The 72,089-nt window shown below is 38.6% G+C and overlaps 3 protein-coding genes and 1 non-coding gene across 9 annotated transcripts in view; 3 read left to right on the top strand and 1 right to left on the bottom strand.

Annotated features, from left to right (window-relative positions):
- GLIS1 (GLIS family zinc finger 1) overlaps positions 1-7,487 on the top strand; it is a 260,795-nt gene extending 253,308 nt beyond the window's left edge. For all 3 annotated transcript variants that reach the window (XM_042464927.1, XM_042464928.1, XM_042464926.1), the window contains exons 10-11: positions 317-484; positions 6,869-7,487. In XM_042464927.1, the coding sequence (XP_042320861.1) occupies positions 317-484; positions 6,869-7,008 (308 nt within the window). In that variant the 3' untranslated portion in view covers positions 7,009-7,487. The remainder of the gene's footprint in view (positions 1-316; positions 485-6,868) is intronic.
- Positions 7,488-26,042: 18,555 nt separating this feature from the next.
- On the top strand, positions 26,043-26,149 carry LOC121930202. The gene has a single exon (XR_006103858.1). It is a non-coding gene; the product is annotated as a U6 spliceosomal RNA (small nuclear RNA).
- A 4,279-nt stretch (positions 26,150-30,428) lies between these two features.
- Positions 30,429-41,809, bottom strand: DMRTB1 (DMRT like family B with proline rich C-terminal 1). Of its 3 annotated transcripts, none has more exons than XM_042461341.1 (5): positions 41,314-41,809; positions 38,833-39,068; positions 37,311-37,458; positions 31,938-33,261; positions 30,429-31,898 (listed from the first exon to the last, which is right to left on the bottom strand). In XM_042461341.1, exons 1-4 carry the CDS (start codon positions 41,741-41,743, stop codon positions 33,158-33,160), a joined length of 918 nt encoding a protein of 305 aa, XP_042317275.1. In that variant the 5' UTR covers positions 41,744-41,809; the 3' UTR covers positions 30,429-31,898; positions 31,938-33,157. The 3 variants fall into 3 exon arrangements, with proteins under 3 accessions (XP_042317275.1, XP_042317277.1, XP_042317276.1); XM_042461343.1 differs by having other exon boundaries at positions 37,311-37,455; XM_042461342.1 differs by having other exon boundaries at positions 30,429-33,261.
- A 6,164-nt stretch (positions 41,810-47,973) lies between these two features.
- Positions 47,974-53,321, top strand: LOC121927597 (phosphate carrier protein, mitochondrial-like). Of its 2 annotated transcripts, none has more exons than XM_042461339.1 (2): positions 47,974-48,119; positions 50,971-53,321. In XM_042461339.1, the coding sequence occupies exon 2, from the start codon at positions 51,009-51,011 to the stop codon at positions 52,278-52,280; it is 1,272 nt and encodes a 423-aa protein (XP_042317273.1). In that variant the 5' UTR covers positions 47,974-48,119; positions 50,971-51,008; the 3' UTR covers positions 52,281-53,321. The 2 variants fall into 2 exon arrangements, with proteins under 2 accessions (XP_042317273.1, XP_042317272.1); XM_042461338.1 differs by lacking the exon at positions 47,974-48,119 and adding an exon at positions 50,463-50,597.
- Positions 53,322-72,089: the final 18,768 nt, after the last annotated feature.

Here is a 72,089-nt window from a genome sequence, read left to right as displayed (position 1 = left end):
AAACATGCCCCAAATAAGCCTGGAATTTGACACCATATCAGTCCTAGTGATGACTCCACCATTTACCTAAAAGTATTGGGTGATGATACCAGATCTACTTTTACAAAGATGAGAGGCCCTTTGAATCCAAGCCATTGTGTTTAATGCTAGCTTAAAAAATAATTCCCATAGTATCACTAAACTTAAACCCTGGAGATAGATGTCAAGTCTGGATTACAAATGTTTAAGAGCTAGCTATTGTGACACATTATTTTCAGTAAACAAACTAACTGCATTCTTCCATCACTATAACTTTCTAAATTACATCTGCTTGCAGGTTATCAAGGCACCTTTCACTCTATACAGAACTGTTTCCACTATGGAGACTGCTACCGAGCAATGGACTCATCTGTCAACAGTGATGTGGTATCAGGGGAATCAAATTGCTTTAACCCTTTGCGACAAAATGGATATCACATTCTCAGTGCACCTGTTGCTTCAACAGGTAAATTAATTTAACCATCTTCATTTAATCTTCTTTCAGCTTTCCCTGTAAATGTCACACAGCTATTAACCCCAAATTTCTATGCACAGTTAAAGCAAGTAGGGCACTGCTTTAAAAGAAAAAAATGGGGCTTGAAATGATCATTCTCTTTGCTTCCAGAAAGTAAACTTGAATCTCAGCATAGCAGTATCACTTTAGGGAGAAAATCCACAGATTGTGTGTGGATTAAAGCTGAAAAGAATGCAATTATTCATTTCCATATCGAAAAGCAGGTTTCCTGATAATTAATAAGCCCCTTTGGAAAGAATAATAAACCACACGTTTTGCACATATTCTTACTGATATTCAGCATTTTAACGTGCTTCAGAGGAATTCTTCTGAGAAAAACACATATTTTTTTTGGTACAAAATCTGTTTTCTATGTAGAAAATGAGTTTTCTTTGTACAAAACAAAACAAAACACTGGCCAGATTCCTGTATGGGACTTACATGTCCGTAGGTGGACATTTATGCAGGCATTAGAATTGGTCCATTTCATAACATCTCTATCCAGAAGAAGATTGATTTTACATTACTACATAATAGGGCCCAATGCTTGCCAATGTACATTGTGCACCAATGTGCATCAGTCCCAGTGCACATCTGACACTTGCTGGTGCTCCAATACACATCCTTAGAATTCACTAAGGTTTTCTTACTGCCTCTACTAATTAGCTAAGTATACATAATGTAAGTAAAAAGTGATATAAGATTCTGGAAACAGTTTGCTGCACAGGATATAGATTTTGTATGAAAAACTGGAGGTTTTCTCTCAGAATGATTCTTCTGCAACAGCTCTGGGCACTTAGATATAGGGAGAAAACTATGAATGAATATTCATTTTCTCCCACAGTGGGTGGGGGGGGACTACCATAAGTATTTGTTCTCACATGCAAGGAAGAAGTAGTCAGGGATTTACATCATTAATGGGGATACAGTATTTAGAATACATATGTACCATGTGTGAGAACACACACACACACACAAATTCAGGGTGGGATGTTTAACTCTCACTTTGCCTTTGAGGTTTATATTTTCTCTGTCTTTTTAAAGTTGCCCCTTTGATAGCACTGTAACGTCTGTTGTTCAGTTTAACATCAGATTTCAAATTTGGATTGACAGTCTGCTGTAATCTTTAAAGAACAGGCAAAATAAACTTTCAGAAGAAACTATTGGAGTATCATGGCAAGACACCAAATTAAACATATATATATATATATATATATATATATATATATATATATATATGGTCTGAGAAATAAACTTTTATGAAATATTTCAGTTCAGTAATAAGGTTTACAAAGGTAAATACCTTTAGCCTGCGAAAAAAGAACAAATATCTCTGCAGTTCCATTGTACATTCTGCAGTCAAATTTGAGCCATTTGAATATTTGGACGTTAGCCTTAATTTTAGTGAGATTAATTTTATGGTGCCATCAGATATGAGTTTGTGCCTGGCAGCCTGTTAAAGTCAGATGTGGGCAGAAGTCCACATTAGACCTGCAAATTTTTGCTGAGGGCACTCATGTCGGGGGTTGGTATTACCTCCCTCACTTCATGACGACCAAGGCCTTCCCCAGCTTACCACTGAGCTGATGCAGTGCCCCACTCAAGCCATTCTGTGGCTGGTGGAGAGGGGAGAATCAGAGAAGTATCCGGCTATGTTCTTGTACCCAGTTGCAGAATGATTACATCATCTCCAGAGACCTCTGGAGAACCATAGTAGATCTCAGTAGATGATGGCTATGGGGAACAACCAGATGTTTCTCTGATACCTCCTCCTCTCCACCAGCTATTGAATGAAGTACATCAACAGAAAGTCCAGGGGCTACTAAAGGGCCAGCTGTAGTGTACTTCTGCATGGTGCTGTGCCATACAGGATTATGGCCTTTGTCAGTTAGGAGTGCCAAGTATGAGAAATGTCAAAATGCTGCTCTGTTACTGCTTACTCTAATAACAGCCCATGAATTGTTATTTTTATTTCAGTAAATTGGATGGTTTATAATGCTACCAATGTACGTTTGTCATGCTGTTTGCCATTGTCTATTTGCTACACAGACACATAGGCATATTTATTTTTTGTGTGCCTCTCTATTTCACCTTTTCACTCTTGAAAATTTCCATTTGTAAACTCCTTGGAATAAGGTTTTTGTGTGGTGTTTGCAGGGCTTATGATAGTCCTGTGCTATGTACACTGAGGTTATGGTATATAAACAAAGCAATTAACTAATGTAATATGTTTTTCTTCACGTCACCTGTCAATTTATGGCAATCTCATGAATTAATTACTAAGAGCCAAATCCATCTGTTAATCTCAATTAGTACAGACCCATTGAACCATGACAAAAGCTGCAGAAATAATGCAGTTTGACACCACTTTAACTGCCATGGTTCAGTGCTATGGAATCCTAGGATTTGTAGTTTGTTGTGGCACTGGAGCTGACAGAGAAGGCTAAATATATACACATCTAGAATTGCATATCATTGAGCCATGGCAGTTAAAGCAGTGTCAAACTGCATTAATTCTGAAGTGCAGATGAGGCCTCATCCTACATTAGGTGAATCTAACAATTCAATTTGAGACTATGACTGAAAATTATATATATTCAAGATTGCAACACAAAACAAATATAAGCTTTATATATATATTCAAACATTGAACATTTGAATGCAATAGCTGCTACACAGAGCCAAAAATATTTGGAATTTGGTCCCAAATTTATTTGAACTAGAGTACTTCAGAATGTTTTGTAATATGCAAACTAAGCAAGTTTCTTGCACAGTGGGCATTGCTTTACTGGATGTCTGTCCAAAATGAGATGATGGAATGGAGTGGATACCTCGGAGAAGGATAGCAAGTTCCAGAGCTCCATATTTTCTTCATCCACATCTTAACCTCTTAGCTTCAAGGGAAACAGTCCTCCCTTCCCACTTTTCCCTTGAGCCTAGCATCAACAATTTGCAGATTTAGCCTTTAAAAGGAAATAAAAAACATAACCCTACAATTTGGTGGACTAGATTTTAAAAATCTAACCTTTTTACACTTCAAAATAGCAAACATTGGGCCTGAACAGACAGGCCAAAATAAAACCACTTTGGGTCACTTTGGAGGTATGCTGTTTAAATGATGCATGCATCCTAAGAGGCCGGAAGCCGCGCCAAAGCCACGCTCCAGTCCTAAGGACTGGAGCGCAGCTTTGGGGCAGCTTCTGGCCTCTTAAGATGTGTGTGTCATTTAAACAGCATACCTCCAAAGTGACCCGAAGCAGCTTTATTTTGGCCTGTCTGTTTGAGCCCATTAGTTCTGTTTATGTTTTTTGGTTCAGTCATTCAGTCTGACTCACACACTAGGGCTTAGAAAGAAGAATGTACAAATATTATTAAATATTTGTAATTAACTCCTTTCCCTAATAAGTAAGATATGTTACGTGATAGTTGTAACTTCAGTTACCATTTGATTCTTTCTGCAGTATAACTGTAACTTTTATGAAGGTTGCATGTTAACATTTATCTGCCTCTCAAATAGCAGTATAAAACATTAATGCAAGGAGGTGGTGAAAAGTCCTCAGCCTGACCAAGCCATGAAACTTACATGCTATTCACATATTCACCCAAAGTTCCATGCATTTAGCACTTCATTTCTCAAGTATATTTAACCCTTTAAAAAAATTCTGATGTCTGGTCATTGAAATACTGCTCTGCTCCTGCAGTCACCTCTGAATCATTTGAAAAATTCCTTCCTCTCAAAGTCTTTTTAAGGTTTGGAAACAGGAAATAATCAGATGGATCAAGATGTGGTGAGTAGGATAGTTGGTCTATTTACTCAAACTGCAAATTCTTCAAAACATCTGTTGTCTGACCAGCCCTATAAGCAAGGCGCATTGTCCTGTATGAAGAGAAAACCTTTCTGCAGCTTCCCTCAATGCCTTCGGCCCGTTACAGACAGGCCTTAAACTACGGACTCAGTCTGTACTAGGGTTAAAAAGGGGCATCGCTTCCGGAGGCCCCTAACCCTAGTACGGACTGAGTCCGTACAAAATGGCGGTGCCCCTTCCACATGGGGGCTGCCATGACGTCACGAACACGCCGCCTCCAAATGGGGCGGCGCGGACGGCGCTTAGTGCGCCCTTTCGGCAGAGCAGGAAGGAGCTCCGAAACGGAGCTCCTTCCTGGTTTGCGTCACTGGCGCAGCCGTGTGAAGGCTGCACCAGAGACGCAAATCAGAAAGGGGCCGAGTGGCCCCTTTCTGAGAGTCCCCACCACCGTTGGGGTGTCCTTGGGGCTTGAAGCCCGAAGGACACCTCTTTCCAGGCCGCAGGGAAGCAGCCTTTTGCCGCTTCCCTACGGCCTGGAAAGCGGCAGATCGGGGCCTCAGAAGCTGCCGTTCTGGCAGCTGAGGCCCCGATCCGGCGGGGAAAGGGCCAGTTACAGGCCGCCCCAAATGGGCAGTCTGTAACGCGCCTTCATTTCCCTTCAATGCCTTCTTTAATCAACACAGCGTGTTTCAAAAACCGTGATGAGTCATTAAAAAAAATAGCACTAGATCAAAATGCTGAAAAATAAACTTGGAGGTATCCACTCGATTTCATATCAGGTCAGCATTCAAATATTTTGGCACCCATTTAGCTGACAGATTCTGCATAGCCAACTACTCATGAATTATAAACCAAATGTGTTCTTAGCATATATCTAGTGTTTCAGCAATTGGTTTAGCTGGGATTCATTGATTTGTTAAAATCAGGTCATGAACATGCTCAACAATTTCAGGAGCTGGCAGTGTTGAAAGCATCCCAGACCTTGCTGCATCGTCAGTCTCAAAAACTGCACGCTGAAAGTTGGCGCACAGTTTCTTCACAGTTGACTATGACAGTCACTTGTCACTCAGTGTTTGCATCATACACTCATGGATTTCTTTTGGAGTTTTGTTCTGCAGGAAAAGGAACTCTATGATATGCTAAAGCTCAGTAGTTGAAAATTTCACAGTTTTGTTGAGTCATTCAAAAATGTCCTTCCTTTCAAAAGTTTTCAAAGTCTTTTTAAGGTTTGGAAACAGGAAATAGATGGATCATCAGATCTACCAATGATCTGAAAAAATTCAGAAAGTAGAGCTATGATCCTGCAAAGTAGCAGTTTATAATACAAAATAACACTCTTTAAAGCTACAGTGACAAAATTATGCTCAGAATTTGAGAAGCCGGTTAAGCCAATAACTTTTCATCACCTCCTCATAATGAGGTACAGATTTTTTTTCTCCCAAAATATTTAAGATTTGACAATAATTTCTATAAGGCCTTTGAAAGTATGAAATGTAGAAGGGAGAATTGCAAATATTGGATGAAGCTGGTTGACACTGAGCAGAAAGCTCTACCAGTGTAGTTCCATTGGAGAAAGTGCAGGCCGCTCCTTCATTCCTAAGCTATACATGGCAGCTGGATGGTGCCCAGGTATACCCCTGTGGCCAGATGGGGCTGACAAGATGGAGCTGTGTGTGTGCACTGTCTGGTTTCCATGCATAGCTAGGTAAGAAGGAGTGATGTCCAGGAAAAGCAAGACTACTTCTATTTCTGTGGCTGCACAATGACAGGTAAATGGTGGCCAAAGGAAGCTCTTCACCTCTGCCCACCAGTTGGCTGAAACAGTGTGCCAGAGTTCCCACTACACAAGAGAAAAGGCACTAAAAAAGTAGGTACTAGATACCCCCTTTTATACCACCCATGAAAATACTTAGGTCGGCATAATATGTTGTCACACCTGCATAAGTCACCAAAGGATTCTACCCTGAACCAGAAAGTGCTTTTCAGATTTCTGCTGCAACCACACACATGGCTGAACAGACTAGCCAGTTTTAAACCAGAAAGTGACTTGGCTTTGCATCTTTACAGGTGGCTGCAAATGTGAGCTGCTAAGGGGTTGTTGTTGCTTACTGCAGCTTCCAAAATCAGATGAAGTCAAGTATGTTCAAGGTGGTACCAAGACTCCCTAACTGGAAATCATTGACAAAAGCCATGCATATGAAGTTTATTTGTACCTTTATGGCAAATTATGATTCATTACGTAAAATCACACACAGTAGGACATTTCTATATGAAATGATGCAGCTGTCAGTTTCCTAACTCCAGGGCCAGGACAGACTACAAATGAAGATCAGTGTACTGTCTTTTTTTTCCTGCATACATCATACTGACAGAGAATGGGGAGATTATTAAAGGAGAAAGGATTAAGCACCCCTCACAGGTTTTCAAAGCCAGTTTGCCTTTATAAAAGAATGAGCATCATTAGTTAATTTCCAGTTGTCTTATCCACCTTGCAGTATTAATCAGTATCATGTGTTTGCCATATTTTCAGGGTATGAGGTCATTACTGAAGCACAGTGCATATCAGAAGAAGAAGTCATCAATGGAACAGAAGAGAATAATGGATTTTTCCAAAATGGCACTTTTGATCACTGTTTAAATCATATTCCTCCCATCTACGCAGACACTTAAACCCAGCTTGAACATCTATCTTCTCTATCACGCTTATTATGCCTTTTTGTATTTACAGAATTTTTGTTCAACAGTGTTTCCTGTATTTAATCTGCAATTTTTATGTGCTCATTTAACTCACTCTCACATTTACCAATCTTATTTTTTTTATAAAGGAATATACTGTATAATTATTGGTATGTATTCCTTTGATGTGGCACTTTGAAAATTATTCTCTTAAGGGAGAAGGAGGAGCATATAAACCTGCTTGATGTGTAAGTTCCTTTTAGTAAAATATAAATCTAAATTATATAATATGCTTGTAAAGAATTTTTTAAAAGTATGTTTTCAATTTAAGAATGCTGGTCCCTTTAATCACAGTTAATTCATTGGATGTTTTCTTGACTATAAAAGGACTTCTTTAAAAAAATCACAGACCTCATGTATATAAAAGTGTTCTCTTTGCTGAGCTGGTTTTATATTTTCAATTTTACATGAAACCATTAAAAACTGGAAACAAATCTATTGTCATTTTCTAATTTAATTCTGCCAAATCTTAACGTCAGTGACTTGGAGCTCATATAGTTGTACTGTCCAGTTATTTGTAATTCTTTCCCAAAGTGCTGCAGTTTAGAAAGTTGGTCGCTTGATGGCCTTCCCACACAATTTATCTTATTTATGAAGGTGGGATAATTGACTTACAATAAAAATGACTTTTTGGCACCATAAGGACTAACAGATTTATGGGACAACTTTTCCTGGGATAGATTCCATAGAAGCTGATGTCATATTAAGTTTGTTAGTCTTTAAGGTGGTACAAGGTGGTTTGTTGTTTTGACTGCCACGTACTAACACAACTACTCCTCTGAAACTGATTTACATCAAGCTCATAAGTTAACAGATGCATACCTTTTTGACATGGTGATGAAGCTAAATAGTTTTGTGCTGGTCTCCATGCCAGTCACCCTGATATACAGTGTCTATAATTTTGGAGACTTTGATCAGGAAAATGGGATATACCATATATACTCAGCTATAAGGCAACCTCATATATAAATAGAGGTCAGGTTTTGGGGCCAAAATTATGGATTTTGCCATAAGCTGTGGATAGGTTGAGGGTAAAACTTGAATGCTCCTTCAGTGCACATATGGCAAGAGAGACTCGATCCTTTTTTTTCATCGTTTCAGCTTTCATTTCAGCCAGACATGGGCAGGAGGGGGACTCTTAAACAAACAACAATATCAGTCAATCTCCCAGGAGTCTTTCTGCCTGGCTCTTTCTTGTTAAATTCCTCTCCCTAGGACATGGGGAAATCTGAAGGAGCTGCTATCACATTTATATAGAGACCCATAAATAAGTCGACCTGGGATTTTGGGATCAATTTTTGGGCACACATTTTTAGACTTATAGATGAGTATATACGGTACAAGGCACACAGCCTTCTGTTGATACTGAGCACTTAGTATGCAATTCAGGGTAGAATGGATTCACTCTTTTAACTCCATTGAAAGCAAACTCATGCACATTGAGGATGGGAGGCCCATGCACTAAAACCAGTTTCTCCTCCTCCTCCCACCCACCTCCAGTTGTGGTCCATGTTAACATTTTATTGAATTATTTTTTTCTTTGGACAAGGTAAGTAGCAACTAGCAAAAGCTGGTGCAGCATCCATATAAAAATCCACAAAGTGTTTTCTTTGAACCTTGAATCTAGACTATTATATCTCCAGAGTGTGTTTTCAAAAGCAACACTATTTACTTTATTGTTTAAAAATAATAAAAGTGGAAGGCAGTGTAAACAAATTTTCAATAGACCATGCCTATATCTCCCTCTAGTGGATGCTGTACAGTATATGAAGTTAAGGAGACATCTATATTTTTAAGAAAAAAGGATGAGTTTAGTCCCCAAAAGTCAGTCAGAAAGACCATAATATTTTGTAGTTTTTCACAAGTAATTCCTTAAAATTTTAACTGCCATTTCCCAACCATGTTGATTCTTAATGACATTTGTTGGTTTATTATTGACAGTGCTATCAACTGAACAATACAGGCAGCAACAAACTGCTTGAAGGTATAGAACTAAGGCCACAGTCCTGTGAACTTCCAAAAGCAAACTATCTTGCCAGTGTTGCTATTCTGTATTTCCCAGTACATGCTGCCAGCACTTTTTGAACAGCTTGTTTCATCCACATTTGAGATTTTCTTTGGGTAAAGGCATGGTGGGAGGTTTAGGAAATTGCCTGTACCTTTTCTAAGGAAAGAGCCAGGCATTGATGAAACAGATAATTCTAGAAATTCTGTAATAGCAAACCTCTGTTAAAGTATCTTGCCTCTCTCACACCAAACTCCCATGCAAATAGCCCTAGACTAGTGAAAAAGAAACAAGTTGTCTATCTAATCTGCCTGACTGGAGTGGTATTTGCAGGGTTGTCACATTTTGTAATGTTGGGGGAAGGAAAATTAGTCAGGGAAGTGAACGTATACTTGAGTAATCGGTCTTGCTTTTTTTGAGATGCAACTACTAGAAGATAGTCTGCACTTGGGCAACTGAAGTACAGAAATGCCAAAATATATATACTGTATAGTGTAATGATTCACACATATCCCATAAGCTATCACCCCGTTAGTGACATTCACCAGTATATGCCTTTTTTGTTTTGTTTAGGTTGTTGTGTGGGAAAGAATTGAACACCTCCCTTGCGTAACACTGCCTCAAAGCCCACCTTTCTCTTGCAGACTGCTCAACACGGCCATTCAGTGGTTGGTGGAGGAAGGATGGTGGAGGAGTGTCCTGCTATGTCTTTGTAGAAAGATGCACAATAATGGCATCATCTTCTCAGATCTGCAGAAGACCCACCAAGAAGTTTCCAGAGGATGCCTTTGTCATTGTGAATCCAGCTACAGAGAGACAATAGGGCACTCCTCCACCATCCTGCACTGAATGGTGGTATGAGAGAGGATGCCTTGAAAGAAACAGATGAGTCCTGCAGGAGGTGTAGAAATGGGGTGTTGATCCACCTGTATTTTACACGTTGGTTGAAAGCATACAGAGGGGAAAAGCCAGCTCTCCCCCAAGGTTTCCTGATTCATAGGGAGAATGCACTGGCCACACTGCCAACTCCCACAATGGGCCGACAACCAATGTGCAGTCCGCACTTCTGCCACAAGGATGGACCCATCACAATGGAGCAATTTTTGCTACAAACCATGCCCCACCATTTTTTTTCTGTTCCCTGCAAACACATGCACACAGCTGCTCCACCAGGAGCCGCAAATCTCCTCCCTTGTCCCATGCAGCCGTGATCCCATTGGACACCCCACACAAACATCTACTTGATTGTATTAAGGATCAAAGGCCTATACGGTGCATCAGTGTATCCAGTGACACATTGGCACAACACAACCATCGACCCACCTCTGGTACATACCCCTTCTCCCCCGCTCCCCCCATGGCCCCCTGTTGGACTGACCGGTTTGTTAAAGTTCTAATTAAATCCATTTTATTGTTGGTAATCGGATGTGTTTGTTGTCATTTTGCTCCACAGGGTGTGTGATAGGTTGATGGTACCACTGGCCATTTATGTACTGGTGTGAACAATTTGTGGGTAGGCAACAATAACAGTTATGGCCAGCAATAGTGCTTGCCCCTCCTTGTCTCTGCACCAGTTTGTAGTCTGCACATTGATTCAATACTCCACTTTTTCCAGCCTCACCCAGAGCAATCAGGGATTTTTTAAAATTTTAATTTCTTTTGTCCCAGTGTTAGAGCATGCTTTAGGGCCATTTTCCTGCTATTTCAGCTATGTGTGTCATCTGCACAGGTGAGTTACAAAACAGACTGTGCAAACAAGCCATTTGTCTCCACATAGGATCGCAGCTTGTAAGACTGTATGACTTTGAAAATATTTATTGACTAGTGGTTGTTTACAGTAAGATGGATGTTTTTATGTGACAGTATTGCATTATCAGGGAAACATTGACTAGCATCTTTAATTCAAACACACTGGAATCCATTTTAGTTGGTACAAAGATATGAATGTTTTTAAAAGGTCAGAAATTATTGATAGATGGATTTAGGAACTAGCCATAAAGTTCAATCTTGCCACAATACTTGTTGTTGTTGTGTGCCTTCAAGTTGTTTCCAGTTTATAGCAACCTGAAGGCGAACCTATCATAGGGTTTTCTTGGCAAGTTTCTTCAAAGGGGGTTTGCCTTTGCCATCTTCTAAAGCTGAGAGAGTTGGCTTGCCCAGGGTCACATATTGGGTTTTCATGGTCTCCCAGAGTCATAGTCCAATGCTCAAACCACTATACCATGCTGGCTCTCTGGCACAATATTACTATTCTCTTAACAATTAGGAAATAAGAGTAAGTGTAGAAATCAGACCCTTATATGTAGAACTAAACAAAAGTTATTTTAAAATGTTAATTTTCATTTTTCATAAAACAGGAGTTTATATTCATTATTTAGCACAAGGCCTCTCTTTTCTACTTCTCCAAAAAGATGTCACAGCATTTCTGTCATGGAACAAATGTTATAAGTTCACTTTACATTTAAAAAGAGCGCTGGGGTAAATAGAAATTAATCAACAGAAGAAGAAAACACTTTCAAACCAGTTTTCCAAGATACTCCAAGAAAGTAAAATGCTTTCAACTTAATTCAGTATGTTATCTAAGTATGTTTTATCTAAGTGTGAGGCCTCTTAAGGGTCTGAAGCTGATTGAAGTCTTTTATGTGAGTACAGTATATAATGGACTTCATACTTTGCACTAAAATGGTAGTGGTCTAACACTTCTTCAAATTTTGGAATAAAATGCGTGTTTTACATTGGTGCTGAATGAAAGGAATGGGCAAAAAGTGGGTTATTTGAGACCCAATTCAGGGTGGCACTCCAAATTAGTATGACTCAATCTGGAATTTATTGAGAACACCCATTGGTAGATAACCTACAAATTAACCAAACATGAGAACAGAACATTCTGCTAGTACTACACTTGCCTCATTTGCAAGGTTTAAAGGAAAGTATAAAATAGTTGAAAATGACATACAACACTTACCAGTCATCCAATACACACACAGCACATAGCTCCAGGTTGTGGGACCATGTTTCTGAAGGAAGTGATTGACATTTTCCTCCTATCACTAACCAGAATAAAATAGGAACCATTCAGACCTTGAAAATAGGGGTAGGGATGAACTAGGGGGGGAAGTCAACATTCAATAGGAAATAAATGATTAGAAATTTAAGGAGTTGCAAAATAAAAAAAGAAAAGTGTAGAAATAAAGAATATTTTTTACTCTGGTTTCTAATGTTTTTTATTGCAAATATCAAAGCTTCATAATGTGGGTTCAGTTAAGCGATTAAAAAAGAGAATATTCAGTGAAATGTCAGTTTTAATAAAGTTTTAGTATAGTTTTAAAACAAGAACAAAAATGGTCTGTCATTTGTCATTATCTTAAGGGATGATGTGTACAGAGGTTTCTATCTTAGTGTAATTTTAATGCAATTTCAAAGCAGTTTTTCCCCCCAGTAAGCAGTCTTTAAAGAAGCTCATACTGAAGCTCCTGTATAGTTTTAAACCAGTTAATAAAAATATTTCATATAAATTATGACTTTTTAAAAACATGTGCTGTCATCCTGCATCCTCAGATGTTACACACGTTGCCCACCCTTCAGGGCATCAGCTGGGTCCCTCTCAAACACAACAGTATGGATCAGATGTTCTGGAAAAGAAGGGAAGAGTTATTATATCCCTCTCTCCCAAATTCTGTCTTCTTCACTGAACAATTGAATGCAATTAATTCTGACTGGTTGCATTGGATCAGAGTCAACATCTGCAGTGAAGACATAAGAATTTATGTTTCAGGGATATGCTAAGCAGATGCTACATCTTCTGTTTGCATTGGCAAACTGGCAGTTTTATGACGACATAATTCTCCCCTCCACCCACCCATTACTGCCAACAGAATAAAAAAGGAAAAGGGATTGTTTGTATGTAGACCTCATTAGGTAACAGGTGTCTATTATGTATATTTCCATTGTGGTTTCTTGTTTTGACAGAATGCATTTTCCCTACATTCCTTAGAAGACTACATCTAATTTCTCAGATTTGGGAAGGAAAGACAGAATCAGTAGATGGCAGAGTTTGGCAATGTTACTTTTTGGACTACAGAGGATGGAGGATTCTGGAAGCTGTAGTCCAAAATCGGGTACCTTTTCCAAACCCAGCAGGGTTAGCATGACTGGCATCTTCCTGGGTCTGTACCATAGGGATTCTACCAGCATCCACTGATATTGACTCTGGCTGTTTGGTCAAAATGTACACATAGGCACTGCAGTGTTATGCTGTCATTTTACAGCATGGTAAGAGTATAGTGATTTGAGGGATGGACTGCAACTCTGGAGACAGGGCCATGAAACCCACGGGGTGACTTTGGGCAAGTCACATGCTCTCAGCCAACGGGAAAGGCAATGGCAAACCTACTCTGAACAAATCTTGCCAAGAATACCCCATGGTAGAGTTCACCTTGAGGTTGTCTTAAGTCAGAAACAAGTTGAAGGAACACAAAACAACAACAACACAAGGGCAAGATACTTAGTGCCCCTTCCTAGTTAGCAGTTCCACTACTAGTGGTGGAGACTCCTCTGGATGATTTTAAACAGAGGCTGGATGGGCATCTGTTGAGGGTACTTTGTGTCTTCCTGCATGGCAGGGGGCTGGACCGGTGGGCTCTTCCAACTCAAGGACTGTTACACTCCTACACCACCACCAACTTTGTGGAAATGGCAAAATTATGTGGTCTTTTCCAACTCAAAGACTCTTACACTTCCCCCACCAACGTTGTGGAAATGCCATCACATGTTTTTTCACACATAATGCCTCAGGTTTAACCCCTGAGCTTCTGGCTTCTCCAGTTAAAAGTTCAGGTGATCTGTCATGATAGGAAAGCTGCTACCAGAGTAAACAAGACTGGGTTTTGGATAGAGTACATACATATATTTTTTTAAAAAAACAACCATTTTCAGTCTCAACATCTCAAAAAGTTGACGGTGGTGGTGCTTTTTCATGGCATTTAAGGTAGGGGTAGATAATTTGTGGCCCACCAGTTATTACTAAACTATGGACTAGTCTACACATAAGTGTATTAAGTGAATTGCTCAGGACTTTCACACATTCACACTGACATTCAATTGTCTTCACTTTTCTGCACAAATTTGCATCTATTCATATCTGTTTGCCTTCCCTCTGCAAAAAATGTTGAGCCATACTCCAGTAAAAACTGGGAAGCCTTTTTTTGGCAGAGTTTGTGGATTTTTATGGGGGGGTCTGCAAAATAATAATAAGGATTTATTTATAGCCCACCCAATCACAAAGAATCAGTCCAGGTTTTATCATTTTTGCCTCTAATATGTTATATTTTTCTTCTCTTATTAATCTTGTAGTGATCACCAATTTTGCTCCTGTTTAAAAAAGAACATAGAATAGTAATCTGTAACAACATTGAGTTCAGATAGTAGATATAGCTGTTGTTAATTAGAGAAATAGATACAAGTTCTTATGTTATTTCAGTATTGTAAGTTCTGTTCAACATCCTGCTTCAATTATTTGCTTTGTGATACATAATTCAATAAGCCAAAGCAGTTGTCTTAACCTGATCCTTTAATCCAGAGGCAGGCAACCTGCATGCGCTTCAGATGTTTTGACCACTGGCCATGCTAGCTGGGGTTAATGGAAGTCGTCATCCAAAATACCCAGAGGGCATTGGGTTGCTTACGCCTGCTATAATCCAACATTCCAGCGATAAGGTTTCTGTGTACGACACAGGATAATCACAAGTGGAGTTTTTCTTCAGGAGCAAGCTACATAAAACAATCATGACCCACTTGATCAAATACATTACCTTATTTTGGTTTAGTTTTTAAGACTATGTCTAAATGCAATTTTTTAAAAAAGAATATTTGTAAATGCTAGCTTGAGAGCCGGTGTAGTGGAGCGGTTTGAGCAGAGACTATGTGGCGTGTTTACAGACCGCCAAATAGTACGTGATACAATACGTTACTAGGGTTTAGGAAGGGGCGGTGCTTCCGCACCCCCCTAACCCTAGTATGTAGTTCTATGACGTACAAGATGGCGGCGCCCCTTCTACATGCGCCGCCATCTTTACGTACTGGATGCACAGCGTCCATCGTTCGCGTCGCCTATGACTGTCCGAGTCCCGCGCCAGCGCCTCGCATGTCATTGAGGCGCCTCAAAAAGAAGCTCCCGAATGGGAGCTTCTTTTTTGCTCCGCGCGGAGTCGCGCTTTGCTGCTGCGGGCTCCCGCGCGGGCAAATGGCGCGCGGCGGACCCGCCGCAAGCGCGTCTGTATCCCCTCGCCAATAATCTAGAGACCAGGGCTCAATCCTCTCTCAGCCATGTAAACCCACTTGCACACTCTTCTAATTAATAATGACCTCCTAGGCACTTAATACAAGTATGTCTCTTCCATACAGGTCATTTCACACAACACAGCTGTAGCCTATGATTCCACTTTAACTGTCATGGCTGCATCCTGTGTATTGTGGGCTTTGGACAAATTCAGTATAAATTCATGTTAGTTAAATTCAGGAACAGGGGGCATAGAGCTCTCTGGCTGGTCCCTTCCTGAATTCGAAATCCAGGCTTTTACACGAGTGGGTGTCTGAGATACATCTAGTTCTAAACAGAACTCCATTACTAATTTTAACATGTTGCCCAAAGGCCCACCACAGAAATCTGGAGCTGCACTCAGAGGAGGCAATCAAACTCCCTCTGAAGAAACTTGCTAAGAAAACCATATGACAGGTGCAGCTAAGGGTCACATCAGTCAGAATGCTTGAAGGCACACACAAGAATGACAACGACAACAACAACAAACATTTGTTTTTACTTTCTTGCTTGAAGTGTGTGGGGGGAGAGTCTGTCCCGCAGAGAAAGGCCAAGCCATACCTCACTATAACTATGGGCTCGCAAATGGTAATAAAACCGCTCAAAAAATTTTTTTATACCACTCAGTACTATTTTATAACATGAATACTCCACCGTCTGCCAAATTAGAGGAAAATCAGGATGTTTTACATGCAAGTCACAAATTAGATCAGACTTGTGGAATCAGCCAAGTGTTTTTCTGGCAGGGTTTGTGTCCATCAGTTGTATTAGTTATGTGTTTTAAAGCAAAATGATATAAAAGTAAATAAATGACTGCATGGAATGAGAATTGACTGGATTTCTAAAACCCATGATAGTTGATGGTGGCAACTGTACAGAAATAAGAAAAACACAATTTGATTTTTTGTTTATAAGTACAACCACCATGTGGAAGCAATTAGAGTGCATTTGAACATACTTTTTGTATAGATTGGATCATGACGAAACAGTGTAAAATGACTGTACTTAATCAGATCCATAGTGTTAAGTCAATTTAGAGATGATAACACATTGCCATGATAATTAAAAGAATCAGAAGTACAAGGACACCCAAACAGCTGAGTGCAGCTTCTGGTTGCAATGTTTGCAGAAAGCTGTTTGCCAATTTAAACCATGGTATAGGTTGCCCAAACTCTTAAGTTACATCCACACCAGAATGAAATCTGGCACATAGAATACAAACATTAGTTGCTTTAAAAAGAAACATTTTGGAATCAAGCTATTCTGTTGAATTATTCCTCTTGAGGAATAAAACTGCAGATTTTCCAGAATCTGGAAGATCTTCAAAGTCGTTGTATTTGGCGCACACTGTGACTAGCTCTTGACAGCCGTAGAACTAGTCATACTAGGGAAGGCATTTAGAAACATGAAAAAACCTCATAAAACACTGAGTTTTTTAAAAGCCATGCAGCCAGTTCTAATACACATTTTCATTATAGATACTGACAAATGTTAATGAATTCCTTACTGAATGGGAAACTGCAGCGAGTATAGCTACAAACAAATAACTCAATGGCTCTTATATTATTGTTCAGGTTGAGATTCTCAAATCACTTTTTTTGCTCAACAGAGTTATTTTTCCTAGTCATCCTGTGGAGGAATTCACATTGAAAGGTGTTCTGTGAAGGATCTAACTGATAGATGGATGAACCAGTAGCTACAATTCATAGTCCTGGCCATAATATATCTTGATTTTTGGAAAGCTGTGGTATTGCAGTTGTAGAAATTCATATGACTTGCTCACCCATGGAAAAGAGAAGGGTGAAAAATTGCTTTATGATGGAAAATATGTGGCAAATTTTTATGTGTATTGATTTGATTTGTATCCCACCTCTCAAATGGCACTCAAAGGAGTTTAAATTATAAATTTAAAACAAAATAGCTGACACATATGTTATGTCATTACACCCACATTCATAATCCTTGGAGCCTGTTCTGCTGTGGGAAAAATAGATATACAATGAAGTGAATGTCACGTTTTAAAATATCAGTAGTAATGTGTGCAACAGTACTTTATTGGCATTTACTGGGGATTATTTTTACTTTTATTTTGTGTCTGTGTTTTGGGTTAATTTATTTATCGGTTTCCTTGCCGACACTTTTTTTAAAAAAATTATTTTCATTGCATTTATCCAACACGTACACATACATTGATCCAACAGACAAATTGCAATAACATAAAAAACCCAAGAAACAAACAACATATAACAATTTCCTTCAACACTTATATAATTTAAAAATAAACTTTCTAAAAGACGCCTGCCCTTCACCTATATCCTTATCTTTGTCCCTTCTTCCTTACTAAATATATCCTATCTTTGGGCCCGAACAGACAGGCCAAAATAAAGTTGCCTCAGGTCATTTTGGAGGTATGCTGTTTAAATGACACATGCATCTTAAGATGCCAGAAGCTGCGCCAAAGCTATGCTCCAGTCCTTAGGGCTTCTGGCCTCTTAGGACACTGAAGCATTTAAACAGCATACTTCCAAAGTGATCCGAAGCAGCTTTATTTTGGCCTGTCTGTCAGGCCCTTAGTATCTTATCCTCATTTACTGTTCTACCTTAAACGATACTAAATCCACTCTTAACTGTTTAATCTGTTACTCCTTAAATCCATTTTCTCTTGTCATTTTATTTAATATCATTTCCAAAGACCCTTTCACATCTTTCCATTCTCTTTCATACTTCTCATCTGATTTATTTTTTATTAAATTTGTTAATTTATCAATTTCTACATAATCCAACACTTTCCATACCCAATCATACTCTGAGTAGAACAAGGGAGAAAAAGAAAACTGAACAGAAGATGGATGTGGGTGCACCTGATTCATACTCTTCTCAGTCATTATAGCTTGAGTCTCTCTTATCCAGAATTCTGAAATCCAAAATACTCCAAGATTGTCCACATGGGTGGCGCAGATAGTGACACTTCGCTTTCTGAGGGTTCAGTATACACGAACTTTGTTTCATGCTTAAAATTATTTAAAATCTTATGTATAAAATTACCTTCAGACTATGTGTATAAGATGTAAATGAAACATAAATTAATTTCATGTATAGACTTGAATCCTATCTTGAAGATATCTCATTATGTGGATGTAAATATTGCAAAAACCATAATAATAATAATAATAATAATAATAATAATAATAATAATAATAATCTGAAATCCAAAATACTTCTGGTCTCAAGCATTTCAGATAAAGAAGACTCAAACTGTGTGTGTGTGTGTGTGTGTGTGTGTGTGTGTGTGTGTATTGCACTGACATTATTACCTGTGAAGCTGGAGCATGAATTCTCCATCCCATTCACTGATCTTTTTGTCAGGCTTAGCCAGGGAGCTAAGGCAGCAGCTGAAAAAGCAGCCTCAGTTGGCATCATTCAAACTTTGAAGCCTTGTTTATGATCAAATTCCAGCATGATGACATGAAACTCTAAAGCCCTCAATTGCACAATGTTCCTGCTTTCCCATCACATTTTGTTAGAACTTAAGTCAGGAACATATCTTGTTTAAAGCCTTCTGTGGATCAGGGGCTGCTTATAATTAAGCATAGAGCCCGCCTTGGGCACAGAAAACAGGGCTTATAGTCAGTCACACCTGATACATACAACTGACAGCAGTGCAAATGAGTTTTGCATTTGTCAGTTTAAAGGCTAAAATGTTCCTCAGGAGCTTTATTAGCACCTGACAGCACTGTTTAGACATACCCAAAGCCATACTGCCAATTTGATGGTTAATTTGTTCCAAGTTTGATAGCTCCTATGTAAAAATAAAGCTCCTGGACAATACATCTGCAATAAATTGTAGAGCTCTGGAAGTGTCATTGCAATCACACAAACTGAAGTCAGACGTAAATGATTAAAGGCTTGAGAACAAGTCACTACAGATGGCTTTTTCTTGATTGATAGTCTAGATGTCAAAGTAAATTCCCATGATTAATGGTAAGAAATTCATTTATTTCACTGTATTAAAAACATTCATGGCAAATTGTCTTTGATTTTTATGTCACAATTAAACTTTGGTTCCAAGGGGCAATTATTTAATGTTGTCAATTATATCTGTGTAGTTTTAGAAGAACAAATTATCCCCAAACATAAGACCTTGGTATGAAATGTTGGCAAAGCTTTAATATTGTTGGTGTTTAGCAATTAAACTAGTGCATTCTATCGGTCTTGCTGAAACTGGTAATAAACCACAAGTAAGTTTTTAAATTAATTTCTTCCAATCGTTGTGTGAGAGTATAAAGAAAATTAACTGAAAATAGACAATTTCCACACTATAATTAAAACAGCTGCTACATTAGATTTTTATCCTTTACAGAGCATTCTCCAGAACTACTTTTTCATGTAACTGTACATGGAAGTTGGAACACACTAAGTTCCAATGGTAGAATCAATCAGAAAGGAAGATGGGGAAGAAGGAAGACAGAACGAAAGAACAAATGTGTAAAAAAACTAGGGTGCGGACGGATCAGCCATACACCACACAGCTGTTGCTTGTGGTTATACTGTATTAGTGGCAGACTACATTCTAGAGGAAACGGAACAAAAATGGGTTTCCTCAGTGTGGGCAGGCCCACTTGTGAATCTGTACTGAAACTGGACTGACAAATAAATTCAATCCAGTTTGAATTTGGGCATGATGAATACAGCTACTCAAGAAACAAGAAACACTGAACAAAAACTGTAATATGAAATGCTGCCTTGTATCAGTATCTGGCTGATATGGGAGGAACTGCAGGCTTAACATTTATCACAAGAGGGAGCACCAGATCAAGTTCTTCTTAAACTGTGAATGTGAGTCCAGAGACTTACTGCCTAAATAAATGCCAAAGTTTTAAGCATAAGTAAACATGGGTACTACATATTGAGTGTCATTTATCCAAAATGCTTGGGACCAGAAATGTTTGGGATTTTGGATTATTATTATTATTATTGATTTTGGAATACCTGTATTTGTAAATATGTACATCATGAGATATTTTGGAGATGGGACCCAGGTCTCAACACAAAATTTATTTATGTTATTTATGTTTCACAAATATACAATAGCTTGATAGTAATTTTATACAATATTTTTTAACAATTTTGCGCATGAAACATTGAGCCATCAGAAAGCAAAGGTCAGTATCTCAGCCACCCATGAAAAAAGTTTTGGTTTGGGGAATATTTTGGGATTTTGAAATTATGGATAAGAGAGACCCAACCTATAATAAAATCAAATGAAATTACAGATATGCATAAAATAAGCAACGGTCTCTGTAGTACTAGGCCCAAGGATATTGTATATCCTTGCTCTACAATGATGTTCTTTTAAAAGTACAGGTAGTTACAAATGAGCAATAAATAATGAGGTGAGGCTGCTAAGAGGAGAGAGAAGTGCATTTAAAGAGAAAGGAGAGGGGAAAGCATTAGGACCAGTCCTACCATTAGACAGAGTGAGGGACTGCCTGAGACAGCAGGTGTTCAGTGGTGGCAGCAACATCCTTGTGAGCCTCTGACTCACCCTATTGTTTATTTGTAAAACTATTTTTAAAAACACCATTGTAAGGAAAATATATATGTACTATATATATAACATGGGCCTAATCCTACAGAGACCATTGCTTAAGTGTACAGTGGACCCTTGTTATACGCTGGGGTTTGGTTCCAAGATCCCCCATGTATAACAAAATCCGTGTATGCTCAAGTCCCATTAAATATAATGACATAGCAAAAGGTGTCCCTTATAAAAAATGGAAAATCAAGGTTTGATATTTGAAATGTATACTTTTTTTTGAACATTTTCAAACCGTGTATGCTTGAATCCGTGTATAAAAAATCCGTGTATAAGAAGGGCCGACTGTATCTGTAATTTCTTTTGATTTTATTACAGGTTGGATGTCCCTTACAATCTTGTACTTTACCTCTTGCAGTAAAACATATTGGATTGTCCCTGGAGAGAATTAGTATGAGAAGAACCAAGAATTCCTGCTGTGTAAAAACATATTTTGTATACATATCCATTTGATCTCTATTGATAGCCATGTTACTAGAGGCTAGGAGTTTTTGCTTGTTTCTATGTTCATTATATGGTGGTATTCCTGCTGATGCCATCTCATTGAATTCATTCATTGGCTTAGGAGAGTCTCTTCAATAAAATTCTACAACCAGCCTATAAAATTTAAAAACAAATCTAAAACACATACATTACAACTATACTAAAAATTGCAAAACATTAGAGCTTTTCCCCCACAGAGGACTCCTGATCAGCAGTGCCTTGGTTAGGAGGCACTGTGCAGCTATTTTTTCCTCAACAAATATTCCAAGACGGCAGAAGCAGCACTGGGGTAGGAGAACTATAATTTTATAACTGGAGGTCTATAATTGGAGGACAGTGCTATCTGAAGCACCAGACAAGTTCAGTGAATAATGGCATGATTTTATTTTAAACTTATCTCAACGCCTCTTAGACAGTTTAAAAACATATATAGAACTTGAACTGGGTCTGTGTCGTTCCTTATTCTTCAGAAATTTGGCTGTAAGGTTGTCAGTTTTTCAGCACACTGCTACACAGTCTGTCATCTACTAAAAGATGGTAATGAACCTTGGGGGCCTTGCCTTAGTGGAGTTGTTTCCTAAGGATTCTTTCGTGGGCTTACTGATGACCCCTTAAATTAGGGTGTGTTTGGAATTCACTAGTAAATCACTACTACTTGGTTTATAATAAGAACAAGGCAATTCCAAAGTGGATGAGGACCACTGTCACATACCACAAAGAATGAATGACTTAAAGGTCATATTTTCACTGTCCCACCATGACAGTACCACTCCAGCAAGCAAATGTTAACACTCAAAAGCCTTGTGTGTCATGCGCCACCACCACATTAATGCAAGATCTGTATAACACCATTTGAAACACTGATCATATTCACCTGTATGTGAGATTTTAAAAAAGAAAGAAATCTCTTCTACGTTCTCTCTACTCTGTTCAACAAGCAATGGACTATGAATAAAGATATGGAATATATGCAGTGTGATCAGATCTCTGAACCATAAAGGAGGATGAGACACCACAAAATTAGGACATTCAAGAAAAAAGTTTGATTTTACAAAATGAAAAGCTAAAGACAATCATAGAAATATAAATTCATGATTCTTAGTCATGCTCAAAATGGAGGACATTTTCGAATCCCTCCTGGACAGAAGGCTGAAATGTTAGATGTGTTCTGGAAAATGCATCTATACAGTAGAATTAATGCAGTTTGACACTACTTTAACTCAGTGCTCAATGCTATGGAATTCTAGGATTTGTAGTTTGGGGAGATACTAATCCTCCTCTGAGAGCTCAGGAGCCACAACATACTATAAATCCCAAGTTTCCATAAGATGGAGTGATGACAGTTAAAGTGGTATCAAACTGAATTAATCCTGCAGTGTGGTAGCAGCCTTAAGAAGGAAAGTTTTCATCATCGTGATCCTCAAATTTTGTTAGACTCCAACTTTCCATATAGTCCCAGCCTGGTCAAAGAGAATAGGACTTGCAGTCCAGCATCTGAAGGACCATATGTTCCCCTCCTACATTTGGGCCTAAAGTGAGATTTGAACTTTTTGGCTTCTAGCATATTAAATTTGTCACTGTGGCGCTTTACAGACCACAGCAAATGAGGGCGCCAGCCTTCTCTGAAGATGCCAGCCACAGATGCTGGCAAAACATCTGGAATAAACTCTTCTAGAACATGACCATATAGCCTGAAAATCCCACAAAAAACTATGGATGCTGGCCAGGAAAGCCTTTGACTTCACAAACAGAACTGTATTTGCACTGTGAGACAAAGGAAGCCCAAATGATAAGATGATCATCGTAATAATGAGAAAATCACTGGGAATTCTACCTTGATGGTGTACATATTTTGATTTGGCCTTGAAAACACAGGAATACCTGTTTATAAGCTTTCCCATGCCTATCTGATTCAGTATCGGAACCAGTGAACACACAGAGATGTGTTTGGATACGATATGAAAAGTATAGAAATAGGAGATCTATAGTAACTAACATGAATTCACTATGTCTACATTTAAGAAAAGCGCAAGGAATTCATAATTACATGGGATTCAAACCATAATGTGAGAGTAAGAGTCTAGAATTTCAAAGCACACTTGAACAAATATTATTACAATATTTTTTTTGTTACCATAGTAAGTTTTACCTTAATGAAAGGGGGGGAAATTAAATAAATTCAGTTTTACTTACCAAGAAGAACTTTTCACCTCCAGATATTTAGACTTCCATCTACTTTGTTTTTAAAAATGGTATCATATCCTGGGCTTCTGGGTAATTGAACAATTAGGGTGATTAATTGCGTGTTTGTAAGAAAAACATAAAGACCTTGCAAGTAACCAGGTTAAATATTTTGAGAAAATTCTATCTGCTGCTAGACATAAGAAATGCAATCAACCCAGCATGCTACTTAAAGCTGATTGAATGGATGCTCACTGGTTTGCTCTGGAACGTAAGCCTTATGGCGGGGAAAAAAACCAAAGTATTTTAAAAATTAAAGGTATAATGGAGCACATGGGAAAAGAGAAATACTGTCATGTGCTCCTAATGCTGGCCTAAAAAGGGAAATGCTGTTTCCTTCTTTGGCCATTTTATTGTGCACAACAGGTGTGAGAGTGCACCAAAGGTAAAGTATTTGCTTCAAAGTAACTGTATTTGGAAGCAAAGGCACCAGAAAAATACCTTTGAACACAGTGGTCACATATACAAATTTTAATCAGGTGATACCCATACAACTGCACGTGAATAACTATAACTAACTGTAACTACTGTCGTCCCTCCAACTCCACAGACTTGAGATCCACAGACTTGGAAATCCGCAGAGGGGCGACTGTCATTAACACGAATGGGACACGTGCCCATGGTGAACACCCCACATGCACGTGCCCCATTCAAGCCTATTGGAACTCACAAGGAGGTCTGGAACGGATCTCCCACGAGTTCCAAGGGCCAACTGTATAACTATAACTATGATATGGACATACTATGGACAGTATTTCCTGTCTAGAGTAATTAAACTCGGCAGAGCTTTTTTGCAACTGAACAAACCTCCATCAATCGGTGTGGTATGGGTTTGTGCAGTTATTTATTTACTTTTGGTCAGCTGTCTGTAAAACATTAATTGGGCACTTCCCCAAAAAGCAAATGAGAAATGGATTTGGACACATTATTAGGGAGGACAACTGCCAAAAAGTGCAGGATCTGTGCACTTTTAAAAATTCTGTACAAGACAGAATTGAAATTGGAATTTCCTCTCCTACACAACGATTCAAGATGCAGGAGCTTTGTACTCATGTGCATCTTGCCACTTCATGGAAGTCTGAAGGAAGTATGAGGTGGACAAGACTTAGGGCCCGTACAGACAAGCCAAAATAAAGCTGCTTCGGGTCACTTTAGAGGTATGCTGTTTAAACGATACATGCACCCCAAGAGGCCAGGAGCCATACCAAAGCCATGCTCTAGTCCTAAGGACAGGAGTGCAGCTTTGGCGCCACTTCTGGCCTCTTAAAATGTGTGTGTCATTTAAACAGTGACTCCAAAGTGACCCGACGCAGCTTTATTTTGGCCTATCTGTACAGGCCCACGGATTGTTTTTTGGAAAAAATAAATGGGAGGGGGCAATTTGCTTTTATAGTTCTGAGTGCTTCAACCTTTTTCAAAGATGAAACCCAATCTCTTAAAAACAAAATTCATGTTTATATAACTAACCCTACAAAATTAAGTCTGTGATATCACTAAGTACATACGGTTGTAATTTAATTATTTCAACTGCTGCTATACTAACAAAACTTTCCTTCAAGAGGAACTCAATGGAAGATATAAGAAGAAAATTCATACCAAGTTAACCTAAGCCACACAAGTCATTTTTTTGCAAGTAAATTATTAATAAAAGAAAATGTGCCCCCCAAAAGCCAAATAGACACACACACACACACACATAATTGAGGCATCGTGCATATGTATGTATATGTGTATGTGTCCTCAAGTTACCTGCTGATGTATGGCAACCCCATGAATTTCATAGGGTTTTCTTAGGCAAAGAATACTCAGGTGGTTTTACCAGCTGCTTCCTCTGAACTATAGCCCTGGTATTCCTTGGTGGCCCTCCATCCAAGTGCTCACCAGGACTGACCTTCCTTAGCTTCCAAGATCAGACAGGATCTGGTGTCTTTAGGGTATTTTGGCCCTTGTCTTGCACATAGAGGGACTGGGTGGCATTTAAAGCAGAATAATAGCACTAGAATTGTTTAATATGAATGGGTCCCAGATGCTTTAGGCTAAATTCAGATGAAGGAAATGGCAAACTACCTCTGGATAAAACATGCCAATAAAATCTTCCAGTAGGGTCACCAGATGGGGTCAGAGTCAACCTGAAGGAGTGTAACATCAACAAAGTCCCATTCCCAACTAAATTAGACCAATTAAGTCAATGGTACATAAGTAAGTGTTGACTCATCTTTTAACAATGGATTCAGTGGGCCTAATCTAGTTTGGACTACCAAAGTGGAATATGACTGTCTTACATGGCTGTTTTATACAGTACCATACTTTAAAAATCCCTTTTCTTTGTGCTTGCTTTGGCAGCACATATACTAAAATTGGAACGATACAGAGAAAATTAGTATGGCCACTGCACAAGGATGACATACAAATTTGTGAAGCTTTCCATATTTTTTAAAATAAATAAATAAATCCCTTTTCTTTGAATAGCTACTTCACAAGAGAGTAACATTTTAGTCAAAGTGCTTTCCTCACATTACTTATCATCCTCATATCTCACCTCCTCCACATTGTTCTATTTGCTGGGGTGACACTTGGAATTAAGATGTTGTGAATTCAGTTTAAAAAATGCTCCCCGTCTTGTAAATATGAATAGGCCCAGACTCTTGTAGAATGGGCTCCCCTTTCCCACTTCCAGAACAGATACTCATAAAGAGACTCGTATCAACTAAACCCAGAGGACCAGCTTCAACAACTAAAGGTTTTCCCATCATTACAAGCCACACTAAAAATGCTTTAGTAATATCATGCAACTACAGGGTGTATCTCCCTTATCTTAAATGCCTGAGACCTGAAATGTTTTGTATTTTAGATTTTTAAAAAATAATTTTTGGATTTTGGAATATTTGCTTATACACAAAGAGATATCTTGGAGACGGGCCCCAACTCTAAACACAAAATTCATTTCTGTTTTGTATACATCTTATACACATATCCTGAAGGTAATTTTATACATAATATTTTAAATAATGTTGTGCATGAAACAAAGTTTGTGTACACTGAATCATCAGAAAGCAAAGGTGTCACTGTCTCAACCACTCATCACAATTTTGGATTATTTTGGAATTCCAGATATGGGATACTCAACCTGTAGTAAAAGAACTGGGGAAATAATGGGGTGGGGGGAATGTGTCAATTTACACGCTTAGCAAGTTAACATCTGAGACTGACATTGGGACTGACATTACTTTTTAAAATAAAACTGATCACCCCAGAACACCACTGGCCATGTTCAATGGACAATTCTGAGAGCTGAATTTGAACAATTTAACTTTCCAAGTTCATTCACTATACAGATAACAGACACATCCATTTACATTGAAAAGATATCCCGCTCCACATGCCTGATTGCTTCCTAAGTTGACAGAGTGAAAACTAGAGACAGCTCCTGTATTTTTAATTGTTGTGTATAGGAGCAAATTTTCGTAGCTGTTGTTTGCTATCTGGTTGCATCACAATCAAAGCACGTCCAACATTTGGCCATCCTTCTTTGGAGATTTTTAAACAGAGGCTGGATGGACATCTCTTGGTGGTGGATTGACTGTGAATTCCAGCACAACAGAAGGTTGGAGTGGAGTGGCCCTTGAGGCCTCTTCCATCTCTAGGATTCTTTGATTCTCTGGTGGCAGTTACCTACCTCTGTTTTCTTCATAACAGACCCACTGACCCAAATAAGTCCTGTTTTTTTTAAGGTATCCTTCAGGTTTAACCCTTAAAATGTGTAATCTGCAAGACATTTTTTGCTACTTTAATTTGTGCTTTTTAAAAATCTACCTTCTCTTAAGTGCTAAATCAGGTTTTGCCAAGTTTCAAGATGCAGATTCCCAATTCTTCCTTGTCAACAGCATTGTCATGTTCTGTCAAGACTGCCACAAAACAAGTATTTTAGGGATTAGTTCAGAAAAATGTCTCACAGGAGGCAAGAAATTAGGATACAATATAAATATCATTTCTATTCTGTCTTTCTAGTAAGACTCTTAAAGCAGTTTACAGATTTACATATACGTAATAGATGTACCCTAATCACTAAGAAAAATGTACAAAAAAAGACTAGAACATAATGTAAAATTATAAACAGCTGTAAAACTTTCCTCATTAAGAACGCAAGATGTTGGTCTGCAATTCCTAATAGTGTATCATTAGCTATGCTGCTGAGGCAGATGGGAGTTGCAATCTGATAACATCTGGAGGGCTACATGATTTTCATGTGGATAAAGTTCTTTTATGAATTTTAGTGTCAATAAAAAAATTTTTTAAAAGGAAAAGGGGCCCAATTGACAGGAAGATCTTCATGGTAATTAAGTGTGTCATAAGATACTTTGCTGCCTGAGGCAGAGCAGTTGCCCATTCTTTGATTGAAGATATCTGGCATGTTCTCTATCAGATATCTCTACCAGATTTAATTTTGGATCTGAGACTAAAATTTGATTTGATCTTGTTATTTAAATTAATAACGTTAAAGGAAATGGTTAATGGTAAACAGAGATCCAGAATCACTGCTGCCCAGTATTATGTGTCTGAGATACCACGTGTTTCTGAAAGATTGGCTGCAGAGCAGCACAGGGCAACCTCTTCCCCAAAGGCCAAAGTGCATCAACCAAAAGGCAACTTATATACTGAAGGCATAAAAAATTATTTCCTTCTCACTATAAAAAAACATTAACAACTTGCTGCCTGTTTATGAGTTAACCTCAGCAACCTGAAGCAAATAGCTCACTCAGCTGCTGAAGTTTGACACCTCTTAAACTTTCATGGCTCCATCTTATTCAATTCTGGGATTTGCAGTTTGTTCTGGCACCAAAGCTGAGAGCGAAAGGTAAATATCTCACAAATCTACATATGCCAGAATTCCACAGCATTGAGCCATACCAGTTAAGATGGTGTCAAATTGTATTAATTCTGCAGGGTAGATGCAGCATGAATCTAATAGTATGGCTGGCCTTGACAGGAATGCTGACCTCATTCCCACTTACAAATAAATTGCTTTGAGATCCGAATCGATGGATCGATTCGGCAGTGGAGGGTGGTTCACACTACATTTGCCCCAGTTGCATTTTCTTGCTGTAAAACAAAATAAAATAACTCACTTGTGGTTCACACTGACGAATGAATCAATTCAATTTCAACCGTTTCCTGAGGGAGTCTCTCAAAACAAACCACTTTTAGTTCGCATTGGCAAATAAGTCAGTTCAATTTGGAGTGTTTTCAGCGAGATTTTCCCCCCTCTATCCATCACTGCAATCGCATTTACTGTATATACTCATGTATAAGTCTAGAAATTTAGGTAAAAAAATTGACCCAAAAAACATGAGTCGACTTATCCATGAGTCAATGTAAATTCTGGCTGCATCCACACTGCAGAAATATTCCATTCTGACAACACTTTAAGCTGAGCTGGCAGTGCTATGAAATTCTGGGATTCGTAGTTTTGTGAGGCACCAGCACTCTTTGGCAGAGAAGGCTAAGTGTCCCACAAAACCACAGTTCCTAGAATTCCATAGCATTGAGCCATAGCAGTTATCAAAATGTATTGTTTCTCTGGTGTGGATGCAGCCACTGTATCTTAACTCTTATTTTAGAGAAAGAATTATCCCCTGGTGAAAAACAAGAGTACAGTATAATCTATCCTGGAAGCACCAATCCACTCTACTCTCTCATCCATCCAGCCTTAAAAGTGAGCACAGAGTTATGTCTGCTGGAATTTTGTAAGTTCTTTGAACTGTTTTGCTTTGCTTCATCCTTCAGATCCTTTGCGATATGCCCCTAAATTTTACTCTCGACCTATGCAAGGGTCATAGCAAAATCCCTAATGTCAGACCCAAAGCTTGCCTTCGACTTATACATCACATCGAATTATAGTCGAGTATATACGGTACATACTTCTGAACAGGGTCAAAGGGTAGGCAAACGCAGGTTGTTAATTTCCACTTCCCCACCCGGCGACCCCTTATCACATCATAGTAAATCGTCTGATCCGCATCTTCACACTGACACTGAAGCAATTCATGAATCTGATTCTTGAAATTGATTCCAATCTGCATCTGGTTCACACTTGCACAGAATCGATTTATCCAAAAAGACGCTGAAAAAACCAGCATCAAAAAGATGAAGGTTAAATGGGTCTAGCGCATGGCCCCCTTCTCTGAATCACTTAAGTATTTCGGTTCAAGTGTAAACCAGGGTCGATTTGCAAACTGGTTTAAAACATAGTGGGAATGAGGCCATCTTTTCACAGCACCCCTTTGTTTCATTTTGCACTGCAGAACATCTATTACAATGGATTGTGGCTAAACTGTTCTGCACCATAAATCACTGTTTGTGTTGGCTCACTGAAGAATGCTTTTGCCCCACACAGTGATAAAATGAAATAAATCCTGATTAAAACACCTGTTGCTTTTAATGTTCTTTAAAGCTTCTTGAAATAGTGAACTTTTGTTAACTGCACTACTGCTGTTCAGGAAACAAGTCCATTGGAAATCGTTTCTAAAAAAATTCCTTATATTTACAGGATGTTGGGATAATTTACATCCCTTAATACTCTGAATTTTCCATTATTTTCTTCAAAAGGCACAGTAGCAACTACAAGCATCCTTGTTAACTACATCCCCTCTTCCCAAAATGTCTTAAATCTGACAGTAAACAACAAAAGGAGAGAAGTTCCAAAAATGCAAGAGTAGTGTTAACTTTTTAATATATTTCATTCCAGTGTATACAAATAAAACTGTCATTCACAACAGGTCTTTTAACAACAGGTAACAGTAAATTAAAGTGGGCATTTTCATCCTTATCCAAATATTGTTCCCACATTATAACAAAGGTTGTGCTATTAGGTAAGAATTGTGCCTTTTCTAACAGAGATGCATTTCTCTAAAGGAAGGCCTGGGCTGAGGGATTCGGTTTTTAAAAAGAATGCACCTGGGAAACACCTAAACAGGTATTCTTGCTTTTGTTTCTCAACTTGGAAGACTACAACTACTTAAAGCAGGTAGACCCAGAGGCAAGATTGCATTAGGATAGCCCTGAAAAAGATCCATTTAATCTTCATTTAAAACTGTGTCTACTTTCAAGTAAAATTATCAGGGGTGTATCCACATTGCACTATTATGCAGTTTGATGCCAATTTAACCGCCATAGCTCTATCTTATGAAATCCTGGAATTTCTAGTTTGCTGAGATACATAACATTCTGTAGTGCAGTTGTTTTAAAATTTTGTCTTCTAGTTGCTTTGGACTCTCATAAGCCCTAGCTAATGGTCAGGGATTTTTGTACTGAAGTCCAAAACACTGAACTCACAAAATCTGAGATCCACTGCTCATGTGCACGTCCCTAGAATATAGCAAGTCCCAGAAAACTAAAAATCCCAGAATTTCATCAGAGAGAACCATGGTAGTTAAAGTGAGATCATAGTACTGTAAATATGTAATGTGGATACACCCTGGAAGGAACCAAAGCTTGGAATGGTTATTTGTTGGGACTTCCAGAATCCCCTAACCAAAATCATTATGCTAGGCAAGTTCTAGGATTTACTGTCCAAAATGTAACTTTTAAAAGTTCTGGATGGGACAGAGGACAGGGCACCTGTAACTTTAATGACTGTACAGAAGAAGGAATATCAACAAATGAGTGTTTAGAACACCAGACTCAACATTCTTTTTATGCAAATAACAATGGTCTTTTCCCCACTTTTTATATATGTATGGCACAAGCCCGGTGGCAAATTTATTATAAATTTATTGTATTGTTAAAGAGATTTTGTAAGAACCCATTTTGATTGGACAAGTCAAAAGGAAAGCTTCACCCTTTCCCAACTAGCCATTTTTTCATGTTCCATACCCCCCTCTCAAACTTCTTCATGTGACCATCCTACTACTACTCCTACCTCTGTAGGAGTCAAAATGCAGATACACAGATGCTTGGACCTCTGAGAACAATGGCAGGTTTTTACAAAATGCCCCATTCTCAGAATATCCTCATCCTGTGCTAAAGCTCATTTGTCACCCACAAAAAGTAGTGTTTACATATAATTTGCAGCTCACCTTAGAGCTCTTAATTTAACTGTTAAAAGACTGCCTTCTTCATTTAGCTGTGGTTTAGTATTACATCCATCTTTCCTTCACTTTAAGGAAATGTGTCTACAAATAAACCTACATTCTAACATTAATAATATCTGTGTATTAACAAACCTACATTCTAACATTAATCATAGCTGCAGTTTGGTGTTATAGCCATCTTTCCATCACTTTAAGGAAACACGTCTACAAATAAACCTACATTCTAACATTAATCATATCCGTGAATCCTATAAATTAACAACTCTGTTTACCCTCTGTATGATTAGAAGCTTGACAACAGAGGGACATTCAACAGGTGGAGGCTTCCCTGTAACTGTGTCTAAATTTAGGGCAGGCTTTCCCAACTCGGGAGATTTAGGTGTGCTGGATTACAACTTCCAACGTCCCCAAGCAGTATGGTTGTAACTGCTAGGAAAGGCAGGGGATGTACTGCTGGAAAGCATCTAGTTGTGGAAAGATAATTTAGGGATAATATTTCCCTGCTTATACCTCCCTCTTACCACAATACATGTTTGTAGTTTTTTGTGGGTTTTGGGGGCTATGAGGCCGCGTTCTAGAAGCTGTGGCTGGTGAAACGGTAAGAATAAACTCTTCTAAAACACAGCCTCATAGCCCAAAATACCCACAAAAACTATGGATCCTGGCCATGAAAGCCTTCGACTTTACAATAAATGTTTGTATTGCAACTCTATACTTGTGAAAAACTTCTGTTCATAAAATATCACAACCTTCAACTATGGAGGGTTGAACTAAATAAAATAAATTGCTAAAAGTGCAAAGTAGCAAACTGCTAGAAAAAGAACCAATCTCCTGCAATTTTAGCTGCAGGATTGGTAGTTGAAGCTTTCCAAACTGTGGAGATAAGCATTATCATTTGCTATTTAGCAAATATCTGTTCTAAAAGCACAGAACAGGCAAGTAACTCAACCTGGCAAGCATTTATTTGCTTCAAAACTGCAAGTTGCAAGATTTTTTTAAAGGATAAAATGTAGTTTACTGAACACGTTGTATTCCCCAAAGCTGCATGAATCCAAGTGGGCCTGCACTAGCCTGCTGACATGCAACCAGAAGAAAACAATGAGGTTGTCAGTAAAGACTGCTCTTCCTAAATATCATCTGTGATAGCAAAGCATCAAACTAGGAGTGGGAAAATTCCTTTTGTGGATATTACGTGAGATACCAACATTTCTGAATATAACAACCTGTATGCTTCCATGTTCTAAAAGTATATGGCTGTACTAGGACTGGTGATATCCAAAATCCAACCAAAACAATACTTTGAAGAATGCATTATATGAAAGCAACATTTCAACATGGATTTGTCAGTAAATTTAATGCTTATTGTATGAGGAACAATCTTCATGGTCATCTTCCTGAGAAGATGGCTGGCTGCGTTCACACATAACTCCAGAATCTTGGCTATCAGTGGTGACAGCTGAAACACAGAAGCAGAAAATAATCCTTAACTTCAGACTGACTGTTTTAACTTTTTCCATATTGTACAAAGTGTTGCAAAGGTGTTTTTCTAACATTTTTTAAAAAATCTTGTAAAATAGAAATCTTTTTTTTAAAAAATAAATGTTTTTGATGCTTTTATTATAGAATCATAGAACCTTACAGCTGAAAGTCTATTAAATCCAACCACCTCCAAAATGCAGGAACTCCAACTAGAGCATCTCTAGCATGCTGTCTAGACTCTTTTTGAAAATATTCAGAGAAAGAGACCCCACCATCTCTCTAGGCAATTAATTTCACTGCCAAACCACTCTTTCCCAGTAGTCCCATTCAGCCAGTTTGCAATGGTTTTTCTGAACTAGTTGTTAAAATTGTTGAAAGACAAAGAAGCTGGGAAGGTTATACGGAGATCCAGGAACAGCAAAATTCAAAGACATAGCTGTGTTAGTCTTGAAAATCAGTATGCAATGGGATTTTGCAGCACCTCTGAGACTAACTAAATGATAGAAGCTGGCAGCATGAGCTTTCATAGACTTGAGCCTACTTCCTTCCAAATGCATCTGATGAAGTAGGCTCAAGTCTACAAAAGCTTATGCTGACAACGTCAATCTTTCTGTTAGTCTCAAACGTGCCTCAGGAATAGCAAAGGGCAGGGAGAGATAAAGACTGGAGTGGACAAGGAGGATGGAAAGGCAAAAGGGTTAAGAAGGAGGGAATGTCAGGATACTTCAGAGCCACATGAGTTAGGGCAGGAATCGGTTGTTAATTATGTTTCAGCTGCACCACTGCACAACACCGCTGCAATTACAGTCGAAGTTCATCGACTCATAGAATCACAGAGTTGAAAGAGACCACAAGGGCCATCCAGTTTAACCCTGCCATGCAGGAACTCACAATCAAAGCACCCTTCGCAATGGCCATCCAGCCTTTATTTAAAGAGCTCCAAAGAAGAAGACTCCATCACTCTCCAAAGGGAGTGTGTCCCATTGTTGAACAGCTATTACTGTCAGGAAGTTCTTCCTAATATTGAGATGGAATCTCTTTTCCTGTAGCTTGCATCCATTATTCTGGGTCCTAGTCTATGGAGCAGTAGAAAACAAGCTTGAACCATCCTCAATATGACATCCCTTCAAATATTTAAACAGGGCTGTCATATCACCTCTTAACCGCCTCTCCTCCAGATTAAACATGCCCAGCTCTCTGAATTTCTCCTCATAGGGCATGGTTTCCAGACCCTTCACTGTTTTGGTTGCCTTCTTCTGGACACGCTCCAGTTCCTTTTAACGTTCAGTCAAAATCTACCCTCATGCAACTTAGAACCATTACACCTATCCTACCTTCTGAAGTAACAGAGAACAAACCTGCCCTCCTCTCTGTGACAGCCCTTTAGATGTTTAAAGAGTGCAATCATGTCACCCCTCAGTCTTTTCTTCACCAACTTGAATATGTTCAGCTTCTTCAACCTTTCCTCATATGTTTTGTTCTCCATACCTCTTATCATACTTGTTGCTCTTCTCTGAACCTGCTCCAACTCATCTATATATTTCGTAAAACTGGGCCCCCTCATCTGTTTATATTTAAATATATTATTTAAACTACAGACTGCAGTGTAGACTGCAATATTATTTAAACTCAACCATTTATACTTAAGCGGTATACACTGATCCATCCATATTTGCGGATTTGATTATTCACGGATTTGATTAATATGTTCTCTCTAGGAATATCTCTTCCAGTGCAACTCTATGGTCAACTTTAACTGAAAGTTGCACTGAAAGACTTAGAGATTCCTAGAGAGAATACGCTACTGGGCATTTGTAGCTCCTCCAGTGCAGTTCTATGGTCAGTGTCTGTCGGACGTTGACCACAGAGTTGTACTGGAGGACCTAGAGATTCCTAGAAAGGTGTCCTCTCACGTAAAAACAAGGTGTTTTTGTTATTTGCGGTTTTTCCATATTCATAGGGTCTTGTGCCCCTAACCCTAGCGAATATGGGACAAGTGTATTGCTTAAACATATTGTTTAAACATATTGTCACTTACACATGCCAACTCTCAAATTACTATTGGAAAGAGATTATTACTTCGAGTTATGAGTGAATTACTGCTACTTGCTTAATAATCAAACAAACTATTAAACAACATTTTAATATTCCAAATGAAGAAATCAAAATATGTCAAAGTTTGGCATGAATGCACATTACTATGGCAGGTACCGTGGACAGTCATCCAAGATGAACTTCTTGAGCAGTTTACCCACTTGTGGCTAACTGAAACATTAAGACACTAAGTATTCAGATCTCCACTTCCCACATCCCTTCCCATATACATTATGCATGTGGAGGCACAATAGCAATTTAGAGAGTATAGTATAAAAACTATTGGCTATGGTCCTTGAAAAGAGGAAGTGTTTATACTGTAAATTCAGTTGGGGGTTCTTTTCATGTAAAAATAAGTAGCAGCTGCTTGCTCTGGGGTGAATAAGCAATTAGTTGTATGCAAGATAAGCCATATTAGGATTGTACATCTTCAGAATTATGCACATATGGCTGCACCATAGGCATTTTCACAGCTAAAGATTCTTGTGTTTAATGCAGAGGTCAAAAAAGTCTGTCATCAATAGCTGAAGCATGCCTGCATGTGCTATGAACTACTACAGAACGTACTCCGGTAAGTAGTTAGAAAATAGAATCTTATCTGTAAAGGCCAAAGTACTTATTTAGGGTTCCTACCAAGGAAAAAGTTGTTCCCATTTTGAAGTGAGCAGCTTTATTAAAGTATAGCTTCCCAGCTTGAGACAAACTGCTACTATAAAGCGAACAATTTTTCAGTAATCCTAATTACGGATATGAAACAGTATGTGGTATGGTCCTTCCTGGATCATACAGCTTCAGAAAGTATATTTAGGTCATGTATTTCTGGATATTTCTCTACAGGAAAAAAACCAAAATATCCTATATATATCTGGGAAAAGGATGCAAAAACTAACTTTTTAAAATATGGGAACTGTGAACATTCAAACAAGAACAGATGTACAGTGTTCTATTTTTGGTCGCCTCTTTTTTAGTTGGCCTGGGCCAAGGTAGGATAAGAAAGGTTGTCCAAAGCTGTATACTACATGTATACTTTAACCGGGGGGGGGGGGGGGGGGGGGGGGGGGTGATGGTGAAAACCTGCTGGTTGATACATGTTTGAAAAGTTCTAGAAGAAACTTCTTACCAAGAAGGTGACCCAGCCAAAGCTAAGCATAAAAGAGGTGTTATTGTCTCCTACTCTGGGCCAAAAATATGAACTAGAATTTATCACACGAAGGAGATTGGGAGTTTATCCCATGAATATCCTGGAAAAATCGCGTAATTACACAAAACAATTTCACACGACGTCACACAAAACCCACCATTAAAGTGGTCACAAAGAAGTATTAACTCGCATCTTTTTGCTTGTGGGATTTCAGCGACAATGCATTTCCAATTATCACTACGTGTGATAATCATTTGTTGCAATTACTCGCCATTTTTGCTTTATTTGTGGGATGCTTTAAATGCATTTTAATCTCTCTTTAATGCTGAAATTAGCCCCAGTGTGATAAACCCCTAAGAAAGATAAAAAACAAGGATTATTTTGGTGAAGGTTTTCTGTTTACAGAATTTGAAAGCAGTGTTTAAAGCAGTATTCTTTCATGAGTCAAGATAAGTACTGATAAACATTTCCACAAGACGACTTTAACCAAAGAGATACTGTATGTAAGTAGAAATAAAAAGGATGGCTTATAGATTTGAAAAAGCAGTTCAATTTGAACTTTAGTTACTGAAAAATCCATTCAACAAAAAGATGCTTTTAGAACCATCTCCCTTGGGAAGGTGAACTGAAGTGGCAGGCAGAGGCACAGAGACTCTCCTACGCTGTTTCAGCTTTCCTTTTTCATGCGATAAAGCTCATAGTGGATTTATAAAAATCCCAACATCTCACTACATGTACATGTGTCAAAGATCAGTGTAAGTCCTGTGTAATTGAACATTCTGTATACTCACTAGGTGTTTCTTTTGTAGCTTCAGTCACAACATTCAGCTGGAGAGGTGGTGGAATATAACGAAGCCCTGGTAGAAAGCTCGGCGGTATGAAAGGTGACAGTGGAGTATAATAAGCTGGTCGAAAATCCCCACCTGCATCTTGTCTCTGCTTAAAAAACAATGTTTTGAGGATATGAACTGAGCCATCATATAAACTAGTAGACTCAGTAGTCTAAACTGGATTGTATTTTTCATGATTATATCATCCTAAATAATATGCTTGTGGCTATGTACTGTGGATAATATAATCTATTTTATCCTTGCACTATGAAAGAAATATTGGAAGCTCTCAGTTCAAGAGAGTTACATATAATCAACACATTTCTATTAAATGTAAATAATAATTTTTATTTACTAAAAATACTGAAGAAGGACCATTCCCCCCTCCACCTTCCCTGCCCCAAGTAACTAAAATGCCATTAACCATTACAGGCTACTCAAAACTGTTAATATCATTAACATTATAATAACTAAAGATTGTTGAGAAAAATAAATAATTATGAGTAACAAAGTATGTTTTCAAAATTTGTTATGATTTTGAGTAACATTAATTAACCTTTGAAAAAAATCAAGAATTTTTCCTCTTGTTTCTGTCACAAAAATTACTATTCCACAGCATTTTGACTAATAATGTCAGTTTTTGACAAAATGTGGGGAACCAGTTTTATCAAGCTGGTATAATGGACATGCCATAATTGGGGTCATGTAACTTCTAATTTTTTTTAAAAAAAATTGCCACTGTTTCATTCTTCTTCTTTTTCTCTTTAATTTAAATCTGGCAGCATCAGTTCCTGAAATGGATATCTTATGTCCTACATGAACAAATACAGGTTGAGTCTCCCTTATGTGGAATTTCAAAGTCCAAAACACTCCAAAATCCAAAACTTTTTTCATGGATGGCTGAGATAGTGACATCTTTGCTTTCTGATGGTTTAGTGTACCCAAATTTTGTTGCATGCACAGAAGTATTAAAAAATATTGTATAAAATTACTTTCAGGCTAAGTTTTATACAAAAGGTAAATAAATTTTGTGTTTAGACTTGGGTCTTATCTCCAAGATATCTCATTATGTATGTACATGCAAACACAAGTATTCCAAAATCCAATAAATAAATAAATAATCCAAAATCCAAAACACTTCTGCTTCAAAGCATTTTGGACAGGGGATAGTCAGCCTGTATCTTGAAGCCACCTTCTGTCAAACTTCATTTGATTTACTTTTGGTTGTAAAGTAAATCAGATAGAATTCTGTTGGATGGGAGGAAATAAATGGATGACTATTAACTAATTAAATTCAGCAGACCAAAAGGGATAATTTTGCACATTTCTTAAAGTTACTCCTGCTTCTCCATTCTCTCCAATGCTGTCAGTGAAGTAATCAGCTGAAAACATTAACTTTTTGAAGTACATTTCAAGACATGTATCCCTGGAACCAGTGGGAAGCTCCTTTAAGCAGTGCTGCTGTGGAGAAACCATGACTTACTGGCAGAGAAGCAATATTCCCTGGCCCGTGGTTGCTAGGAAAGGGTCGGTAAGCTGTTTGCAGTGGTAGCATGGGGGGAGACATTGGACCTCTGTAGCCTGGTTGGTTGAATGCAAATCCCAGAGAAAATGGATGATAAGGATACATCCCAGAGTATCCAGGGTAGACTTTGGGAGGCTCTCTCTCCATAAAGTCTGGGTACATAGCTGCAGATTCTTGAGGCATAGTAGGATGGTCTAGAGTAGAATAAAAATAAAACAGAATGGCTGGACTGAATATGTAGCATTCATCAACTAGTGTCTGCAAAGATATACACAAGCTTACCACATAATTTAGTACTGTATTTCCAAAGTGGTGTATTTCTCCTTAAATATTCATGGAGGCAATGTTAGGTGTCCTCTCAGCTACATGGAAAGTGCTTGGCACTTGGAAGTTTTATTTATCATTATTATTACAACTCCATGACTATCCTAGGCCTTGTCTGCACTGCAGAAATAATGTTTGACACCACTTTAAAACTGCCATGCCTCAATGCTACAGGATTCTGGAATTTGTAGTTTTGTGAGATATTTAGCTTTCTCCATCAGAGAGCTCTGGCACCACAAAAAACTACAAATCCCAGCATTCCATAGCACTGAGCCACAGCAGTTAAAGCAGTGTCAAACTGCATTGTTTTTGCAGTGCAGTTGCAGCCATGGCCAGTGTGGAGGCTAGCTAGCTGGGAGTTGTAGCCCCCAAAAGTAGTTTTTTTTCTAAGCTATCTCACAGTTGCCAAAAGGCTATCAGAGCAGCTTACAAAATGTTCATTAGACATTTAAATTGGTGAGTTGTTAAATATTCAATTGTATGCAGTTTTTGTTCCAATGCAACTGGGCAAATGTCTAAAACATCCCTCTAAATCACAGATTAGCATTTAAAGTCTAGAAACTGACATCATGGAGTACTGAAACAAATTTATAACTGTACCTTGACCTCTGAATTTGCAGCACTTGCAAATGGGAGATATATTGGCTTTTTTGGGGGAGGGGGGAACCTAGTACAATGGAAAACATGCTCAAAGATATACTGCTTTGGAGAATAAATTCCATTTTTCATTTCACTTGGGCAACAGATAAAGGTGCCAAAGAATAAATCCAGTGTTCAAAAGTGCTCACAAAACCTATATGTGAAACATCAAACTACAAAGATACATTTGAGGGAACATTAATTGTTTTAATTGCAGGAGAAACCAAAGAATAAATGTAGTTACAGAAATTCACAGGTGAGAATTAACAGCCAGATACTGTAGAATATAATTATTTTTAAAGCTGAACAAAAATTATATCCTGATTTTTTAGGACAGAAATATTGGTTATTAACTAGCTAAACGTAAAGTTTTTGTTCCTAAGCTTTTTAAAAAAGATTCTTAAATCCAACAGCTTTTTAAACCCTTAAATTCATTTTATTTTTTGTGAGTAAATTCAAATTATATTTTACTTGCAATTCCTACATAAAATTCAGTCCTGATTTTCCCCAAACCACATCTCCTATGTTCCTCTTCTTTCAATCAATGCAATACACACACACACACACACACACACACAGCATTGAAAGAATTGGGGATATATGTGTGTGTGTGTGTGTGTGTGTGTGTGTGTGTAAAGATATGTGTGTGTGTGTGTGTGTGTGTGTGTGTGTGTGTGTGTGTGTGTGTGTGTGTGTGTGTGTGTGTGTAAAGATTAAACTCAGGTCCTAAGGTACAAGTTGAGTGTTGTTATTGCTTTTCAATTCTTTATAAACATTCTGTAGCTCTTTAATTTATGTGTAGTGAATATAAAAGGCTCCTCCTCTGAAAGTAGCTGCCTGCAAAACACAACACAGCTCAATTTTAATTCCCAGTCCAAATGTTCTGTTAAATCTTGTTGCTCTGCTGGCAATTCACTTCTGCAGGGAGCCTGCTGCAACTCATTTCACTCTTAACACAAAATGCTTGCTGAATAAATGTGATTTTGCAACAATGAAACATGGACAAACAGCCTCCAGAGTTGAAGTACTACAAGCTACAAAGTCCTCAAGCAGGATATGCAAGCTGTCAAAATAAATAAATAAAAACCACTTTTCTTCCCCAGGGAAAAAACAATCCCAAGCAGCACCACCACCCAGGCTGCACACAGAAAATATACTGAAATGCAGGGCAGGTTCCAGTCACACATAGAAAAGGTGGGCATGCTCATCCTAGAGATACAATGATCATGAAGATAACACCGTTGGTCCTTCATAACTACAGACTGAAAATATTCCAAAAAAATATAAATTCCCAAAAGCAAACCTTGATTTTGCCATTTTATATAAGACATACCATTTTATTATGCCACTGTATTTAATGAGACTTCAGCATCCATGGATTTTGGTATCCACAGGGGAGTCCTGGAACCAAACCTCAGTGGATACCAAGGGCTTGCTGCAAATGGTTGCAGAAAAAACTAGAGACGGTGTACCTACCTAAATCTATGAAGGTTGGAGAACTAGGTTTTGGTGGTGTCTGGTTAGCCTTTGTTCTGGATGACTGGCTAACTGCTGAAGTCACCTTGATTCCTTCGTGCCCAGCAACATCCCCACAAGTGTGGGGCTCAGAGGTGTTCAGCCTTGCACCTTTTTTACCTCCAGCTGTGGTTACATCTGGTTCATCACTGGGGCTGCAATGAAAGGATGGCCCTGTTTCTCTTGGTGGAGAATCAGGTCCCTGCCTCTTCAAGGCCTTTTGAGCCGCCATGATCTTCTGTCGTTCAGTGATCAGAGCACACTTCTCGCAAGGGCACTGTTTCCAGCGGCAGTGGCCGGCGTGACCTTTCACTGGTACCACAAAGCCATGGTTCCTGCAGCGCGAACATTTTGGGGCCCGAAGGTACTGAGCTGCATCTTGGAGCTCCATGGAGCTGTCTAGACTTCATGCACCAGTACTGAAGTGGGCTGAAATCTGCTCTCACTCTTTGCACAAAATAGCTACAAAATGGCAGTTCAGCCTGGGACCCAGCATAGAGAAAGGAGGTATTCTGCTTCAAACGAAAAGGAAAGTCTGTCTACCAACCAACCCTGGACATTCAGTAGTCCTCTTCAGCAGGACTCATGTTAAAAAATATAATTACAGAGTCGTTTATTTAACTGACTACATTGTGAACAGGTGTCCTCCCAAACAACATTGTTTAAAAAATTAAACCACACAACAGACTTTGCAAGCCATTCCACAGCTTATAGATTTTGCTTTGTTCCAGACAGACAGGGCTTTGAGTTTTAGGCAAAAAACTATAACCTCCATAATGGATCAAGGAGTGTATTGTGGATATATAAAATATACCCAAGGTATATTTTTTGGTTTCAGAGCCATGGGTGATTATGATCAAAAGAGAAAGAGGTCTGCAAAGTGAATCTGCAAAGAGAAAATTAATTTAAGAAGTAATGTGCATGACTTTGACAGCACGTGCACTGCAGAAATCATGCAGTTGGACCACTGCTTTAACTTTCATAGCACAATATTATGGAATTCTGGGATTTGTATTTTTATGAGGCATTTAGTCTTCTAGCTGTGGTGCCAAAACAAAACTACACATCCCAGGATTCCATAGCACTGAACCATGGCAGTTAAGGCAGTGCCAAACTGCATGATTTCTGCAGTGCAGATGCAGCCTTTGCGCTTTGACATGAATCGGCAAAGGGGAGGCATTGTTTTTTGTGGAGGGAGTTCCTCGTTTCTTTGGAGACTGTAGGCAAGTACTGTAGCACAGGCTGATTACTTGTGCTGGCCCTCTCTGATGCTGTTAAATTCAGATTTTACGTATATGATTAATTTAAACTTTGCCTACTGCACTTGTTTAAATCCTAATGTGTTTTGTTGTTGTTAACTGCCATTGGCTTCTTGCAACCCTGTGAATGAGAGACCTCTAAGGCTGTTGCCACACTGCAGAATTAATAGATTTGACATCATGTTAATTGTCATGGTTTAGTCTGATGCAGTCTTGAGATTTGTAGTTTGTAGTTTGTCGTGGCACCAGAGCACTCCTAAAGAGAAGAGATAAATACATATCTTATAAAGCTAAAAATCCAAACATTCTGTATCATTGAGCCATGGCAGTTAAAGTGGTGTCAAACTGCGTTAATTCAGCAGTGTAGATGCAGCCTCAGGAGCTGTCTACATGGGCCCAAAGGTCCGTGTTCCTCCCAGCCTTGCGTCATCTTGTTTGGATGACACAAACCATTAGCCCTAGGCTGGGATCAGGGAGTGATCCGGTGGATCTGGCTCAATCCTGGGTCAAACTGTCTTAAAGTGGGTCAAAATGACCTGCTGTTTGCTGTGAAATTTCATGGAAATTCCACCATAAATACAAGGGTATCAGATAGCCCCATGCACCCTTTACCATACTCTGCCATTGCTGCTATTGAGAAGACCCCCATTGCTGCACCTGACGTGGAAAAGGGGTGCTTGACCACATGGTTGCAGCTAGGCACCCAGTTCCCATGTCAGGTGAGGCCAAGGCAGTCTTATCACTGGCAAGCAGCAGCAGAATAAGATAAGGGTCTGTGGCGTTGGGATGGGCAGTTGGGTAAACCAGCCTGGGAGCCCAGGTTAGTATAGCATGGGCCAAGCCCATGCTATCATCGCCTGTCTGCTCAGGGTCTCAGTCACCTTATCAGCAAAACTCCTGCTCAGGTCTTGCAGACTCAGGACTTTGGCTTCCTTGATTGAGTCTATCCATCTGTAATGCAGTTTTCCCGTTTTCCTACTGCCTTCTGTGTTACCAAGCATTATTGTCTTTCCTAATGAGCCATTTCTTCTCATTATATGACCATAGTATGACAGTATCAGTTTAGTCATCATGGCTTCTGGGGAAAGTTCTGGCTTCATTTGCTCTAGGACCCATTTATCTGTCTTTTTAGCAGTCCACATAGAACTCTTCTCCAGCACCACATTTCAAATAAGTTGATTTTCATCCTATCAGCTTTTTTCACTGTTGAGTTTTCTCAGCCATACATAGAGATGGGGAATACTATGGCATGGATTGTCCTAACTTTAATATTCATAGATATATTTCTACTCTTTAGAAAGATGTCTAGTTTCTTCATAGCTGCCTTCCAAGTCTTAGTTTTCTTTTGATTTCTTGACAGCAGCCTCTATTCTTAATGATGACTGGGCCAAGGTATGGACAATCTTGAACTATATCAGTGTCTTCATCGTCTACCTTAAATTTTTGTAAATCATCTGTGGTCATTATTTTTGCCTTCTTAATGTTCAGCTGTAAACCTGCCTTTCAACTTTCTTCCTTCACTGTGTTCAGTAATTGTTCCAAGTCTTTGTTATTTTCTAGTAGTATAGATGGTGTCACCTGCATATCTTAAATGTTTGATGTTCTTTCCTTTAATCTTCAACTCTACTTCCTCCAAATTTAATTCTGCTTTACATATGATCAGCATACACACTGAACAGAGAGGGTGATAAAATGCAGCCTTGCCAGTTTGAAATCATTCCATTTCTCCATATTCTGTCCTAATGGTGTCCTTTTGTCTTAAGTACAGATTAGGTATCAGGACAATCAAATGTTGTCGCACACCCATTTCTTTAAGAGCAAACCATAGTTTTTCATGATCTACAGTAAACAATCAAAGGCTTTGTTATATATAATCTATAAAGCATGGGCTAATTTTCTTCTGAAAGTCTTTGGTGCACTCTATATTGAGCATTTCCAATTAGTGGACCATTGTTTTGCTTTCCAAATCTGTTAACCAATTTGAGTTAGAGCTAGATTAAATTCTGTCTCTAGATTGAAGCAGCTCTAATGGTACGCCATCGGTTCCTGTAATAGGTGTAGGCAGTGATAAACTGAAAATGTGTAACAAATGAAGAACTATATCAGGCTTCTCTATTTCCTTCAGGATTTTTGACCACCTGTAATAGAAGTTCAGAGGACATTACTTTTCATAGTTTACTTTTCAATATAAATTAGCTCTTCAACAATACAATTTCCTTTATCACTCTGAGCATCCTTTGGAGACAGAACATGTGAGGTGATTTGCTTTGGGAGATAATAAATCATCCTTCATCTCTCATGCAGGATGAGACCCATTTCCCAATACTTTATTATTCTTAGATAAATTTTCAAATAACGTCTTTTGGAAAAAATAAGAAATGTTTTTATATTATGGTACAAGTTCAGGTCTTGGTTTCATAAAATAAACACTATTAAAACAACTATAACTTTCAAACAATTCTGTATGTTTATAATATCTCAGGCATAATATTTAAGTTTTTATTTTTATTTTTTTGTTTCTGATAGAGTCTGGGTCTTGCTCAGTTCTTTCATTATTCATTTCTTAAAATCATTAAATCAGTCATGTAAACATAAACCAACTAATTTGTTTAATTGTTAATTCTGGTGATTTAATTATTTAATTGTGGTGATTTAATTGCTACATCTCTCCTCACTATCTTTCAATGGAGTTTTCTTTCTGAAAACTCCATTGAATATCCAAGGAAGATATTCATTAGATCACAAGGCAAGCCATGTGTTAATCTCTGAAATGCATCCCTACATCTTTTGATGGTTTGCTACATAAAAAAACTGATTATGTGTTTTTTATTCTTTATTTATATTTTCCTGTTAGTTCAAATCTCACAGGTGATTTTATATAATTACAGAGGATTTGAGAGCCAGCATGATGTAGTGGTTTGAGCATTGAACTATGACTCTGGAGACCAGGGACTGATCCCCACTTCACCATGGAAACCCACTGGGTGACCCTGGGCAAATCACACTCTCTCAGCCTCAGAGGAAGGCAAAGGCAACCCCACTCTTTATTTCTGCAATGTGGTGGCAGCAGCTCCAATCTATAGGAGTGTGTTGTCAAACACATTCATGAACGAAGGTTTCCCTCCCTCTGAACAAATCTTGATAAGTAAATCCTGCGATGGGTCACCTTTGTTGTTTTTGTGTGCCTTCAAGTTGTTTCTGACTTATGGAGACCCTAACGTGAACCTATCATGAGGTTTTCTTGACAAGATTTGTTCAGAAGAGATTTGCCATTGCCTTCCCCTAAGGCTGAGAGAGTGTGACTGACCCAAAGTCACTCAATGGGCTTCATGGTCAAGATAGGAAATAAGTCTGAAATGACTTGAAGGCACATGATGATACAACAAGAGAGGATTCTTGCCAAGAAGGAACAATGCTCTTATTTGAAATGCCTTGTTAAATACCAATGGGGCTACCCTTCTAGAATGTACAAGAATACAGGATTTTCTCTTGTGAAGGAAACTGATGTAGGAAAATATACTTTATTTCATAACGTAAAAGGAAAGAAGCAAATCCTGGTCATGAATTGGACAATACATTTAACTATCTCCAACTTGTCATACCATAAAAGGATATAAAGTTAAGTCAGAAACTCTTCAGGGGATGTTAGATCCAATTCTCACTGAAAGGTCAACTTCTGCTGGAGGGCTCTGCTGTTGAAGAACATGACCTATGCAGCATTGTCTCCTTTGGACAATGCCCTCTCTAGATTTTTGCCACTTCTTGGCAGAATAGTCTGTTTTAAAAGCAAACCTCCTCTTCAGTTCTGCCATGAGATGTTTTGGCAGTTCCTTTCTGAATATCTATAATTGTAGGCTTTTTGTTTTCTGTTGGCTACATAAATACTAGTGGCCGGAATCCAACAGTTGAGTGTTGATGACCATGAGCAATGCAAAAGTTTTCACAATCTGGTTCATCTCTGGACTATCCCAAGCAGGATGATACTATTTTAATATCAGCAACCAGATATTAGCAACCTACTGCTTTCTTGTGGTGTGAATTCTTATATTATCTGGTAGCCTTAAGTAATGAATTTCTGCCTTATTGTATACCTTGCCCCATGACTTTAGTAATTTTGATTTCTGCCTCACATGATATCTTAAGTTATTAAATCTTTCTCTCTATAGTGAGGTGGGGTTGGCACAAGCTTATGTATGTCTTTACATGCCAATCTTGCACATCACAGCTAAGTTTGACTCAAGATTCCCTTCATTCAGATAAGCACAATAAAGTGAGGCATCAGCAGCTCACCCAGATTGGTTATTATTTATACAGTAAACACAATTACCAGCCTAAAACAGCATGAAATAGCATGAATACAAGAACATTTCATTATCAACAGCTTGAACTTCTTGTGGTCTTACTTACCCATGCTTCTTTTAGTCAAGTAAATAAATGTGTGTGTGTGTGTGGGGGGATCTTATTGGACTCTCTCCAAGGGCAAGGCAAGTTCTAACAGATCACTGGAACATCAAAACTTGAGATGCAAATACCTGAGTAGGTTTATATATTATACATTATAATCACAAATAATATATACACTTGTAAAAACAAAAAATGATGGCAATGTTAGCGATGCAGCAAGGTGATTTTAGAACGGATGGATATGGTCTTATTCCACCCATTTGGTCAGCTGTGTGTATTTCTTCACTTATGAAGTGCATTGTTAACTTCATCTTTTTGTGCTTCACAATTCCTTATATATTCCTGATCTGTTAATGCAGCAAATCAAAAGTCCGACAAGCCTTGAAATTTATTTATTTATTTATTTATTTTTGCAGGGACAGAAGTAATATTCTCAGTACATAAATAAATTCTCTGATGTATTACAAGAATCACTTAAATCATAGCATGATCACAACTACAGGAATAAAATTGAATTTGATTCTGCTGGCATCATGCTAAACAGATTTATTTGGGAATGAACACAAGTTATTTTTTTAAAGGATAATATATTGTAAAAGTGAAATAATAGCATGTGCACCATTAACCATGTGCATGCCTGGTTGACTGTGGTTTAGAAAAGGAGAAGAAAGCAAATTGCAGCAACCAGTCTCAGCAGACCTCAGCAGACTCTTGTCAGCCCAATATTGTTTGCAACTGTCCACAGCATCTGTCGCACTTTGGATAATCATATGAGCCTCCCTTGGACTCAAGAGACCAGACATCAGTCCTGAGAGATCCAGACCAAGATCATCTTTGAGATAATTGTTTATTTCTGTCATGTAAATATAATATGCAGATAGGAGTTCCATTCTACTCACCATAATCTCAACACATAATTGACCTATTCAGGTGTTCAACATGAGGGTGAAATAAACATGTGAGGTGGGGAGTACAGCGACGTGGGTCTGAAGAAGCTTCCTTTGTCTGTGGAAATTCTGAGAGTCAGCATTCTGGTTTTCCAAACATTGAAGCAACTCTTTCCTTTAGGCATGTAGCTCTTTCCATGAGCAGAATAAGACTGGAGTGAGTACAGGTGGCACATTCCCCTTCTCATTTATCTACCCTTTATTTTGAATGCCTGAAAGGGGCAACTGTCCTCTTGCATATCGTATGGCTCTTCCTCTGTGCTTCCTTTCTTTTTATTATTGTTGTTCCTTGGGAGTTGTTTTCAGAAACAGCCTGCCTTCTTTTAAAGGGTAGAAATCACAGATTAATATTTAATTGATAGCTATCTTCCAAGAAAATCAGGTTGGGATTTCATTTACTCTGAATGCCATATAGTACTATGATCACAGATCACACTCATTGATAGATCTATTTTGGGGTAGGAGCCAGGTGGTTCTCTAAATGTTAGATTATAATCCCCAACCTTCTTTACCATTGCCTATGGCTGGATGTCACAGTCCAACAGCACATGGAGCACTGTTTGATTCCAGCTCCTAATGTCACTTCATAACAAACTCAGTCAAGCCTGCAATTTACCTTTCCAGACATTCTGTGCATATTTGTATAATTATTACTCCCAGGGGTATTAGGATAGGTCAAGAGAGAAAATGCATAACCAGATTTTTAAATGTGTAAGTTAAATCCATGTTTAAAACGATTATTATAAAATCAGATTTTAAAAATGTTTTGAGTCAGCGGAACTCTTTTGACAAATAAAGCTTATTAATGTCAGTTTTATCCTTGCTGTAAGATCAGCACTGTCCATCCTTAATCTGTCATGTATTTAATAACCTTGTTCTTCTTTCATAACATTAGTGTATTTGATTACCATATAAACCGACCTAAATTGAGCATAGTATTTGGAGCCAAAATTATGGATTTTATATGATAGGTCAAGGGTACAAATTGAGTGCAGGTTTTGAGGCCAAAATTATGGATTTTATATGATGTCAAGGGTAAAATTTAGGGACATGTAACAAAGGATCTCAAGGATGAAGCAAAGGAATATAATGCTAAATAACTTACAAAATCCCAGTAGGCACAACTGATGGGAGAGTAAAGGGGGGTCAGTGCTTTCTGGACAGATTACACTCTTGCCTTTCACCAGGGAATGGTTCCTTTTTTATGAGTTAAACTACAGTACCAAAATTGTATTGTACTTACATTGTACTGTATGAGAGAGCCAGTGTGGTGCACTGGTTTGAGAGTTGGATTAGGACCCTGGGAAACCAGGGTTTGAATGCTGGCTGTGCCATGGAAACCCACTGGGTGACACTCTCTCAGCCTCAGAGGAAAAAACTGCCAAGAAAACCCCATGATCGGTTCACCTTAGAGTAGCCCTAAATTGGAAACGAAGGCACACAACAACAACTTACATTGTCCTGTGGATAAACTGACTCAGGCTTTTGGGGCTCAATTTTATGACTAAAATTTCTAGATTTGTACAGATTATATATAGTAAATAATTTGGTTTTTTTAACCCTGTCTTTTCCACTAAAAATATAGCACTCAAGGTGGCCAAATAACAGAATGTAATATATTTTTTTAAAAAAATTAAAACAATTAGCAATTGTTACAGCAATAAAAATAATCCCAACAACCAACAAACATCTGAAGAGTTACAGTTTGAAAGATGTGCTTACAACTTTCCTGAAAGCGGCAAGAGTGGGAACAGAAAATATTGCTGTAAGGAGTGCATTCCACTATCAGGAAAGGAAAACTGATGGTATATAGATCATATAAATTGAACAAATTTAAGTATAAGTGGAAGGATGCGTAAGAATACATATTAAGAATTAAATTAAAGTGTGTGTTGTATAATGAAGTAGGTTATATTGGGAAAATGTGGTTTAAGAAGGACTGGAAAAATATATGCATGGGTTTGGGAAATATTAAAGGGTTTTATGGAACAATAGGAAAATATATAAACTATGTTCCAAAACACACTGCAGAAATAATCCAGTTTGAGATTACTTTAACGGACCTGGCTCAATGTTAGTGAATTCTGGGAACTGTAGTTTTGTGAGACATTTAGTCTTCTCTGTCAGAGGAGACCTCTGGTGCCACAATAAACTACAATTCCCAGGATTCCCTAGCACTGAGCCAGGGCAGTTGAAGCGGTCTCAAACTGGTGAATGAGCAAAAAGTTTAGGGGAGATGGCCACACATCTAATACGACTATCCCATCGATTACTCCGTGCCCAATCGCTCGTTGCTTATTTTAACTGGATTTTAACTGGATTATTTTAATGTTTAATTGTTTAATTCTTGTTTTAGGGGAGTGAGGGATAATGGGGATGTTGGGATTCTGTATGAAGTTTTAATATGTAAGCTGCCTCGATTATCTTTGATAGAGAGGCGGGATATAAATAAAATATTATTATTTATTTATTTATTTATTTATTTATTTCTGCAGTGAGTTATGGACCTTAGCTCAACGCTCATTATCACTAATCTACTCCAGACGCAGTGTGTTTTGGGCCTATGTTAGGTTAAATGTTACATATTTAGTGAATGTTGGTGTATGAAGAAAATGGATACGGAAATATGAAATGTGTAAGTTGATGGAAAATAAAAATAAAAATACTGTAATGTAAAAAACAAGGAGAAGGAAAGCTGGAGGAAGGCCTCTCCCTATCAAGCAGGCCCTTATGGGAAATGGTACACTCAAAAACCCTGCTCATTTTGGGCCCAAGAGCTGCTTTGGGCAAAGCCTTTCAAAACTAGAGTGAGTGAGTGAGTGAGTGAGTGGGCTAGAGTGGCCTGTTACATCCTATAGGAAGAAGTGGGCCTCTCTAGGCTCTGGGCTCTATGGTCAGAAGAACCCAGGGGTTGGTTCTGGCAGTTGAGAAAACAGCAGCAATTCCAGACTCATACAGGTTTTTCTCTATCATCTCTGCCTCCATCATGCCTTGTCCTTATTCTGCAGACCAAGGAAAGTGCAGGCCTTGGAACGAGGAAGCCAGGATGGTCCGGGTGTCTTCCTCTCAACATATATCATGGCTGTGTAGAATAGTGGCCTCTTCCACCAAGAGCCAAGCCTTCAGCAGCCAGGAGAAAATGGACGTGAAGCCCCCCAGATGGAGCCTATACCCTCACCCCAGGTTCTGGGCACAGCTCTGGATGGTTCTCTGCCCCACGCCTTGGAGCACAGAAGGAGAAAATGATGACAGCCGTTCACCCCATCTTCATCACAGCGATTATAGTGTAATGCATGCAGAAGCTGCCAAAACCGTCGCTGTGCACCGACGCCGGCTCTTCCTATCGGCCGCTTCTGCATCCAAGCAGAAGAGCCACCCTGAACCTCACGAGGAGTATTGCTGTGAATATGGGTCGCTGTCCTATCTGGTGCTGTGCTCCCTGGGGGGTGTCTTGAGCTGTGGTGCGACCCACACAGCAGTTGTGCCGCTGGACGTGGTGAAGTGCCGGATGCAGGTGGAACCAGGCCGCTACCGGGGGCTTGTGCAAGGCCTTAATCTCACCGTGCGAGAGGAAGGGCTGCGTGGTCTGGTCAAGGGGTGGGCCCCAACAGCCATAGGTTACTCAATGCAAGGGCTTGGCAAGTTTGGTCTCTACGAGTACTTCAAGATCTATTACTCTGACTTGTTGGGTCCTGAACAGGCATATCTGTGGCGAACCAGCGTCTACCTTGCTGCTTCAGCCAGTGCTGAGTTTTTCGCTGACATTGCCTTGGCCCCAATGGAAGCGGTCAAGGTACGAATTCAGACCCAGCATGGCTATGCGAACACGCTGCGGGAGGCAGTTCCCAAGATGTACTTTGAAGAAGGACTGTGGGCTTTCTATAAAGGCGTGTCTCCATTGTGGATGCGCCAGATCCCGTATACCATGATGAAGTTTTCCTGCTTTGAACGAACGGTGGAGGCTCTGTATAAATACGTCGTACCCAAGCCGCGTGATAAGTGCAGCAAGATGGAACAACTTGGGGTCACGTTTGTTGGTGGCTATATTGCTGGCATCTTCTGTGCTATAGTCTCACATCCAGCTGATTCTGTGGTGTCTGTGCTCAACAAAGAAAAGGGCAGCACTGCCATAGGTGTCCTCAGGAGGTTGGGCATGTATGGCATCTGGAAAGGCCTTTTCACACGCATCCTGATGATTGGCACCCTCACCGCCCTGCAGTGGTTCATTTATGACTCTGTTAAGGTTTATCTTAGGCTGCCTCGCCCCCCACCACCTGAGATGCCTGCTTCTTTGAAAAAGAAACTCTCTCATAAATAGTGTGTCACCTATCCTGTTGTGCTTCAAGGATGCCCTTGTACTATAAGAATTTCTAGTCCTTCTTCCATGTGGCTCCCAGTGGACCATGGAAATTCATTATAGCCTTATTCTAGTCTAAAATTCAGCTGAAGAATGCTCCAATAAGCTGTTAAATAAGCTGTTTATATCTACTCAGTGCAACTTTAATGCATTTTTTTAGCAGAATATCATTTTTGAAATTTTATTTTGCTATAATTTGTACTGAAAATACATAGTACATAATGTGGTTTAGAGTTTTCTGAGGCTGTTAAATATTTTATGGTTAACTAGTTAATAGTAACTGCTAGACAAGTTGATAGTTGTAATACTGTTGTGATGCTTAAAATATTACTGTGAATTGGTCACGTTGTTAGTTCTCAGTATCAGATGCCAACTTGATTCTGATATAATACGTTGCAGAACCTTTGTATGTTTGCTTGATGTGATTTTGGGGATGAAGCAACAGAGTATGCAAACTACATACTCTTTAAAATTTTACTCTTAAAGGCAGTGATTGTTACATTAAGGTAGATGTTTGAAGATCACAGAGCTTTACGGTGGTCCAAAGAGCCCATCTATGCATGATCAAGAGAATGTGTACTTATAGCAGGACTTTTTATATTCATTTTGCAGGGCCCTGTACATTACTAGAGTAAGCTACCTTACCGTAAGCTTTACTGTAAATATCCCCCCCCCTTTTTTTTTAATTGACTTGTACTAGAGATGGAAGTTATTGTGCTGGAAAACAACAAAGCAGATCCATTCTACTTACTGGTGTGGTACATCTTAGGACTGCGGTTATTTTGTTTATTGGAGAATTTATCCCCTTTGTATAAAGAGCTAGTGGCTCTCAATTTTGGGGCAACTCTATTCTTCCTTTAGCAACCATTCTACACGTTGCCAACCCATTGGTATTCAGCTAAAATTCTGAATGTATATGTTCTTTCCTCTAGCTTTCCCTTTCATTTCACTTGGACTTACTGTTATCATAGGAAATAAAGTTATTTTGGTGAACTGTGCAAATGATGCAGGCTTTCTTTCAGATGGTGTTTGCAATTATGAATTTGACATTTCGAACAGAGAAACCAATTCCAATATGGTAGACAGACATAGATTATATTTAATATGGAATATTACCAGTGCCAGTGTGGTGTAGGGAAATGTGTAATTAACAACGTGAAGAGCGTGGTATAAATAAATAAATAAATAAATAAAATTATATTATATTATTATTAGTGGTTTGAGCACTGGATGACTCTAGAAATCAGGATTTGATTCCAACTTGGCCATGGAAACCTACTGGGTGACCTAGCATGAATCATGCACTCTCAATCATAGAAACCCCCATTATATTGATGTCTTAGAGTCACCATAAGTCAGAAAAAATTTAAAGGCACACAGCAACAACAAATTATTGTCAATATTAGATAATGGTGCCCATTTATACTTTGAATCTGCAGTCATTTTAACTTACTTCTCAAAGATGTAGTTAAGGTGTTTCTGTATTCCTGCTGTGTCAAAAGAGCCCAAGAATCATTTTACGAGTTGCATCCTTCTAACATAATGAACTTCTCACAAACCTTCCCATACATACAGTTATATGAACATTTTGTTGTTGTTGTTGTTGTGTGCCTTCAAGCTGTTTCCGATTTATGGTGACCCAGAGGCAAACCCATCATGGGATTTTTTTGGCAAGATTTGTTCAGAGGAGGTTTGCCATTGCCTTTACCTGAGGCTAAGAGCATGTGACTTGTCCCAGTGGGATTCATGACTCTGGTCTCCAGGGTCATAGTCTCTAGAGTTGTAGTCCAAAACTCAAACCATTATGGCCTGCTGCCTCTACTCTTCTTCTTCTTCTTCTTCTTACATTTTTAAAATTACACCAAGGCCAAATGAGGTGGTAATTCTGTCCCTAGTCTATATCACTGTAGCTGGGAAATCACATGGCAGAATGCATCAGCAAATCAATCAATATGCCTGACCATAGAAAATGAACTTGTCAAGGAAAAGGTTAAGCACCTTTTTCTTGACCTTCTAGTGCTCTATATGGGAAGAGAGGGGGGACAGATATTTTCTATGGGCAGTGGCTTTATAACTTTAAGTGCATCCTCCCCTGCATTCTCAATTGTTACAGCCCAGCAACCTTTCAAAAGCACATTAAGAAGTAGGTCTTAGTGCAGTATTTTAAGATTGCTCTTTAGATGTAGCATTCAAATAGTACTCCTAAGAAACATGCACTAACAGTTTAACAGACTTAGTGCAATCTTAACTCATATTTACCCTGACTAAGACCCATTTAATTCATCAGGGTTTGTGTCTGTATGTGCCTTCAAGTTGCCTGTTGATTTATAGTGACATAGATAGGAGGAACATGTTAGGAGGAACTTCCTGACAGTAAGGGCTGTTTGACAGTGGAACAAACTCCCTTGGAATGTGGTGGAGTCTCCTTCCTTGAAGGTCTTCAAACAGAGGCTGGATGGCCATCTGTCGGGGATGCTTTGATTTAGATTTCCTGCATGGCAGGGGGTTAGACTGGATGGCCCTTGTGGTCTCTTCCAAGTGTATGATTCTGTGATTCTAGACGGCATAATCCAGGTTTGCTTTTTGGGATTCATATATTTTAAAAATATTTTTATAGATATAGCTGATTTATTTAAATGTGATATAGGCTGCATCTGCACTGCAGAAATAATCCAGTTTGACACCACTTTAACTGCCACTTTAACATTCAGTGCTATGGAATTCTGGTAGTTGCAGTTTGTTGTTCTTTCTATCTGAGAAAGAAGGCGAAATATCTCACAAAACTACAAATCCCAGAATTCCATAGCATTGAATGTTAAATTGGCAGTTAAAGTGGTGTCAAACTGGATTATTTCTGCAGTGTGGATGCAACCATAGATGACAGCAGTATGACATTTATAAAAGTGGTATAATATACTAAAATGCAAGTGAAGTTAAAGACATTTAAAACATTGTTATTTTATGAAGCAACAGTTATGTATTTATGTATTTATTTGTTGGTAAAAGAGACCACTTGCGAAACAACAAAAGAGAATCAGAATCTCCCCCCCCCGCCTTTATTTGCCTTTCTTTCCAACAGTGCTAAGTATGACTACATTTTGGCATGCAAATTATTCTGAATACATTTCTTTATTGTGATCATCATTTTGTATTGACTGATGACTAGAATTCTTCAACTGAATGTGTTCCATAATGAGCCTCTGCAGAATATCATTTTTATACAATGTTCTTGATCCAGCTGGAGATTTAAAAACAAACAATCCAGGATCATAAAACATGTTTTTTTAGAATTGGCTTGAATTATAATTAAGCATATTTCAGAAAATTAAGAATGCTTCTCCAGACAGAGGCACACAGACATAGCATTTAGGATTAGTCAGAATCACAACATAATTTTATCAAGTAGCTTTACAGAGTTTATTCTGGTTTACACAAACGATTCTGATATTAAGTAAGGTTGCAGCCCATAGAGACTTGACTTCATACAGCTGATTGTGAATCAAGTGGTAGACTTCATAATAATTTCTCTTCTTTAAAATCTAAAGTTGACTTTTATCATTGCTTTCATGTAGTTAGGTACATCATCACAGCCCTTTGGGCTGTCTCTGAATTTTACAATTTTAGGTCCTCATCCGTGCCACACCTTCAAGTCCTCATCTCAGACTGTATTTGGGGAGTTGACTATGGCCCAAAACATACTGCAGAAATAATCCAGTTTGAGACTGCTTAAACTGTCCTGGCTCAGTGCTAGAGAATTTTGGAAATTATAGTTTATTGAAACATTTAGCCTTCTCTATCAGAGAGCTCTGGTACCACAATAAACTACAATTCCCAGGATTCCCTAGCACTGAGCCAGGGCAGTTAAAGCAGTCTCAAACTGGATTATTTCTGCAGTGTGTTTTGGACCTATATGGCCAGTATGACAAGTAAAAGATCCCACTAGATAACAGTGCCACTAAATAACAGCCTACCCTAGAACAAAACTTTTACATGTTTTTAAATCAGATTTCAAATAGGCTTCTAGAATTCTTGCTTCTGCATAAATTGCCTAGTGTCACACCCTAAAGGTGTTTCAATAACTGACCGAATAGTTATTACAGGTATGTTAGCCATAGGGTGATGGCTTTCACTATATTTTTGAACTTAGCTGTTTGTATATTCTTCACTTGCCAAACTAGATAGACCTTCCAGAGGTCATATTAGAGAGGCTATCTGCTGCTGCATTGACAAATGACTGTTGCTAACAGCATTTTCTCTGTTTTTTTTGTTGAATATGAAAACTGGTGCACTTCACCCAGAAATCCTTGTGTAGTCTTTGGGGTTTATGTTGCCACAAAATGTGCATTTGAACTTGGGGCATTTGACATGAAAAATGGAGGGTCACCTTGAACATGCTGGACCAACCAACCAGTATTACTGTAGGCATTTCTGATAGCTGAGTGAAGTTAAAGTAGCTCTGAAATGCATGTTTGGTTGCCTAATTGATTTGACAGTTTTTACATTTTTCTGACTGTTGAACTGACAAATTCTTGACTAGACCTTGAAGCCATAGTTTTTGCATCATTTTTGAGGCCTGTGGGAAATAATGGATGGACATGAGGACAGCAAAAATCAAATCCCAATTGCTTTCGAGAGGTTCACAGTAAACTTGGAGGGTTTTCCCACTCAAAATATTACTAGACATATCCCTACACTGCTGGGCACACAATGTGTACAATGTTTTTGAAAAATACCCTAACCCAGGCATCAATATAATAACCAACAACTTGTTATAAAAGTGAAGTCGAGATAGATTGTAAATAGTTCCCCCCCGCCCCGTGTTCTATCTATTAATAAAATGCAACCCAAGTTTTGTGTACTAGAAGCAACGTGTGTGTTCTGAAATGTTGATATTCACAGAGGATATTCAGGATTTTTGTGTGAAATATTAGTAACTAAAATAAAACATGTGAAGCTAAGTTGGGCAAACTACACTCAAGCTAGTTGCTCTGTCCTTCTTGCTTCGTTTATTTAAGTTTTTTCACTTCACAACAGTTCTGTTGTTCATGAGCAAAGCAAGCAAGGTCCAAGTCTGCATCCGCACTGCAAAAATAATCCAGGTTGACACCACTTTAACCATGGCTCAATGCTATAGAATTGTGGGGATTTTAGTTTTGTGAGACATTTAGCTTTCTCTGTCAGAGAGCTCCAGTGCCACAACAATCTACAAATTCCAGGATTCCATAAGCAATCAACTATGGCAGTTAAAGTGACGTCAAGGTGGATTATTTCTGCAGTCTAGATCCAGCCTAAGGAATTCTTTCCTGGACATTTGAGGACCAGGGACAAAGGGCAGTAAAACACAAGCAATAAAATTTCAAATCTGCTAGCAACAAAAAAGTAACTTCAATTGAGATCCAGGCAAACTGTTCTGTGTGAGGCTTACTGCAAAACTAAGATTAAAATTTTCAAGAAGCCTCTGTACTGTTCCATCTGGAAAACAATTTAGGTGCTATATAGGTAAAACCTGCCAATTATAGTCCAGTGACTAGGGGAGTGTCCTCTGTCTGTATTGCTCTCCCTCCAGACCATCTTGGGCTACATCTGCACTGCAGACTGCAGAATTAATGCAGTTTGACACCGCTTTAACTGTCATGGCACCCGAGCTGTCTGAGAGAAAAGGCTAAATATCTCACAAAACTACAAATCACAAAATTCCGTATCATGAAGCAATGGCAAATAAAGCATAGTTTTTTGTGGGTTTTTCAGGCTTTGTGGCCATGTTCTAGAAGAGTTTTTTCCTGACGTTTCGCCAGCATCTGTGGCTGGCATCTTCAGAGAATGCTTGCCTGGAAAGGAGTTGGGTATAAACTGGGAAGGCAGGAGTGATTTGCATGTGTATTTTTCTGTTGCTAATGGCAGGCCTCAGGGTAGGAAGGTATGCAAAAGAGGGTTAGTGTCTGCTTGATTAGTGCTCATTGTCTGCTGGGAAACCCCTGACCCTGGGAGATTTCCCTGAAGATACCAGATGCCACAGATGCTGGTGAAATGTCAGGAAGAAACTCTTCTAGAACGTGGCCACATAGCCCGAAAAACCCACAAAAAACATATGGATGCCGTCCCTGAAAGCCTTCAACTTCACAATTAAAGCAGTTTCATTATTTCTGCAGTGAGATGACAACAGAAGTAAACTCTGAGACAAAATGTAGGCCTGTGTGACTCTCAACAGCATCACTTTTCTTCTGCTTTATGATTTTTAACATTTTTGCCTGATGTTGCCAGTGAAATTTCGAAAGCTTGCATGATACTAACAAAGGTATCACTGTTTTATGGTTTGGGTTTTTTGTTTTTTTTTTGTTTTTTTTTTGTATTTTGCAGCATAGCCAACATAGCTACTCCTGAATTTGTTTCCTGCATGAGGAGAGGAGGAAGAGTTTACAATAAAAAGAGTTAGATTTGTCAACTTTGTGATTCTGTTCTTAGTGAACTGTAAAAGCAGTACAGCTCTTAATGCTTTTTAATACATTTTACCCATTAAAGAAGGGTTTTAATAGGAAGATATTTAAATAAGCCATAAACCAGGAGAAGGGTCTTCACAGCAATGAAGAAAGCCAATAAAACTTAGAATATCCATTTCTTTCACTGCAGTAATAATGTTTATCTCAATCTCTTGTTTTATATATCTTGCTCTGACTGTTAACATTTGTAAACATTATCTTTTAGGATCCTGTATGATAGAAAGAAAAATTAACATCTGCTTTATGGCATAATTAATTTCATTTTGTTTTTAGCTGGATTTTGGAATTATATTCTGTGATATCCAGATGGAGAGACTAGGAAATAGTTTGTAAATAACCCAAATTCATCACAGGGTATACATTATGATGCCCCTATGTGAGCTGCACAAAGCAAAAAAACATAAGCAGGTTGGGAAAACCTTTAACAGTGTGGCCATTGCTAGTCATGTGAAGATTCCCCAGGCTTTCCATACACATTATCAAGAAAATTATATAGATTTTCTGCAACAGACTGTACCCAAAGCAGTCAAAATAAACAGCAACTTGTCATCAGTTTATGCCATGGTAGCATGTTGTTGTTGCGTGTCCTCAATTTGTTTCTGACACCTATCATGGTGCTTTCTTGGTTTAGAGGAGGGTTTGCCAGTGCCTTTTGCTGAGGCTGAGAAAGTGTGATTTACTCAAAGTCACCCAGTGGATTTCCATGGTCAAGGAGGGATTCTAACCCTGATCTCCAGAAAATCCAACACTCAGACTAACTCTGCTCTGGTGCCACAACAAACTACAATCTCCAGCATTCCATAGCATTGAGCAACGGCAATTAAAGTGGTGTTGAACCGATTATTTCCACAGTGCAGACACACCCTATGTGTAATACAGCCTTTTGCCTTTGAATCAGTGCTGAATGGTTGTTCTGCAATGGAGTCAAAGTAGTAAGTACAAGCCATGCTACTTTCTGACAGCAGATGGAGCTACAAGATAAACAGTATTAATTGTCTGGCGCCCTTGGCAGAGGCTTGACAGTTTTGAGTCAGGTCTACTACCTGTCCATGATGGGACTTTAAAAAAAAGACTGGCTGCAGTCTGCGAAGCATGCTTACTAGGGAATATATTCTGTTGCATGCAATGAGTTTTGCTGCTATGCAACTATGATTAAGAAGATAGCACAGCATGTTGGATTAAATTATTTCAGTTAAAACTGTGTCAAACAGCTCATATATTTTTCTGTCAGAATTTTTATTTCATAATCGAGCTGGGTCCAGTAATAGAAATCATATGTAATTCTAATACAGTCACTGGAGAAAACTTATTTTATTTTATTTTATACTTTTACCTCTTGCCTCTCAGTCCACCAGGACACCTGAGGTGATGTACAACAGTGATAACATTAAGTAGACACATAAAAAAACCAAAATTAAACCATTCTAAAACAACTTCTTAAAAATACCTTTTAAAACCACAGAGAGTTAAAATAGACAGAGCAACCACGCATGGCTTTAAGAACAAAAGGCTATGTAAAATAATTCAATCTTAGTTGCTTGCTGGAAATGCAGAAAGAAAGGAACCAGGGACTTCCACCGCTCAGAACAAGTCCCACATTCTCTTGACCTTACTGTCATTGCAAGGCTTCTGAGAATTCAAGGCCACCACATTTGAACTCCCAAAGTTTCCCATCCCAGATGCACACTGTTGAATTTAAGCTCATATTGCATGCTACCTGAAGCATGCATAATGCAGTTTAAAATTACTATTTTTAAAGTACAACTTCAGCCAAGATTAAGACCTTTCCTGGCCTGACTTTTACAATCTTTCCCCCACATGTGGGTAATTACAATAGGGGGTATCCGTTGATTAAAAAAAAAAGGTGGAAGATTTAAACAGATCCATGCAGCTCCCTCTCCAGACTAGCATCATGTGTACTTACACTTGGTTAAAGGGTGGGTGGTATATGTAGCTGCACATGATAGTTTAGATACATAGCCATGTTAGGCTGGACTATCAGTACGCAAAGGGATCTTGTAGCACCTTTGAGACTAACTGAGTGAAATACTGTATGCTAACATAAGCTTTCACAGAGGAAGTAGACCAAGTCTATGGAAGCTTGTGCTACATCTTTTGCTCAGTTAGTCTCAAAGAGCCCAAACAGACAGGCCAAAATAAATCTGCTTTGGGCCACATTGGAAGTGTGCTATTTAAATGATGCATGCATCTGAAGAGGCCAGAAGCTGCGCCAAAGCCATGCTCCAGTCCAAAAGACGAGCCCAGCTTTGGCACAGCTTCTGGCCTCTTAAAATGTGTGTGTCATTTAAACAGCATACTTCCAAAGTGACCCAAAACAACTTTATTTTGGCCTGTCTGTATGGGACCATAGGTTTTAATTTTAGTGCAGCAAGTAATTTGAGCCTTAGATTCAAAAAATTTATATCAAATCCCCTACTAAAGCCTACTGTATAATTTTTGGCCAGCTGCTATATCTCACAGGGTTGTTGTAAAGATGAAGAATACAAAATTTAATAAATCCTTAAGAATAGAAATCTTACGCCTTCTCAGCAATGAAGAATATATTTCTGCCTGTAAGGCAAGGTTTCCTTTGAACATGATTCAGTAAGCAGAGACTTGTGCCCCGTTTTCTTTCTTTCTTTCTTTTTCTTTCTTTCAGGCTGATATTGGAGAGAAATTTGACAATGCTGCAGATTGCAAATAGATCAGGAAGAGTTACAGTATGAAGCATTATAAGCACCCTTTTTCTATGATTTCACTCAGTTCCTCTGCCATAAAAAACAACTCAACAAAAGGCAGTTTTGCACATGCTAAACTGTAAAAAAAATGCTCCTTCAGATGCACTCTATTACATGGGGACTGGCTATTATGTTTCTAGCTCAGTATTTGAGCTAGCATGAAAATAGTTTTAAAAGGCAGAGATTTGTATTCCTTGAAAGACCAAAGGATTTTTTCCCCCTTGAGCTGAAGATGGCAATGCGGCTTGTCCATTTTGCTTCAGGATAATAGCCACAATCTATTGGCAATTTCTGTTCTTTTTTGCCATTTGCTAGATCAGTCAGGATACCAGGTTCTCATCCAATGCCATGTTAGATGCTGCTCCGTGTTATTAAACTTATTTGAACAAAAGAATGCCCTTTGCCTTCTATACTTCATAGAGTATAGCTCTATCTTAGCTTTCTCTGTAGAAATGTAGAATTTGTAAATTGTTGGTCACTGCAAGCAAAACAAAAATAGGGATATGGTAACAGAAAATTAGTAGTATAGCAAAACTATCAGCATAGCTGGGATGCTGGGAAGGGGCATGTTTCAGTTAAATGCCTCTCCTGAGTGGATGGAAATCTACAGTGTTGGGCAGGCTTAATCCAGAGACAGAGGTGGCGGTTTGGGGGCTCCATACCCAAAAGCACTCATCGGGGTGAAATTGTGAACTAACTGTTCAGAATCCATGAATTGATAGTGTATGCAGTGGTTAGAGATCCTGACTTAAGCTGCAAGAGGCTGAAGCAGACGGCCTGTTAAAGTCTGCTTCTCAAAATCTTGAGAGCACAGCATTTACACACCGCATGATTTGAAGCCACCCAGAAGCTGCCTGGAAGCCGGCTATCTGCCCAGTCATGGGTGGCTCCAAGATGCTTCGGCAACACGGCACTTACATGGCGCACAGTGCCAAAGCATCTTGAAGCCACCCTGGGACTCTGGCGGGGCTGGAAAAGGTGGCTCTTTCCCAGCCCGAATAGAAGCAAATATTTTCTGCTCCTATTTGGGCTGGGTTCAGGGTGGATTGGGGCCACAGCATGTGTTTACCGTGGCCCCAATGCATCTTTGGCACCTTTCTGGTCATCTGTTCCATCCCAAAGACACCAACGGCTTAGAAAAATAAAAGAAAGTATTTATTGTAGGAACTCCAGTCTAAAGATAGGAAAGTATATAGAGATCTTGTAGCACCTTTGAGACTAACTGAAAGAAAAAAGATGGCAGCATGAGCTTTTGTAGACTTCAGTCTATGAAAGCTCATTCTGCCAACTTCTTCTTTTCAGTTAGTCTCAAAGGTGCTACAAGATCCCTTTACATACTGATTTTACAAACTAACACGGCTATATCTTTGAATTCTACTACTAAAGCTAGGAAAGTTACTCAGGGTGCTTTTCTAATCCATCTGCCTTATAGGGAAGACCTGACAGAGAGTTTTAGAAAGGTGAAGAGGTGGAAGCATCCCTAAAAGTATCACAACAGGCCAGGCTTTGCACCAGAGGATAAATGGACATAGATCAGACATTAGGAATGGGGAAAAATAGTTGTTAAATGCTTAGTCTTTTTGGGTATTTCATCTCAGACCTCAGAACAGTGGTTCTTGAACAAAAAGACTGCAAAGGAAGACTGCGAAGAGAAATAGCAGAATTGGAAAGTATCCACAAATTTTAGTCCATCGACAGTGGGTTGAACAGATTAAAATACAATATATATAGCTAAATTCATGAAACCAATTAAAAACATAGATTAAAACACATGAACATAGATAGGATTAAGGTGACCACTTTAAATTATCCATACATAGAATTAAAAGTATACCAAAATAATAATTATGCTTAAAAATTAATTTAAGATATTACTATTTTGGTATCTTTTTAATTTTATGTCTAGGTTATTTTAATGTGTAATGGTAATCCTATTGTGTTTTAATATATGAGTTTAAATGGTTTCATTTAGCTTTATATATTGTATTTTAATCTATGTTGTACCCCCGCCTCAGGCCTTGGAGAGAGGTGAGTAAGAAACTACTATTACTTCTACTTCTACTACTAATAATAATATCCCAGTGTGAGGGATCCTTAATTCTTCAGTGTTGCATTTTCAATGTGAATCATGTTGGAACTTCAGTAGGAAAAAAGATAGAGGTCTCATACAGAGAGCATTCATCAGCTGGAAAGCAGGTCATCCTCCCCCTGCTTTCCCCCCTAAGCAATTTTTCTCCATTGTTTGTAAAATGAATGAAGCAAGCTTTCTCCATGAAGCAACTATTATGAATTTTTTATAACTTTGCTAAGAAGAAGCAAAACTCAAACAACTTCATGTCCGGCGGGGTGACTTTTTACAACAAACCTCTTATGCAATAGTATGTAAGCAGTGAGTGGGTTCCCCCCCCTCCTCCAGTGTAATGCAAGGCATGTAGTTTGGGCTCTCTTATTTGAAAAGTAGTTAAAAAGGTGAGAGAAAAATTATAACACAATAGCCCAAAGGCTGTACAAGTGGTTCAACTGTGGAACTCACTCCCCAATGAGGTTAGGTTGGCCTCTTTTAAGCTTCTGGCAGACAACAAAAACAGTGCTGTTCAATGTTTGAAAATGCTGTTTTAACTGTTTCAAAACTGGATTCTCGGGTTGTTGTAGGCTGCTTTTAGGAGCTTTTAAAGAGTATTTTCATGTGTTTAAAATGTTTTTATCTTTGTATTATTTTAACTTTTTTAATTGTTCATTGCTTCAGAAGCCCTTGCAGGCTGGGAGGCAATACAGATATACTTTAAATAAAATAGAATAATAAATAACAGATAGCTGGTGATCATGGTGATCAATATCACCTTCAACCATCAATTTATCTTCCTATTGGTCCTTAATCTCCAGGAGGTGATTTCACTATACAGTTGGCCCGCCATATCAACGGATTCTGCATCCACAGATTCAAACATCCACAACTTGAATATATATATATTTTAAAATCCAATAAGCATATCTTGATTTTGCCATTTTATATAAGGGAAACCATTTTACTATGTCATTGTATTTAATGGGATTTGAGCATCCACTGATTTTGGTATCCACTGGGGTCCTGGAACTAAACCCCAGTGGATCTCAAAGGCCCACTCTACAATCGTTTTATATGTTTCCTTAGGGAAACATATTCTTAAGAACATACGTCTCCTCATTTTGAAGGTATATACCAGGCTCCTTATCAAAGTCTTCAAGATGTTGGACCACTGATTGTGCACAACAGTTTCTAATAAAGGTAAAGTCCAAGGTGGGCATTCTTCTTGCAGTATCAAGGAAGATGGTTAGATGCAACCCCTGGATTCATCTACACTGTATAATGCAGTTTAACACTACTTTAACTGCCATGGCTCTATTCTCAAAAGTTCTGGAATTTGTAGTTGTGTGAGGCACCAGCAGGCTTTGGAAGATAAAGTAAAACTACACATCCCAGGATTCCATAGGATGGAACTACAACACATAAATGGTGTGAAACTGCATTACAATTTCAACAATGTAGATGCACGCCCTATCTTGAGTTTGGTCCAGTCCTGGTACTATCACAGAGGCAGGGCTTACATGAATATTATATTATATATATAGTTGATTTAACATGTTTCTTTTTCAAACAGCAGCCCTGCTTCATGGTTGTACAATATGAAGAGATAGATGAAATCCTAGGTTGGGATGATAGAAAATAGCATTGTGGGAAATAATATATTCCACAGTTCTTGTAGGTCATAGTTCAAGTCCTGATCAATCTGTTTTCCCTATAGCTGCTCTCAAGGAAAAAAAATCCAGAAAATCAATAAAAGACATCTTAAATGCAATTACATATTTAACATAATGTGTATCTTGATCCATACTGGACACCTGGGAAATATAAGCCTCCTGTTCCCCAGAAAAACACAGAAGCAAGCAACTAATAAAGAGTTGAAGCATTGTCATAGGTGAGAAAAATGTATCCTGGGAATCAGAAAGCAGCACTGAATTTCTAGGTTTTGTGTAAAAGTTAGTTGTTCAGATGAATGCATCCACACTTAACACTGAAGAATATCCTCTATAGCTTCTATACAGTCCCTCTGAAATGAAAGGAATACAGTATGTGTAAGAGATGCATGTGCCTGCAGAAATAAACTTATTATTATTGATGACTGTAAAAGAGATTATCTTATGGACTGGATATCAAGATTCAAATATTTTTTTAAGCTACACTCATCTTAGCCTGCCATATTATAAAGGGGAAATATCTTCTGTAGTTTGCAACTGCAACCAGTTGTCTTTGACAGTGAAACCTGTAAAAGAGTAAATGTTAGAAAGCAGTTGTGTCAAGAAGTTTTATATTATTTTGTTCTGTTTTTCTTGTGAAAAGTTAAATTTACTTCATTTTTTTTTAGGAAAAAAAATAAAAGAAAAGGTTTTTACTTCTGGCCAAAACAAAACAGCAGCAAGTCCTCATTAGAAGCTGTGCTTCTCCAGTGGAAAAAAGAAGAAGAAAGTTTTCTTCGAAGCATATAGGGCACGCACATCCATCACTACTGCCCCAGTGGCTAGCTAAACTTGTCCTGAATTTTAAACAAGCTAACCCAGCCAGTATCAGAAGAAGCTTTCGTGTCTTACAGATAGAACTAAAATATCTACAGGGACCATATGCTGACATTGTTTGATCTTACATACTATAGACTGGCTGAGGTTATCAGAGCAGGAGTACTATGCTGTACAGATGAAAACACAATGAAGCAACAGACTGAGTGGCTAAGGAATGTATTGCTGGCATGGTCCCAAAAGGAGCTGAACTTAGCTGAATGTTGCCTCTTACTTATTGTGCTCTCTACTTTTTCCAGCAGCCTCTGTATGATGGCACAAATGTTGCCTGCAGTCCTTTGAATAAAATGAATGGAGAACGAGAGACCATGGGTTGCAACGAATATAGAAGGTCTGACCCCATCTGGAGTAATGTTGGTTTGAGATATCATACAAGGACAAAAATACTTAGTTATTTACTAAATTACTGACATTTTCTTTACTGGCTGGGAGTTTGAGTAGCACTTGCAAGATTTTCTGCCTCACATCGCTAAATAATTTGGCTGTCCCTGGGTTTATACTTTGCATACTTTATATTTTGACTTGGCACTGGAGGAGGGGGCATTTGCTGCTGCACTTCATGTGATGGTCTTGGGATCCCCCTGCTGCTCCAGAGGCCATCTATTTAGCTGCCAACCATCGATTTGAATCTCCTTACCCAGCAATGCAATTTATGTAATAAATGCCATTCTGTGTCAACAATGACCATCAGCACTCCAAAGTGGGCAAATTGGCTAGTCTCTGCACCATGGGATAAATGGACAAAAATCAGTTCTCAGGAATGGGAATACGCCTTCCATCTCAGGACAGCAGTACTTGAACAAAAACAAAACAAAACTATAAAGGAAGACTGGAAGAGAAACAGCCAAATTAGAATATATCCACAAACTCAAATTCAATAACAGTGGGATGAACAGAGATAATGGCTTCCTCACACACTACACATAACACTAAACACTCCGGCCTCATGAAGATGCCACCTACCCTGGACTTAGACAACATCTTTCCCTCTGCCTTTTGTCCCTCAATGATCATAGTTAAAACTGAACTTGTCGCCTCATCACCATACCCAAACGTTTTGCATTTCTGTGGTTATTCATACAGTCTACACAAGTCTTTCTTGTGTACCAATTCACATCATGCATTTGAGGAAGTAGACAAAGTCTACAAATGCTTGTGCTACATTCTTGTGCACAGTTAGTTTCAAAGATGCTACAAGATCCATTTGCATGCTGATATTCCAGACTAGCATGACTATGTCTCTGAATTCGAGTAAATTGCTGTTATTTTCTTACTTGCTGGGAGTTTGAGAAGCATTTGTAGGATTTTCGGGTTCACATGCCCAAATAATTAGGCTGACCTTGGATACTGCTTTGTACCTTGACTAGGTACTGGAGAAGAGGGCACTTGCTGCTGCACTTCATGGACCAAATATCTTGGGCAGCCCTTGGTATGTGTATTGGCCAGATAAAAATGCTAGTGTAATTACAGAAGAAGGAGTATTAAAATCTCATAGGAACCAAACTCTCATCAACATTGTGGGATGTATGTGTGTCTGTTCAGATGTTGCAGTTAAAACCATAAAGTGTTCATGTGATGTTACTGGTGAACTTCTGTTGGTTGATAGTGAAGATTCCAGGTTTTGAGAAAGCTATTGTCAGCACATCTCTTTTGCTGAGTAAAGTTACCTCCTGCTTACCATGTGGGCTGATTCCCATTTGCTTATCTTTATTTCTGGACCAGTCTGTACCATCTTGCACAAACCACACATTCTCTTTTTCCTCATTTCTCATATTTCATCTTGTTTATAATGGGAAGACAGACAGCCAACAGCAGCAAAGAAATGAACCAATAGGCAAAGTGACTATTTATGGTGGGTTCCTTTGGGGATCTGGGCCTTGGTAGATGCCAGATAATGCCAACTCCTGGTTCCAATCCTAGTTTCTGACACCAGGTTATACTGTTGAGACTTTAGCCTTAATTGGCCAGATCAGAAAACATACTGAGGATATACAGTTTCCTTGAAGACTCAGATTTACAGGTTCATAGATTTCCCCCCCCTCCACTAATGTACATCTGTCTTTATTGTGCAAGGGTTCTCCCCTCCTTGATCATTCTTGTATCCTACTTTGTATGTTTGTTGTTGTTGTTGTGTTTTTTTTCCATAATAGAAAAGGCTCACAGTTGGATGAAAGGGCTTATGGTTGAGGAGTAAACTTGGATTGTTCCAAGACTGGACTGAATTCTATAATGCTTTAGCAGCAGACAGGACCAATTTTGCACCACTAAGGCTGTGCTAATTTCATTCAGCAACAGGTTTCCAGCCTGTGAAGGGAATACAGTGAGAATGAGTTCTGCTATCATACCATGCTTGATAATTTGCTGTAATGAGGATGTCGGTCACGTGTGTGAAAGGCAAGAAGGCTCAGGAACATTACAAATGTATTGGAGCTCCCAATGGCTTCTCTGAAATTGCTTTCTTGCTGGAGTGCAAGGCAGAATGTCAAGGCAGACGCTGAATAAGTGAACTGATAAGACTCAGAGCCATTGGAGACTGTTTTTGAAACAGCATTCTATGTATATACAGATTTGGAGAATTATCCAGTTCTGAGCTAAATCAAACAGGATTGCCTTGGTCAATATGAACAGTATATTTAAACCAATGTAGCTTAAAGCTTAGGGAGCTGCTTTTTTAAAAAAAAAATGGAGCAAGTAATATCCTTACTGAGTCTAGGTCAGTTTAACTTTAGTGATTTGATTGCATTTCACTGCACTGCATTGCATTCTTCTGTTAGACTTTGGTGTTATTTAATCTGAATGACATGCTCTAAGCAACTGAGGTTGACACTTAATGTCTCATGTTTAATGATGCTCCCAGATCTCCAGGCTATAGCACTGAAATCTCAAGGCATTGGATACTCCTAGATCCTAATAACTTTTCCATGGACTACCATATAATATGGAAAAAATTATGATTGTACCATTTGTGCCCCTTTGTTTCAGAAGTTTATCTTAATTAGAAATCTTCCTGAGAGAACTTTAGCTGGTGAGCCAGTGAATTGGGTCACAATACAGCCAACGTGAACTTTCTGAACAAATCTTGCCAAGAGGACCCCATGAAAGGTTTGCTTTAGAATCACCATAAGTTAAAAATGTTTTGAATTTACACAACAACAAGAACAGTTAACATGAAACACTCTTTTATTTAAGAATCCTGAATGAGTTGTCCTGTAGAAGTTGGTTGGATGGAACATGGACCATTGCTTTGACTGAGAAGTTCACTCGTCAAATAAAATTAACCAAATAAGTCACTAAAGACACAGCTTTTGAAGAAATATGCCATCTACTTATTTTTAATCCAATAAAAGTAACTTGCCATATGGCCCCTCACCACAGATGTCAATATTTTGGAGATCTTCTTTCTAACTTCTCCCATGAATTAGTTGTTGGCTGAGAGGCATTCTGTCAAGGAATTTTTTTTATCTCAATTTTTGCTCCTCTGTTTACAATCTTTTGTTTGCTACAAAGTATGTATAACTGTTGTTGTTGCTGTGTGACTTCAAGTATTTCTGCCATATGGCAATCCTAGGGTGAACCTGGGTTTTCTCAGCAAGATTTGTTCAGAGGGGTGGAGGGGTTGCCATTGCCTTTCTCTGAATCTGAGAGTGTGTGACTTACCCAAGGTCACCCAATGGGTTTCCGTGGCTAAGTGAGTCTCCAGAATCATAGTCCAACAGTCAAACCACTACACCACACTAACTGTCTAATGTGTAGAAAATCTTTAATTTTTTTAAAAAATAATTAATCCTCCTTTATTTGAATTATAGTGAATCATGTTCTTAACTCTTCTAGTTAAAGATGTAATTAGAGACAGAGAAATGTTTAGTTTTGGTTAGTGTTGAGACATGGGCAGAGTGGTTGAAACTCAGTTTCCATAGGCATTCAATCCCAAAGTTGTTTTGGAATGAACATTTAAACAGATATTGTATGTTATGCAGGAATGAGAAAGGCTGCACTTGACCTGCTGAGGCCAAATGACATATCTTTGCTTCATCATTCAGATCTTGCATGCAGATAAGTTATTTTCCAAATTGCCCATGAAACTTTATTGATCCAGATCACGACTTTAGTTTGATGATCCAGGAAAGGTCTACCACATACCTATAGGTTCTTGGTTTCGCATCATATTTAGCATCTCAAACCACTGGTTTTGTTTTGAATTTGTGACTTTTGATGGCTAACACTCAGTGGCATAATGATGCTGAATTTCTTAGCAACATGTTGGATGATAATCTGGTTTAAAGATATAATTTTAATTTTGCTAGTTGTTTACATCACAACCATTACCATTACATTTGGTGATATACGAGAATTATGATTTATTCATGTTTATGAACAAACATTAGTACAAAAAAAATTACCAAGGATTCTGTATGGCGTGGGGCTAGATCACACGGGGGGAAATTGGGGGGGGGGGGAAGGGGGGGTTCAAATGGACATTAGCCTGTGAAAATCATGCAATTGTGGTGAAGACTTTCACATGCATCATGATTAAAGAGGACTTATCCTGGCAATAAACAGGTAATAACCAGCAACAAATCATTCACGGGATTTCCCTATGAATGATTTTTTGCTGGTTATTACCTGTTTATTGCTGGGATACGTCCTCTTTAATCACAATGCACGTGAAAACATTCACCACAAACAAATGATTTTCACAGGCTAATGTCCGTTTAAATCTCCGCTTTTCCCTGTGTGATAAAGCCCATGATATGGAAAGAGCTCATGGAGTTGACACCATGAGTTACCACACTGGGTGACGCCAATCCTGGGTGACGCCAGTCACACCACTATTGGGCACAATTTTTTAAAAAACTGTTTGTTTTTTGCTAGCACCAGTGGGGGGGGGATCTGGCCCTCCAAGGTCCCCAAGGGGAATTAATGGAACCCTCTAGCCTTCCACAGTTGGCCACTCCTAGTCTAGAGAATCATGAACGGCATAGTCCTAAAAGTAATATACCACCTGAACTGCTAACAGCTACATCTTGACAAAATGCAGGCTTACGACTAACTTTGTCTTTTTTTCTTCTGTAAGAATTTTTAACAAGTTTTCCTGATGAAGAAGACAGTTGAGCTCTGAGAGCTTGCATCATGTATTTTGTGCATTTTGGTCATCCCAATAAAGGTAACACTCCTCGGCCCAATAAAGGTATCACATTCTTGGAAGATGTCAGCCACAGATGCTGGCGAAACATCAGGAATAAACTCTTCTAGAACATAGCCCGGAAAACCCACAAAAAACTAAAAGTATCACAATTTTGTGGGATTTGGATGTTATTGTACTTTCTAATTCTATGTTCAGCTACATACACAGCCACACACACCCTTCCTGGAATACCCTAAAATATTTGCCAAGTGCCTCCATGGAGGTTTTCATTGCAAAAAGGAATTTAATTGATGAGACTTCCCCTCTCAACCTTGTACTTTTTGAGAACTGGAAAAAGGGGATAGTTATAAAGATGAGGGTTACACAGGTGAACCCTTACCCAGACTTCATTTCAAGTCTCACCTATACTCACTTTACATAGCTTTAGAAAAGTCCACATTTTCTCACGCTTCCCCCCCTCCCCCCATTACCATCTGGTATGTAGGGACAATAATATATTATTAATTTTATAAATCTGTAAAGTGTTCTGAATACAGCTAATGACTTTTTTATTTGTAAATACTGTACAGCTAACCTTAAGCCATGCTGTGTTCTCCCTCGCGATGCATTTAAACATGTCAGCAATCCAAAGGTGGTATTCCTTTGTTCCAAAGTCCAGGAAGAGGTGGTCACTTCCACTTTGTTTCAATCAAAAAGAGTTGAGCTCAGTGAGAAACGGAATAATCAAAACAGCTTTCTTTCATTTGTGTCCAGCACCTTATATTTGATGCTATTGTCT

Source organism: Sceloporus undulatus, chromosome 4 (genome assembly GCF_019175285.1).
Source record: "Sceloporus undulatus isolate JIND9_A2432 ecotype Alabama chromosome 4, SceUnd_v1.1, whole genome shotgun sequence".
NCBI classification, from domain to species: domain Eukaryota; kingdom Metazoa; phylum Chordata; class Lepidosauria; order Squamata; family Phrynosomatidae; genus Sceloporus; species Sceloporus undulatus.
The sequence above is the reverse complement of the archived record's forward strand: the minus strand, read 5'-3'. Positions and strand labels throughout refer to the sequence as shown.

Bases quoted from the DNA above. Each gene is read 5' to 3' on its own strand.
- DMRTB1 (XM_042461342.1), bottom strand. From the start codon at position 41,743: ATGGAGCTCCAAGATGCAGCTCAGTACCTTCGGGCCCCAAAATGTTCG. The intron at 39,069-41,313 runs GTAGGTACACCG...ATTCTACTCTAG, and splicing joins TCCAACCTTCATAGATTTAG to ACCATCCTACTATGCCTCAA. The intron at 33,262-37,310 runs GTGAGTATACAG...TCTGTGTTTCAG, and splicing joins AGCTACAAAAGAAACACCTA to CTGTCACCACTGATAGCCAA.